At 38.5% G+C, this 72089-nt stretch overlaps 1 long non-coding RNA gene across 1 annotated transcript; it reads left to right on the top strand.

The window, feature by feature from the left end:
* The first annotated feature begins 46460 nt into the window (after nucleotides 1–46460).
* LOC136322919 (uncharacterized) lies at nucleotides 46461–69983 on the top strand. The gene is made up of 3 exons (XR_010728881.1): nucleotides 46461–46530; nucleotides 46633–46704; nucleotides 69826–69983. It is a non-coding gene; the product is annotated as an uncharacterized lncRNA (long non-coding RNA).
* The last annotated feature ends 2106 nt before the right edge of the window (nucleotides 69984–72089 follow it).

Genomic DNA, 72089 nt, shown 5'->3' with positions numbered 1-72089 from the left:
TCTATAGGATTAACTTTATGGTATTTCACAGGTCCCTTCTGCTTTGTTTACTTTTCTTCAATCTTTTTTTCTTTCTATTCTTCATACTTGATAATTTTTATTGTTCTATCTTCAAGTTCACTAATACTTTCTTCTGTCTTTACATATGACTTTGAATCCTTGTAGTAAATTTTTTCATTCCAGTTAATGTATTTTTCAGCTTCAGAATTTCTTTTTGGATTTTAAAAACTTTCTCTTTATTGATTTTCCATTTTGTTCATATATTATTTTCTTGAGTTTCTCCACATATTTCTTTAGTTCTTTGAACATCTTTAAGATAGTTGTTTTAAAGTCTTTGTTTAGGAGACCTGTCATTAGGTCTTTTCAGGGACAGTGTTTTTAATTTTTTCTTTAAATGTACCATACTTTATTTCTTTGTATGCCTTATGCTTTCTTGTTACACACTGGATATTTGAATTTAATAATATTATAACCATGGAAATCAGATTCTTCTCCTTCCCCAGGTTATGCTGTTTCTTTGTTATTGTTTTTATTTTTGGTTGTGTAGGATGTCTTTGTGCCAAGGGTCAGCCTGATATATAAAAATTTAAGGTCTCAGGTCTTTTCTGAGCTTTCCCTGGGTATGCATGATTATTTTATAATTTTTCTCATTTATGCACTTTTTTTTTCTTAGTGTAAGAACATCCAAATCAGTAGAGAATTTGTATGAGTTTATTTCAGCCAAAATGATGACATACACTGGGGAGCAAGATCTCAAATGTTTTGGAAAATAACAGTTTTTCAGCTTCTTTTATGAATTTTATATTAATGAGGGAACATAAGGAAGATTATACAAAGGTGAGCAAGGTGGGGATTAGATTACAGGATAGTTAGCAAGATTCTGTGTTCTCTTGGGACTTGTTCTAAGGTATGCCAACCTAGATGCATAGGAACAATGGACAGGGCTTGCTTAAGGCATGATAATATTTTATTAAAAAATTATATGTCTGGGAACTGACTATTCACCATTACCTGCTCAGTTAGGAATTTATTATCAGATCACCCTGTGAGGTTACTTTTCATAGAACTCCCCTTTTTGTTCACATTTTGAAAGTTGTTCTCCCTACTATCTGGCTTCTAAATGGGGAAAAAGTAAAAAACGAAGGTGGGGAAGAATGATGGCCCTTCAAATTCCCTGGAAGTCACTTTGGCTGGGAGGGGCAGAACTTGAGACAATAGGTGAAGGTTCAACAACAATGGCTGCCTTTCTCTTTGTCTGCACCTCTGTGATCAGAAGCAGAGTTAATGAGCAGAGCACAGATTTTCAGTGTTTAGAAGATAAGGCACTTCTTGCTTACCCTTGCTCCTGCAAACTGTGTGCAAGTTGCTCAAGGAATATGCGCACAGTTTCCTGTCATGGAGCTGAGGATAGGGAATGGTAACTGCTACTGTTCTAAGAGCTTGAAATTGACTGAAATTAACTGCAATTTACTATCCAAGTCTCTTTTCATAAAAGTTGTAAGCCTTCAGCAAATTCCCAAGTTCCAAAATAGTTACATCAGAGAAATTCTGTCAGTGAGATTGTTGTCTGGTTTGGGAGACAGATTTCTGGTGTTTTCTACTCTGCTATTTCCTACAAATCCTCTATCAGCAGATAAAATCTTATATGTTGAATCTTATGTGTGGTATTAGACAGGATCTTCAGAACAGCAGACCAATAGAATATGTATAGAAAGAGACAGAGATTTACTAAAAGGCACTGGCTCATGTTGTTATGAAAGTTGGCAAGTTTCAAGTGCTGCAGGGTGAGTTGGCAAAGCTGGAGGCCCAGTAGAGCCAATAGGTAGTGTAGTTCCAGATCAAAAACTAGTAGGCTCAAAATTTCAATGTCTCAGTTTGAGCAAAGGCAGGAAAAAGCCAATGTACCAATTCAAAGACCACCAAGGAGAAAGAATTCTTTGTTACTCAGGGAAGAGTCAGACTTTTTGTTCTATTCAGGCCTTTATCTGATTGGATGAGGTGCACTCACATTATGGAGGGCAATCTGCTTTAGCCTGTCTACTGATTTAAATGTTAATCTCCCCCCAAAACACTCATGGAAACACTAAATAATGTGTGACCAAATATCTGGGCATCCAATGACTCCGTCAAATTGAGATGTAAAATTAACCATCACACTTCTGATACAGAAATTATATTTGGAAATAACGGGATGTTATGGTCCCTTTAGGGATAAAAACCTAGTGGCTGCATCTTTTCTGTGTGTTACTCAAATATATGTTGAATAGGCTGAGTATACTATGACCCCAACCCTGGACAAAATAGAAACTTTATGATTTTGGTGATGATGATGATGAAGTGCAAGCCATTTAAATACTTGACAGTTATATTTATGGAACAAGCCATTTCCTTTAAAGCTATTTTATAGACAAGAGGGAAAAATCTGCAAACGTATTTTGGATAACATACAAGTTTGTCAGGGTCTTGAGTTACTCCATGCTCAGAGTACAGGAGTACCTTATGTTAACATGGAACATTCACACTTTATACAAGCAGGACTTGGGAAGTTTGAAAATATCTGGACAACAGACTTTTTTATAAAGATATTCATACTGGATTTATGAGAATATGACAGTTTCCCCAAGCAAAAGTTTTGTAGATGAGGTTGATTCAGAGGCCGCCTTTGATTTAATGGAAAAGTCTTTAAGCTTTGGAGTCTCCTGTATGAGATAGTAAAGTCTGGAGTATGCGATAGTAAAATCAAGAGCAACCAGCATCTCATGTTCTTACCACTTGATTTAAAGCTCCAGCACTGTTTCGGTACCAGACCAGAGAAGAAAGCCTGCCTGGACCTGAGAGAGGAAAGGGGATGTGAATAGAAACTTTAATCAAATTCACTTTGAATAAAGTTTCTCACCTGGAGCATAAACCATCTGGGAGCTTTGTCATGGGGCATCCTGGTTGGTAAATCAAGGACCAGGTGCTTGTGACATTCATCCTTTAGCAATTTATTTCTCTCCCTTTCCCCCTAACCCAAGTCATGGAATCATATCTTATAGTTAGCATATTTAGAGATTGGCTGTTTTTTCCCTTCTAATTCAAAATTGAGGGGCTTTTGAGGTCTGGCTTGGCAACGTATCTCACCAAAATAGAGCCATTTTCAAAATACTAAGAGTGCACATTTTTGAGGATGTTTCTAATTGATCTCAGTCACACATATGTCATTGGTAGAAGTGTTTTCATGCTTTCTTTTACAACAGCAGTTTAAAAATGTAGATGATTTACTTGTTTCATTTATCTCTTTATTTAAATAATATCTATCGGTGGTTAGGCACTGTGGCAGATTTTGGAGATAAAAGATAATTAAAAACAGGCAAGGACCTGGTCTTTATGAGTGTATAATTTAGTGATTTTATTAGTAATTTTTTTTATAAATTTTTATTAATGTTAATGGGATGACATTAATAATTCAGGGTACATATATTCAAAGAAAACATGTCTAGGTTATCTTGTCACCAAATTATGTTGCATACCCCTCGCCCAGAGTCAGATTGTCCTCCGTCACCCTCTATCTAGTTTTCTCTGTGCCCCTCCCCCTCCCCCTAAATCTCTCCCTCCCTCCCTCCTGCGTCCTCCCTCCCCCCACCCCTGGTAACCACCACACTCTTGTCCATGTCTCTTAGTCTCGTTTTTATGTTCCACCAATGTATGGAATCATGTAGTTCTTGTTTTTTTCTGATTTACTTATTTCACTCCTTATAATGTTATCAAGATCCCACCATTTTGCTATAAATGATCTAATGTCATCATTTCTTATGGCTGAGTAGTATTCCATAGTGTATATGTGCCACATCTTCTTTATCCAATCTTCTATTGAAGGGCTTTTTGGTTGTTTCCATGTCTTGGCCACTGTGAACAGTGCTGCTATGAACATGGGGCTACATGTGTCTTTACGTATCAATGATTCTGAGGTTTTGGGGTATATACCCAGTAGAGGGATTGCTGGGTCATAAGGTAGTTCTATTTGCAGTTTTTTGAGGAACCACCATACTTTCCTCCATAGTGGTTGTACTACTTTACATTCCCACCAACAGTGTATGAGGGTTCCTTTTTCTCCACAGCCTCTCCAACATTTGTTATTACCCGTCTTGTTGATAATAGCTAATCTAACAGGGGTGAGGTGGTATCTCATTGTAGTTTTGATTTGCATTTCTCTAATAACTAATGAAGCTGAGCATCTTTTCATATATCTGTTGGCCATTTGTATTTCTTCCTGGGAGAAGTGTCTGTTCATGTCCTCTTCCCATTTTTTTATTGGATTGTTTGTTTGTTTGTTGTTGAGTTTTATGAGTTCTTTGTAAATTTTGGATATTAGGCCCTTATCTGAGCTGTCGTTTGAAAATATCAGTTCCCATTTAGTTGGCTGTCTGTTTATTTTGATATCAGTTTCTCTTGCTGAGCAAAAACTTTTAATTCTGATGTAGTCCCATTCATTTATCTTTGCCTTCACTTCTCTTGCCATTGGAGTCAAGTTCATAAAATGTTCTTTAAAACCCAGATCCATGAGTTTAGTACCTATGTCTTCTTCTATGTACTTTATTGTTTCAGATCTTATATTTAGGTCTTTGATCCATTTTGAATTAATTTTAGTACACGGGGACAGGCTGTAGTCGAGTTTCATTCTTTTGCATGTGGCTTTCCAGTTTTCCCAACACCATTTGTTGAAGAGGCTTTCTTTTCTCCATTTTGTGTTGTTGGCCCCTTTATCAAAGATTATTTGACCATATATATGTGGTTTTATTTCTGGGCTTCCTATTCTGTTCCATTGGTCTGAGTGTCTATTTTTCTGCCAATACCATGCAGTTTTGATTATTGTGACCCTATAATACAGTTTAAAGTCAGGTATTGTAATGCCCCCAGCTTCATTTATTTTCCTTAGGATTGCTTTGGCTATTCGGGGTTTTTTATAGTTCCATATAAATCTGATGATTTTTTGTTCCATTTCTTTAAAAAATGTCATAGGAATTTTGATGGGAATTGCATTAAATTTATATATTACTTTGGGTAATATGGCCATTTTAATTATATTTATTCTTCCTATCCAAGAACAAGGAATATTTTTCCATCTCATTGTGTCTTTTTCTGTTTCTCTTAGCAATGCCTTGTAGTTTTCTTTATATAGGTCCTTTACATTCTTTGTTATGTTTATTCCTAGGTATTTTATTTTTTTGTTGCAATCGTGAAGGGGATTATTCTTTTGAGTTCGTTTTGTAATATTTCATTGTTGGCATATAGAAAGGCTATGGACTTCTGTATGTTAATTTTGTATCCTGCGACCTTACTGTATTGGTTTATTGTTTCTAGTAATCTTTTTGTGGAGTCCTTTGGGTTTTTGATGTATAGGATCATATCATCAGCAAAAAGTGATACCTTTACTTCTTCTTTTCCGATATGGATGCCTTTTATTTCTTTGTCTTGTCTGATTGCTCTGGCCAGAACTTCTAGGACCACGTTAAATAAGAGTGGAGAGAGTGGACACCCCTGTCGTGTTCCTGATTTAAGGTGGAAAGTCCTCAGTTTTACGCCATTTAATATGATGTTGGCTGATGGTATATCATATATGGCCTTTATTATGTTGAGATATTTTCCTTCTATACCCATTTTATTGAGAGTCTTAAACATAAAATTGTGTTGTATTTTATCGAAAGCCTTTTCTGCATCTATTGATAAGATCATGTGGTTTTTGTTCTTTGTTTTGTTGATATGGTGTATTACGTTAACTGTTTTACGTATGTTGAACCATCCTTGAGATTCTGGGATGAATCCCACTTGATCATGATGTATTATTATTTTTTTTTTATTTTTTTTTATAATTTTATTTTTTAATGGGGTGACATCAATAAATCAGGATACATATATTCAAAGATAACAAGTCCAGGTTATCTTGTCGTTCAATTATGTTGCATACCCACCACCCAAAGTCAGATTGTCCTCTGTCACCTTCTATCTTATTTTCTTTGTGCCCCTCCCACCCCCTATCCCTCTCCCATTCCCCCCTCCCCCCCGTAACCACCACATTCTCATCAATGTCTCTTAGTTTCACTATTATGTCCCACCTACATATGGAATAATACAGTTCCTGTTTTTTTCTGATTTACTTATTTCGCTTCGTATCATGTTATCAAGATCCCACCATTTTGCTGTAAATGTTCCGATGTCATCATTTCTTATGGCTGAGTAGTATTCCATAGTGTATATGTGCCACATCTTCTTTATCCAGTCATCTATTGATGGGCTTTTTGGTTGTTTCCATGTCCTGGCCACTGTGAACAATGCTGCAATAAACATGGGGCTGCATGTGTCTTTACGTATCAATGTTTCTGAGTTTTGGGGATATATACCCAGTAGAGGGATTGCTGGGTCATAAGGTAGTTCTATTTGCAGTTTTTTGAGGAACCACCATACTTTCTTCCATAATGGCTGTACTACTTTACATTCCCACCAACAGTGTATGAGGGTTCCTTTTTCTCCACAGCCTCTCCAACATTTGCTATTACCTGACTTGCTAATAACAGCTAATCGAACAGGTGTGAGGTGGTATCTCATTGCCGTTTTGATTTGCATTTCTCTAATAGCTAAAGAAGATGAGCATCTTTTCATATATCTGTTGGCCATTTGTATTTCTTCCTGGGAGAAGTGTCTATTCATATCCTCTTCCCATTTTTTTATTGGATTGTTTGTTTGTTTGCTGTTGAGTTTTATGAGTTCTTTGTATATTTTGGATATTAGGCCCTTATCTGAGCTGTTGTTTGAAAATATCATTTCCCATTTAGTTGGCTTTCTGTTTATTTTGTTATCAGTTTCCCTTGCTGAGCAAAAACTTCTTAGTCTGATGTAGTCCCATTCATTAATTTTTGCCTTCACTTCTCTTGCCATTGGAGTCAAATTCATAAAATGCTCTTTAAAACCCAGGTCCATGAGTTGAGTACCTATGTCTTCTTCTATGTACTTAATTGTTTCAGGTCTTATGTTTAGATCTTTGATCCATTTTGAGTTAATTTTGTACAGGGGGAGAGACTGTAGTCCAGTTTCATTCTTTTGCATGTGGCTTTCCAGTTTTCCCAGCACCATTTATTGAAGAGGCTTTTTTTTCTCCATTGTGTGTTGTTGGCCCCTTTATCAAAAATTATTTGACTATATATATGTGGTTTTATTTCTGGACTTTCTATTCTGTTCCATTGGTCTGAGTGTCTATTTTTCTGCCAATACCATGCTGTTTTGATTGTCGTGGCCCTATAATAGAGTTTGAAGTCAGGTATTGTTATGCCCCCAACTTCATTCTTTTTCTTCAGAATTGCTTTGGCTATTCGGGGTTTTTTATAGTTCCATATAAATCTGATGATTTTTTGCTCTATTTCTTTAAAAAACGTCATTGGAAGTTTGATGGGAATTGCATTAAATTTGTATATTGCTTTGGGTAATATAGCCATCTTGATTATATTTATTCTTCCTAGCCAAGAACAAGGTATATTCTTCCATCTCATTATATCTTTTTCGATTTCCCTTAACAATGGTTTATAGTTTTCATTATATAAGTCCTTTACATTCTTTGTTATGTTTATTCCTAAGTATTTTATTTTTTTTGTTGCAATCGTGAAGGGGATTATTCTTTTGAGTTCCTTCTCAGTTGTTTCATTGTTGGCATATAGAAAGGCTATTGACTTCTGTATGTTAATTTTGTATCCTGCGACCTTACTGTATTGGCTTATTGTTTCTAGTAGTCTTTTTGTGGATTCTTTGGGGTTTTCGATGTATAGGATCATATCATCTGCAAAAAGTGATACCTTTACTTCTTCTTTTCCGATATGGATGCCTTTTATTTTTTTGTCTTGTCTGATTGCTCTGGCTAGAACCTCTAGTACCACATTAAATAAGAGTGGAGAGAGTGGACAACCCTGTCTTGTTCCTGATTTAAGGGGGAAAACCTTCAGTTTAGTGCCATTTAATATGATGTTAGCTGATGGTTTATCATATATGGCCTTTATCATGTTGAGATATTTTCCTGCTATACCCATTTTGTTGAGAGTCTTAAACATAAAATTGTGTTGTATTTTATCGAAAGCCTTTTCTGCGTCTATTGATAAGATCATGTGGTTTTTGTTCTTTGTTTTGTTGATATGGTGTATTACATTAACCGTTTTACGTATGTTGAACCATCCTTGAGATTCTGGGATGAATCCCACTTGATCATGATGTATTATTTTTTTAATATGTTGTTGTATTCGATTTGCTAGTATTTTGTTTAGTATTTTAGCATCTGTATTCATTAGAGATATTGGTCTGTAGTTTTCTTTTTTTGTGCCATCCTTGCCTGGTTTTGGTATGAGGGTTATGTTGGCCTCATAAAATGTGTTTGGAAGTATTGCTTCTTCTTCAATTTTTTGGAAGACTTCGAGTAGAATAGGAACCAAGTCTTCTTTGAATGTTTGATAAAATTCGCTGGTATAGCCGTCAGGGCCTGGACTTTTATTTTTGGGGAGGTTTTTAATGTTTTTTTCTATTTCTTCTCTACTGATAGGTCTGTTCCCTCTTAGGCTTTCTGCTTCTTCTTGACTCAGTCTAGGAAGGTTGTATTGTTCTAGGAATTTATCCATTTCTTCTAGGTTGTTGAATTTAGTGGCATAAAGTTTTTCATAGTATTCTACAATAATTCTTTGTATATCTACGGTGTCCGTGGTGATTTCTCCTCTTTCATTTTGTATTTTGTTTATATGAGTTCTTTCTCTTTTTTCCTTGGTAAGTCTTGCCAAGGGTTTGTCAATTTTGTTGATCTTTTCAAAGAACCAGCTCCTTGTTCTATTAATTTTTTCTATAGTTTTTCTGTTCTCTAATTCATTTATTTCTGCTCTGATTTTTATTATTTCCTTTCTTCGGCTGGTTTTGGGTTGTCTTTGTTCTTCTTTTTCTAGTTCCTTAAGGTGGGAAGTTAAGTGGTTCACTTGGGCTCTCTCTTGTTTGTTCATATATGCCTGAAGCGATATGAACTTCCCTCTTATCACTGCTTTTGCTGCATCCCATAGATTCTGATATGTCGTATTGTCATTTTCATTAGTCTGTATATATCTTTTGATCTCTGCACTTATTTCTTCTTTGACCCATTCATTTTTTAAAAGTATGTTGTTTAGTTTCCACATTTTTGTGGGATTTTTTTCCTCTTTTTTGCAGTTGAATTTTAGTTTCAAGGCTTTATGATCAGAAAATATGCTTGGTACAACCTCAATTTTTCTGAATTTGCTGATATTGTTTTTGTGGCCCAACATATGGTCAATTCTTGAGAATGATCCATGTACACTGGAGAAAAATGTATACTCAGTCACTTTGGGATGAAATGTCCTGTAGATGTCTATCATATCCAGGTGCTCTAGTGTTTTGTTTAAGGCCACTATGTCTTTGTTGATTCTCTGTTTGGATGACCGATCTAGAACCGTCAGCGGTGTATTGAGGTCTCCAAGTATGATTGTATTTTTGTCAGTTTTTGTTTTAAGGTCAATAAGTAGCTGTCTTATATATTTTGGTGCTCCTTGGTTTGGTGCATATATATTAAGAATTGTTATGTCTTCTTGATTCAGTGTCCCCTTAGCCATTATGAAATGGCCATTTTTGTCTCTGAGTACTTTTCCTGTCTTGTAGTCAGCATTATCCGATATGAGTATTGCTACACCTGCTTTTTTTTGAATGTTATTTGCTTGGAGTATTGTTTTCCAGCCTTTCACTTTGAATTTGTTTTTATCCTTGTTACTTAGATGAGTTTCCTGTAGGCAGCATACAGTTGGATTTTCTTTTTTAATCCATTCTGCTACTCTGTGCCTTTTTATTGGTGAGTTTAATCCATTTACATTTAGTGTAATTATTGATACTTGTGAGTTCCCTATTGCCATTTTATATCTTGCTTTATGTTAGTTTTGTGTCTTGTTTGATCCTTCTCTTTCGTTTTTCTATCTTTTGTTTTTATTTGGTTGTATTCCATACATCTTTCCTCTGTTGCTATCTTTTTTATCTCATGTGCTTCTGTGGTGGTTTTTTCAATGGTGGTTACCTTTGAGTAATGAAAAGGGTCCCTACCCTGTTCATTGTAGCGAACTATTTTGTGAGTACTTTTGCACTCCATCGTCCTTTGCTACTGTTAATCTCCGTCTTCTCCCCCTCTTTCTTTTTGTTGTTGTCACAGTTTAAATTTGGTTTTATTGTGTTCTTCTTGGAGCTTTTACTTGTGGCTCTGTTTTTTTTTGTTCTTTGTATCTGATTGGAGAACCCCCTTTAGTAATTCCTGGAGTGGGGGTTTTCTGATGATAAATTCCCTCATCTTTTCTGTATCTGTGAATGTTTTTATTTCTCCTTCGTATTTGAAGGATAGCTTTGATGGGTATAGTATTCGTGGCTGAAAGTTCCTCTCTTTCAGGACTTGAAATATTGGGGTCCACTCTCTTCTAGCTTGTAGAGTTTCTGCTGAGAAATCTGATGATAATCTAATGGGCCTTCCTTTATATGTTGTATTCTTCTTTTCCCTGGCTGCCTTGAGAATTTTTTCTTTGCTGTTGGTTTGTGTCAATTTCATTATGATATGCCTTGGAGTAGGTTTGTTGGGGTTAAGAAAACTTGGAGTTCTGTTTGCTTCTTGAACTTGAGGCTTTAGTTCTTTCCACAGGCTTGGGAAGTTCTCATCAATTATTTGTTTAAGTATGTTCTCCATTCCATTTTCTCTCTCTTCTCCCTCTGATATACCTATTATTCTTATGTTATTCTTTTTAATGGAGTCAGATAATTCTTGTAGGGCTATCTCATTTTTTTAAATTTTTGAATCTCTTTCTTCTTCTCTCTGTTGTGCCTCAAGTTGCTTGTCTTGTATTTCACTAATTCTCTCTTCTATCTGACCTGTTCTATTAGCTAAGCTTGTTACTTCGTTTTTCAGCTCGTGAATTGAGTTTTTCATCTCTGTTTGATTTGTTTTTATAGTTTCAATTTCCTTGGACATATATTCTTTGTGTTCATTGAGTTTTTTTCTGAGCTCCATATATTGCCTTTCTGTGTTTTCTTGTATATCTCTGAGTATTTTTAGGATTTCTATCTTGAATTCTCTGTCATTTAGCTCCAAGGTTTCCAATATATTGAATTTTTTCTCCATAGATTTTTCCTCATCTAGCTGTGTTACCTCTCTTTCTTTTGTATCCATGATATTCGATTTTCTCTTCCTTAATGGCATCTGAGGGTGGTTTTGTTGGTAGTATTAATGAGATTAATAAAGAATAAAAAGTTAAAAAAAATAAAAAAATAACAAATCGAAAAGAGTTGTTTTTTTTAAAAAAATTAATAATGAAATAAAGAAAAATAAAATAAAATAAAAATTTAAAAAAAAGGAAATTATTCCCCCCCTCTTTTTTTCCTCTACTCTCCTCTCCCCTCTTTCTTGAGAAAATCTTGTGGTGGACTGTGAGTTATAACAAACAATGCCTGTGATGGAGGGCCTGAATTGGGGAAAAGTAATAAAGGGGCAAAAAAGAGAGAAAGAAAAAAAAAAAAAAAAAAAGGAAAAAAAAAAAGAAAAAAGAAAAAAAAAAGAGCGTATGGACCCACAAAAAGCAAATAAGGAAAAAATTTGGGTCAAGAATAAAATGATTTGCTTTTAGGTGTTGGTTTTCTAAGAGTTATGATGAGAGGAATAAGAGGAAAATGGAAAAATGGGGGGACAAATTAAAAACTTACTATTGTATTTAGTGGAACAAGAACTAGATAATATGGAGAGCCAGGGATGGGAGCACTGCTAGTGAGTTAAAAAGGTGAAGTAAAAAACCCCCAAAATGCCACAAACATAGGTTTGAGTCCCAGATAAGATAATTTGTTTGTTATTGAGGTTTGAATGAGAGGAGATGTAAAGGAGAAAGGAAGAAACTAATATAGAGGGAGAAAAGAAAGAGAGAGAGAGAAAAAAAGAGGGAACCACTAAAAGAAGAAAAAAGAAAGGAGAGAGAGAGAGAGAGAGTTAAGAGTTTTGGAGTGCAACCCTCATAGAGAGAAAGGAAGAGAAGAGAAAAGATAATGGGAGATGTAACACTTATGGGTAGTGTAGTTCAAGGAGAGGAGAGAGTAAGACCGGTAGAGAGTTAATCGGCCAAATTGGAGGAGGAAAAAAAAGTCTCAAGAATGAAGATAAGAGAAACAAACGAACAAATATAATAAAATGGGATAGGTTATAAAGTCTGCAGATTATTCTTGATTTTGAGAGGTTATCTTCTTGCTTTTTCTTTTCTCTCCCTCTTCCTGGTCGGTGACTCTGTACCCCGGGTTCTGCCCCTTTGGCACGCTCAGGTAGAGGTTTGCAGTTGATAAGTCTCTATGGCAATGTCATGTATTGTGCTTTATTCTCGTTGGGAGTCGAGGCTCATTAGCATTTATAGGCTCCGACAGTGAGAGAGTCCGTGTTCCTGGAGCCTTTCTCCTAGTCTTTCCTTCCTCAATTAGTAGCCTGATAGTCCAGATATGGGGTTGCTGCTGCCTCTGCCTGAATAGTAAGAGGCTCAAATTGCTGGCAACTCCCCACTCTATTTCCACTCAGCACAGGGCTCTGGGTAAGGCTCAGTCAGTCAGAGCTGCTAGCATAATCAGGCGGGCTTTCTGCCCACTCGAAGACCTCTGGCTCTGCCACTCTATCCGGTAACACAAGCGGGCGCCCACTTCCGGGGTGCTTGGAGGAAACTCTCACTCACTGTCTGCAACCAGGATATCCGGCCAGCAGTCTCACGCTCTGAGTGAAACCCCCAACCGCAGGGAAAAGTTGCATCGTTGGAATTGAGTCTCGCTCCGTCCCCGTGCGCGGCTTTTGCAAGGCGCTGGGGCGGCCCGAGATTTCGCTTTGGCCCACACAAAGGCCCCTGACTCTGCCCCTCTCTGCGATAACACGGGCGCGCACTGCCGAGGCACTCGGAGGAATCGCTCACTCCTTATCTTCGCGCGCAAACCAGGATATGAGGCCGGCCGCGGTTCCCTCTGAGTGAAACCCTCACCAGCACGGAAAATCTCCACCGTTGGGATTAGTTCTCACTCCCTCCCATGCGTGGCTTTCCCAGGGAGCTGGGGCTGCCCAGAGACTCTGCCCTCAGCCCACAGAAAGGCCTCTGACCCTGCCTCTCCGTGGGGCAACACGGGCACCCACTTCCGCGGCTTAGGAAGAAATCTCTCTTCCACTAACTGCGCACCGACCAGGAGACCAGGTAAAATGGCCGCTCCGCTTGTCTTTCTTTGTTTGGGTTTGGCGCGAGTGTTAGCTTGTATTGCCCGGGTTGCCACAGGATCAGATTTTCCTCGGCTTGGATCTCCGAGCCACAGCCTGGTTCGGCCGTTTTTGCTGCGGCAGCCTGGATCTATTCACCCCCTTTGCCCGCCTCAGTTTCTATATTCACAGTTACCAGAGAAAGCCGCCCTGTTTAGGTTAGTGAGGAAGGCGGAGCATTTCTTACTCCCTATTTCCTTCGGGGTTTGGTTATATATTTAGCCAATTTTTCACTCAATCATACCTTTGGGTGTATTGCGAAGCATCTGGAAGCTCCAAGTATAGGTTTTTCTGTTTCTGGTTGAAGATCTTGTTGAGTTTTGGGGGAGATTTATCGGTATCGCTTCCTACCCCGCCATTACTCTGACGTCATCTCCGTATTATTTTTTTAATATGTTGTTGTATTCGATTTGCCAGTATTTTGTTTAGTATTTTAGCATCTGTATTCATTAGAGATATTGGTCTGTAATTTTCTTTTTCTGTGCCATCCTTGCCAGGTTTTGGTATGAGGGTTATGTTGGCCTCATAAAATGTGTTTGGAAGTATTGCTTCTTCTTCAATTTTTTGGAAGACTTTGAGTAGAATAGGAACCAAGTCTTCTTTGAATGTTTGATAGAATTCACTAGTATAACCATCTGGACCTGGACTTTTATTTTTGGGGAGGTTTTTAATAGTTTTTTCTATTTCCTCCCTGCTGATTGGTCTGTTTAGGCTTTCTGCTTCTTCATGACTCAGTTTAGGAAGGTTGTATTGTTCTAGGAATTTATCCATTTCTTCTAGATTGTTGTATTTGGAGGCATATAGTTTTTCATAGTATTCTACAATAATTTTTTGTATATCTATGATGTCTGTGGTGATCTCTCCTCTTTCATTTTGGATTTTATTTATTTGAGTCCTGTGTCTTTTTCCTTGGTGAGTCTTGCCAAGGGTTTGTCGATTTTGTTGATCTTTTCAAAGAACCAGCTCCTTGTTTTATTGATTTTTTCTATAGTTTTTCTGTTCTCTATTTTGTTTATTTCTGCTCTGATTTTTATTATTTCCTTTCTTCGGCTGGTTTTGGGTTGTCTTTGTTCTTCTTTTTCTAGTTCCTTAAGGTGTGAAGTTAAGTGGTTTACTTGGGCTCTCTCTTGTTTGTTCATATAGGCCTGAAGTGATATGAACTTTCCTCTTATTACTGCTTTTGCTGCATCCCAGAGATTCTGATATGTCGTATTTTCATTTTCATTTGTCTGTATATATCTTTTGATCTCTGCGCTTATTTCTTCTTTGATCCATTCATTTTTTAGAAGTATGTTGTTTAGTTACCACAATTTTGTGGGTTTTTCCCCCTCTTTTTTACAGTTGAATTCTAGTTTCAAGGCTTTATGATCAGAGAATATGCTTGGCACAATTTCAATTTTTTAAAATTTGCTGATATTGTCTTTGTGGCCCAAGATATGGTCAATTTTTGAGAATGTTCCATGTACACTAGAGAAAAATGTATACTCTGTCGCTTTGGGATGAAGTGTCCTGTAGATGTCTATCATATCCAGTTGTTCTAGTATTTCATTTAAGGCCACTATAACTTTATTGATTCTCTGTTTGGATGACCGATCTAGAGCCGTCAGCGGTGTATTGAGGTCTCCAAGTATGATTGTATTTTTGTCAGTTTTTGTTTTAAGGTCAATAAGTAGCTGTCTTATATATTTTGGTGCTCCTTGGTTTGGTGCATATATATTAAGGATTGTTATGTCTTCTTGATTTAGTGTCCCCTTAATCATTATGAAATGACCATTTTTGTCTCTGAGTACTTTTTCTGTCTTGTAGTCAGCATTATTAGATATGAGTATTGCTACACCTGCTTTTTTTTGGGGTGTTGTTTGCTTGGAGTATTGTTTTCCAGCCTTTCACTTTAAATTTGTTTTTATCCTTGTTGCTTAGATGAGTTTCTTGTAGGCAGCATATAGTTGGATTTTCTTTTTTAATCCATTCTGCTACTCTGTGTCTTTTTATTGGTAAGTTTAATCCATTTACATTTAGTGTAATTATTGACACTTGTGGGTTCCCTATTGCCATTTTATAAATTGCTTTCTGTTAGTTTTGTATCTTGTTTGATCCTTCTCTTTTGTTTTTCTATCATTTGTTTTTGTTTGTTTGTATTCCATACTTCTTTCCTCTGTTGCTACCTTTTTTAAGTCAAGTGTTTTTATGGTGGTTTTTTCAATGATGGTTACCATTAAGTAATGAAAAGGGTACCTACCAAATTCATTGTAGTACCCTTTCTTGTGAGTATTTCTGCGCTTCATCGTCCTTTGCTACTGTTAATCTTCATCCTTTCTCCCCTTTTTTTTTCTTTTGTTGTCACAGTTTAAGTTTGGTTTTATTGTTTTCTTGGTGGAGATGTTACTTGTGGTTATGTTTTCTTTTGTTCTTTGAATCTGGTTGGAAAACCCCCTTTAGTATTTCCTGGAGTGGGGGCTTTCTGATGATAAATTCTCTCATCTTTTCTGTATTTGTGAATATTTTTATATCTCCTTCGTACTTGAAGGATAGCTTTGATGGGTATAGTATTCTTGGCTGAAAGTTCCTCTCTTTCAGGGCTTTAAATATTGGGGTCTACTCTCTTCTAGCTTGTAGAGTTTCTGCTGAGAAATCTGATGATAATCTAATAGGCCTTCCTTTTTATGTTGTATTCTTCTTTTCCCTGGCTGCCTTGAGAATTTTTTCTTTGTCATTGGTTTGTGTCATCTTCATTATGATGTGCCTTGGAGTGGGTTTGTTGTGGTTAAGAAAACTCGGTGTTCTGTTTGCTTCTTGAATTTGAGGCTTTAATTCTTTCCACAGGCTTGGGAAGTTCTCATCTATTATTTGTTTGAGTATATTCTCCATTCCATTTTCTTTCTCTTCTCCCTCTGATATACCTATTATTCTTATGTTATTCTTTCTGATGGAGTTAGACAATTCCTGTAGGGCTTTCTCGTTTTTTATTATTTTTGAGTCTCTTTCTTCTTCTCTCTGTTGTGCCTCAAGTTGCTTGTCTTCTATTTCACTGATCCTGTCTTCTATCTGGGCTCTTCTATTAGCTAAGCTTGTTACCTCGTTTTTCAGCTCTTGAATTGAGTTTTTCATTTCTGTTTGATTTGTTTTTATAGTTTCAATTTCCTTGGTAATATATTCTTTGTGATCGTTGTGTTGTTTTCTGATTTCCCTAAATTGCCTTTCTGTGTTTTCTTGTATATCTCTGAGTATTTTTAAGATTTCTATTTTAAATTCTATGTCATTTGGCTCCAAGGCTTCCAATATGTTAAATCTTTTCTCCATAGATTTTTCCACATCTATTTGTGTTACCTCTCTGTCTTTTGTATCCATAATGTTCGATTTCCTTTTTCTTATTGGCATCTGAAGGTGGTCTTGATGATAGTGTTAATTAGAATTAATAAAAAAGAAAAAGGAAAAAAAAAGAAAAAAGGAAAACACTCCACACAAAAAAGTAATAATTTATTATTTCCCCCTTTTTTCTTTCTTCTCTTCTCCTCCTCTCACCTCCTTAGGGAAATATCGTGATGACCTGTGAATTATATTATGCTAAATGGAACAAAAACTGCCTATAATGGAGGGCCTGATTTGGGGTGAAGAGTTCAAGGGGCAAAAAAGGGAGTAGGGACCTACTAAATACAAAAAAAAAAAAAAAAAGGGAGTAAATCTTAGACAAGCATAAAATGATTTGCTTGTAAGTGATGGTCGACTAAGAGATATAATGAGAGGGATGAGAGGGAAACAGAAAAAAGGAGAGAAAAAACAATAATTAAAGCTGAAAAAAATAAAAATAAAAATAATAAGTAAAAATCTGTTGTAATAAGTGGAGCGAAGACTAAATACAATGGAGACTTTGGGTTGGGAGGAATGCTATTGAGTTAAAAAGCAATTTAAAAAGTGCCCAAAATGCCACAAAAACAAACAAATAAAGGAAAACCAAGAACAAAAGCAGAAGAAGAAAAAAAAGAACAACAACAACAAAAAAACCCCCACAACAACTTGAGTCCCAAATTAAATAATTTGTTCGTGATTGAGGCTTAAATGGGAGGAAAAGTAAAAGGAGAAAAGAAGAAATGAATAGAAAGGAAAAAAATAAGAGTAAGAGAGAAATGAAGGAAGAAAAAAAGGAAAGGAAAAAGAAAACAAAAGGGGAGAGAGTGAGAGTTAAGGGTTTTGGAGTGTAACCCTAAAGGAGAGTTAGGATGAAGAAAAGAGATAAAATGTAACACTCATGGGTAGTGTAGTTCAAGAAAAGGGTAGCATAAGATGGGCAGAGAGTAAAAGGACCGAGGTGGAAGAAATAGAAATAATAATAAAGGCAATAAGATAGAAGAAAGAAACAACAACAACAAAGAATTAGTGGAACAAGTTATAAAGTCTGTGGATTTTTCTTGATTTTGAGAGGTTAACTTCTTCCTTTTTTCTTTTCTCTCCCTCTTCCTGGTCGGTGACTCTGTACCCCAGGTTCTGCCCCTGTGTCACTCTTAGGTAGGAATTTGCAGTTGATGGGATTCTATGGCAATGTCATATAATTGGCTTTAGTCTCGCTGGTAGTCAAGGCTTATTGGCGTTTGTAGAGTCCAACAATGAGAGAGTTTGCTTTCCTGGAGTCTCTTTCCTAGTCTCCCCTTCCTGAATTAGCAGCCTGGTGATCCAGCTATGAGGCTGCCACTGCTTCTGTCTGGGGAGTAAGAGGCTCAAAGAGCTGGGAAATCCCCACTCTATCCTCACTCAGCGCAAGGCTCTGGGTAAGGCTCTGACAGTCAGAGCCTCCAGCATAATCAGGTGGGGCTGGGAGTCAATTGTTGTCAAGGTGACTGTTCAGCGCCTATCATTCAGTTGGACCACTCAACCCAGGCTTTCCACACTCGCTAGCCTGTTTTGGCTGGGAAGAAGAAGCACTAGTCGCTGTTTGCTTTATGGATCTTAATATCTGCCAAGTCCCTCTTGTTAGGTATATCCCTGAATATGGAGGCTCTGTCAATCAGAAGTTGCCCCCGCCCCATTAGCGAAAGGCACTGAAAAATATCATGCTTCTTGTCTTGGATCGCTGAACTGGGAGAGATCTTATCAATTAGAGCCCCGTGGGTGCGTAGATTTCGTGGGTTAAGCTAATTTCAGTGATTGGATCCGCAGCTGTGCTCCAGAAAGTATTTCAGGCTGCCTGCGCACCCCTCCCCCCAACGCTTGATTGTTAGCTTGAATGGCTGGGTGAGGTGCCCCGCCCACGGAGAGAATCTCCTGACTAGGAAAGACAGCCTTGGCGCCCCTCCCGGACCGTGGCTCGGGGCGCGCGCGCGGTTTCTCGGCACGCCAGTGGCCCGGGAACGCGCGTGGTTTCTCAGCACGCCAGTGGACGGGGACTGCGGCACGGGGGCGCGGGGTTTCTCCGCACGCCAGTGGCCGGGGACCCTCTGGACCGCGGCACCGGGTGTGCGCGCGGTTTCTCGTCATGCCAGTGGTCGGACCATGGCAGGGGGGGGGGCGCACGCGCGGTTTCTCAGGGTATGCTGGGGCGGCCGCCAGCGCCCAGGCCGCCGGCCCGAGTGCGGGTGGGCAGCTGCACGTGTGGGTTGACTCACCACAGGTGTACTCCCTCCTCGGCAACAGTCCTTTTGCTTTCAGTGTGTGTGTGGAACTCCAGAATGCTCCGAGGATAAATTTTTCTGTTTCTAGTTGATAAATTTGTTGAGATTTTGGGGAGATTTGTCGGACGCGCTGCTCATGGCGCCATTTCCGTGACGTCACTCCCTTTATTAGTAATTTTTATAATAATTTATTGATTATTTAGATCTTTTACATTATGTAATTGTCAACATCAAGAGATAAATAACAAAAGAGATGAAATAAAAATGACCCCTCTGCTTTCTAATTTTGATTTCTATTAAAAAGACTCCTTTCATATCATTGTCCTATGTCTATCTCTCTTTCCTCAGTTTTAATCATGGTGTACATTTTCCTCTTCATTTTATCAAAAATAAAATAAAATAGAGGAAATATTTTTATGTATACAATTCATAGGATTATATATAATATAAAGGAAAAAGAATTATCAAAACCACTGACAGTTTTTTTTTTTTATTTTTTATAATTTTATTTTTTTAATGGGGTGACATCAATAAATCAGGATACATATATTCAAAGATAACAAGTCCAGGTTATCTTGTCGTTCAATTATGTTGCATACCCACCACCCAAAGTCAGATTGTCCTCTGTCACCTTCTATCTTGTTTTCTTTGTGCCCCTCCCCACCCCCTATCCCTCTCCCATTCCCCCCTCCCCCCCGTAACCACCACACTCTTGTCAATGTCTCTTAGTTTCAGTATTATGTCCCACCTACATATGGAATAATACAGTTCCTGGTTTTTTCTGATTTACTTATTTCGCTTCGTATCATGTTATCAAGATCCCACCATTTTGCTGTAAATGTTCTGATGTCATCATTTCTTATGGCTGAGTAGTATTCCATAGTGTATATGTGCCACATCTTCTTTATCCAGTCATCTATTGATGGGCTTTTTGGTTGTTTCCATGTCCTGGCCACTGTGAACAATGCTGCAATAAACATGGGGCTGCATGTGTCTTTACGTATCAATGTTTCTGAGGTTTTGGGGTATATACCCAGTAGAGGGATTGCTGGGTCATAAGGTAGTTCTATTTGCAGTTTTTTGAGGAACCACCATACTTTCTTCCATAATGGTTGTACTACTTTACATTCCCACCAACAGTGGATGAGGGTTCCTTTTTCTCCACAGCCTCTCCAACATTTGCTATTACCTGACTTGCTAATAACAGCTAATCGAACAGGTGTGAGGTGGTATCTCATTGCCGTTTTGATTTGCATTTCTCTAATAGCTAAAGAAGATGAGCATCTTTTCATATATCTGTTGGCCATTTGTATTTCTTCCTGGGAGAAGTGTCTATTCATATCCTCTTCCCATTTTTTTATTGGATTGTTTGTTTGTTTGTTGTTGAGTTTTATGAGTTCTTTGTATATTTTGGATATTAGGCCCTTATCTGAGCTGTTGTTTGAAAATATCATTTCCCATTTAGTTGGCTGTCTGTTTATTTTGTTATCAGTTTCTCTTGCTGAGCAAAAACTTCTTAGTCTGATGTAGTCCCATTCATTAATTTTTACCTTCACTTCTCTTGCCATTGGAGTCAAATTCATAAAATGCTCTTTAAAACCCAGGTCCATGAGTTGAGTACCTATGTCTTCTTCTATGTACTTAATTGTTTCAGGTCTTATGTTTAGATCTTTGATCCATTTTGAGTTAATTTTTGTACAGGGGGAGAGACTGTAGTCCAGTTTCATTCTTTTGCATGTGGCTTTCCAGTTTTCCCAGCACCATTTATTGAAGAGGCTTTCTTTTCTCCATTGTGTGTTGTTGGCCCCTTTATCAAAAATTATTTGACTATATATATGTGGTTTTATTTCTGGACTTTCTATTCTGTTCTATTGGTCTGAGTGTCTATTTTTCTGCCAATACCATGCTGTTTTGATTGTCGTGGCCCTATAATAGAGTTTGAAGTCAGGTATTGTTATGCCCCCAGCTTCATTCTTTTTCTTTAGGATTGCTTTGGCTATTCGGGGTTTTTTATAGTTCCATATAAATCTGATGATTTTTTGCTCTATTTCTTTAAAAAACGTCATTGGAAGTTTGATGGGAATTGCATTAAATTTGTATATTGCTTTGGGTAATATAGCCATCTTGATTATATTTATTCTTCCTAGCCAAGAACAAGGTATATTCTTCCATCTCATTATATCTTTTTCGATTTCCCTTAACAATGGTTTATAGTTTTCATTATATAAGTCCTTTACATTCTTTGTTATGTTTATTCCTAAGTATTTTATTTTTTTTGTTGCAATCGTGAAGGGGATTATTCTTTTGAGTTCCTTCTCAGTTGTTTCATTGTTGGCATATAGAAAGGCTATTGACTTCTGTATGTTAATTTTGTATCCTGCGACCTTACTGTATTGGCTTATTGTTTCTAGTAGTCTTTTTGTGGATTCTTTGGGGTTTTCGATGTATAGGATCATATCATCTGCAAAAAGTGATACCTTTACTTCTTCTTTTCCGATATGGATGCCTTTTATTTCTTTGTCTTGTCTGATTGCTGTGGCGAGAACCTCTAATACCACATTAAATAAGAGTGGAGAGAGTGGACAACCCTGTCTTGTTCCTGATTTAAGGGGGAAAACCTTCAGTTTAGTGCCATTTAATATGATGTTAGCTGATGGTTTATCATATATGGCCTTTATCATGTTGAGATATTTTCCTTCTATACCCATTTTGTTGAGAGTCTTAAACATAAAATTGTGTTGTATTTTATCGAAAGCCTTTTCTGCATCTATTGATAAGATCATGTGGTTTTTGTTCTTTGTTTTGTTGATATGGTGTATTACATTAACCGTTTTACGTATGTTGAACCATCCTTGAGATTCTGGGATGAATCCCACTTGATCATGATGTATTATTTTTTTAATATGTTGTTGTATTCGATTTGCTAGTATTTTGTTTAGTATTTTAGCATCTGTATTCATTAGAGATATTGGTCTGTAGTTTTCTTTTTTTGTGCCATCCTTGCCTGGTTTTGGTATGAGGGTTATGTTGGCCTCATAAAATGTGTTTGGAAGTATTGCTTCTTCTTCAATTTTTTGGAAGACTTTGAGTAGAATAGGAACCAAGTCTTCTTTGAATGTTTGATAAAATTCGCTAGTATAGCCGTCAGGGCCTGGACTTTTATTTTTGGGGAGGTTTTTAATGGTTTTTTCTATTTCTTCTCTACTGATAGGTCTGTTTAGGCTTTCTGCTTCTTCTTGACTCAGTCTAGGAAGGTTGTATTTTTCTAGGAATTTATCCATTTCTTCTAGGTTGTTGAATTTAGTGGCATAAAGTTTTTCATAGTATTCTACAATAATTCTTTGTATATCTACGGTGTCCGTGGTGATTTCTCCTCTTTCATTTTGGATTTTGTTTATATGAGTTCTTTCTCTTTTTTCCTTGGTAAGTCTTGCCAAGGGTTTGTCAATTTTGTTGATCTTTTCAAAGAACCAGCTCCTTGTTCTATTAATTTTTTCTATAGTTTTTCTGTTCTCTAATTCATTTATTTCTGCTCTGATTTTTATTATTTCCTTTCTTCGGCTGGTTTTGGGTTGTCTTTGTTCTTCTTTTTCTAGTTCCTTAAGGTGGGAAGTTAAGTGGTTCACTTGGGCTCTCTCTTGTTTGTTCATATATGCCTGAAGCGATATGAACTTCCCTCTTATCACTGCTTTTGCTGCATCCCATAGATTCTGATATGTCGTATTGTCATTTTCATTAGTCTGTATATATCTTTTGATCTCTGCACTTATTTCTTCTTTGACCCATTCATTTTTTAAAAGTATGTTGTTTAGTTTCCACATTTTTGTGGGATTTTTTTCCTCTTTTTTGCAGTTGAATTCTAGTTTCAAGGCTTTATGATCAGAAAATATGCTTGGTACAACTTCAATTTTTCTGAATTTGCTGATATTGTTTTTGTGGCCCAACATATGGTCAATTCTTGAGAATGATCCATGTACACTGGAGAAAAATGTATACTCAGTCACTTTGGGATGAAATGTCCTGTAGATGTCTATCATATCCAGGTGCTCTAGTGTTTTGTTTAAGGCCACTATGTCTTTGTTGATTCTCTGTTTGGATGACCGATCTAGAGCCGTCAGCGGTGTATTGAGGTCTCCAAGTATGATTGTATTTTTGTCAGTTTTTGTTTTAAGATCAATAAGTAGCTGTCTTATATATTTTGGTGCTCCTTGGTTTGGTGCATATATATTAAGAATTTTTATGTCTTCTTGATTCAGTGTCCCCTTAGCCATTATGAAATGGCCATTTTTGTCTCTGAGTACTTTTCCTGTCTTGTAGTCAGCATTATCCGATATGAGTATTGCTACACCTGCTTTTTTTTGAATGTTATTTGCTTGGAGTATTGTTTTCCAGCCTTTCACTTTGAATTTGTTTTTATCCTTGTTACTTAGATGAGTTTCCTGTAGGCAGCATACAGTTGGATTTTCTTTTTTAATCCATTCTGCTACTCTGTGCCTTTTTATTGGTGACTTTAATCCGTTTACATTTAGTGTAATTATTGATACTTGTGAGTTCCCTGTTGCCATTTTATATCTTGCTTTCTGTTAGTTTTGTGTCTTGTTTGATCCTTCTCTTTCGTTTTTCTATCTTTTGTTTTTATTTGGTTGTATTCCATACATCTTTCCTCTGTTGCTATCTTTTTTATCTCATGTGCTTCTGTGGTGGTTTTTTCAATGGTGGTTACCTTTGAGTAATGAAAAGGGTCCCTACCCTGTTCATTGTAGCGAACTATTTTGTGAGTACTTTTGCACTCCATCGTCCTTTGCTACTGTTAATCTCCATCTTCTCCCCCTCTTTCTTTTTGTTGTTGTCACAGTTTAAATTTGGTTTTATTGTGTTCTTCTTGGAGCTTTTACTTGTGGCTCTGTTTTTTTTTGTTCTTTGTATCTGATTGGAGAACCCCCTTTAGTAATTCCTGGAGTGGGGGTTTTCTGATGATAAATTCCCTCATCTTTTCTGTATCTGTGAATGTTTTTATTTCTCCTTCGTATTTGAAGGATAGCTTTGATGGGTATAGTATTCGTGGCTGAAAGTTCCTCTCTTTCAGGACTTGAAATATTGGGGTCCACTCTCTTCTAGCTTGTAGAGTTTCTGCTGAGAAATCTGATGATAATCTAATGGGCCTTCCTTTATATGTTGTATTCTTCTTTTCCCTGGCTGCCTTGAGAATTTTTTCTTTGCTGTTGGTTTGTGTCAATTTCATTATGATATGCCTTGGAGTAGGTTTGTTGGGGTTAAGAAAACTTGGAGTTCTGTTTGCTTCTTGAACTTGAGGCTTTAGTTCTTTCCACAGGCTTGGGAAGTTCTCATCTATTATTTGTTTGAGTATGTTCTCCATTCCATTTTCTCTCTCTTCTCCCTCTGATATACCTATTATTCTTATGTTATTCTTTTTGATGGAGTCAGATAATTCTTGTAGGGCTATCTCATTTTTTTAAATTTTTGAGTCTCTTTCTTCTTCTCTCTGTTGTGCCTCAAGTTGCTTGTCTTCTATTTCACTAATCCTCTCTTCTATCTGACCTGTTCTATTAGCTAAGCTTGTTACTTCGTTTTTCAGCTCGTGAATTGAGTTTTTCATCTCTGTTTGATTTGTTTTTATAGTTTCAATTTCCTTGGACATATATTCTTTGTGTTCATTGAGTTGTTTTCTGAGCTCCCTATATTGCCTTTCTGTGTTTTCTTGTATATCTCGGAGGATTTTTAGGATTTCTATCTTGAATTCTCTGTCATTTAGCTCCAAGGTTTCCAATATATTGAATTTTTTCTCCATAGATTTTTCCTCATCTAGCTGTGTTACCTCTCTTTCTTTTGTATCCATGATTTCGATTTTCTCTTCCTTAATGGCATTATTGTATTTAGTGGAACAAGAACTAGATAATATGGAGAGCCAGGGATGGGAGCACTGCTAGTGAGTTAAAAAGGTGAAGTAAAAATCCCCCAAAATGCCACAAACATAGGTTTGAGTCCCAGATAAGATAATTTGTTTGTTATTGAGGTTTGAATGAGAGGAGATGTAAAGGAGAAAGGAAGAAACTAATATAGAGGGAGAAAAGAAAGAGAGAGAGAGAGAAAAAAAGAGGGAACCACTAAAAGAAGAAAAAAGAAAGGAGAGAGAGAGAGAGTTAAGGGTTTTGGAGTGCAACCCTCATGGAGAGAAAGGAAGAGAAGAGAAAAGATAATGGGAGATGTAACACTTATGGGTAGTGTAGTTCAAGGAGAGGAGAGAGTAAGACCAGTAGAGAGTTAATCGGCCAAATTGGAGGAAGAAAAAAAAGTATCAAGAATGAAGATAAGAGAAACAAACGAACAAATATAATAAAATGTGATAGGTTATAAAGTCTGCAGATTATTCTTGATTTTGAGAGGTTATCTTCTTGCTTTTTCTTTTCTCTCCCTCTTCCTGGTCGGTGACTCTGTACCCCGGGTTCTGCCCCTTTGGCACGCTCAGGTAGAGGCTTGCAGTTGATAAGTCTCTATGGCAATGTCATGTATTGTGCTTTAGTCTCGTGGGAGTCGAGGCTCATTAGCATTTATAGGCTCCGACAGTGAGAGAGTCCGTGTTCCTGGAGCCTTTCTCCTAGTCTTTCCTTCCTCAATTAGTAGCCTGATAGTCCAGATATGGGGTTGCTGCTGCCTCTGCCTGGATAGTAAGAGGCTCAAAGAGCTGGCAATTCCCCACTCTATTTCCACTCAGCACAGGGCTCTGGGTAAGGCTCAGTCAGTCAGAGCTGCTAGCATAATCAGGCGGGCTTTCCGCCCACTCAAAGACCACTGGCTCTGCCACTCTGTCCGGTAACACAAGCGGGCGCCCACTTCTGGGGGGCGCTTGGAGGAAACTCTCACTCACTGTCTGCGACCAGGATATCCAGCCAGCAGTCTCACGCTCTGAGTGAAACCCCCAACCGCAGGGAAATGTTGCAGCGTTGGAATTGAGTCTCGCTCCGTCCCCGTGCGCGGCTTTTGCAAGGCGCTGGGGCGGCTCGAGATTCCGCTTTGGCCCACACAAAGGCCCCTGACTCTGCCCCTCTCTGTGATAACACGGGCGCGCACTGCCGAGGCACTCGGAGGAATCACTCACTCCTTATCTGCGCGCGCAAACCAGGATATGAGGCCGGCCGCGGTTCCCTCTGAGTGAAACCCTCACCAGCACGGAAAATTTCCACTGTTGGAAGTAGTTCTCACTCACTCCCGTGCGTGGCTTTCCCAGGGCGCTGGGGCTGCCCAGAGACTCTGTCCTCGGCCCACAGAAAGGCCTCTGACCCTGCCTCTCCGTGGGGCAACACGGGCACCCACTCTCGGGGCCTAGGAAGAAATTCTCGCCCACTAACTGCGCACTTACCAGGAGACCGGGTAAAATGGCCGCTCCGCTTGTCTTTCTTTGTTTGGGTTTGGCGCGAGTGTTAGCTTGTATTGCCCAGGTTGCCACAGGATCAGATTTTCCTCAGCTTGGATCTGTGTGCCACAGCCTGGTTCGGCCGTTTGTGCCGCGGCGGCCTGGATGTATTCACCCCCTTTGCCCGCCTCAGTTTCTATATTCACAGTTACCAGAGAAAGCCGCCCTGTTTAGATTAGTGAGGAAGGCGGAGCATTTCTTACTCCCTTTTTCCTTCAGGGTTTGGTTATATATTTAGCCAATTTTTCACTCAATCATACCTTTGGGTGTATTGCGAAGCATCTGGAAGCTCCAAGTATAGGTTTTTCTGTTTCTGGTTGAAGATCTTGTTGAGTTTTGGGGGAGATTTATCGGTATCGCTTCCTACCCCGCCATTACTCTGACGTCATCCCACTGACAGTTTTAAAATGTATTTTTACAAGTTATCATATTTTTATGTTATCCTACTGAATTCTAAAGTGTGGAATCATCATCAAAATGACCATAATCTCTTGTAATATAAAAATAATTATTTTTGCTCAACCTTGTGACAGACCCATCTTTGGTCAATACTTCTTTCCGTACAAACCACAGACTACTTCCTTCTTTTAAAAATAAGTATAGGCTTACCGGAAGAAAAGTCTGTGCCATTATACCTCTTTGGTTTTGATTTTCCAAAAGGTTGTAGGATGGGCATGAGGTGGGGGCTATTTCTACTGGAATATCCTCATGTGGCTGCCATGGGAATGTCTCTAATGAAGGACAAGTAGGATCTAATGAAGAGCAGGATACAGTAAAGCAAGTTAAGTGGAGTCTTGCATTCTTCTTCTGGATTTCAATTATTCTGGGCAGTCTAGTAGATTCTGAATTACCAGCAGCTGCTCACTTGCTCACTTTCTTGTCTGCTACAGAAGCCAGCAGCTGCTCTCTCTTTTGTATCCCGTATCCAGATGCAAACAGCTGTTCTCGCTTTCTTTACAAATGTCAGCAGCGGCTCATTTTGCCCTGAGCACACGGACACCTGCAGCAATAGGAAATTTATTTTTTCACTGTAGGGAAATACTGGACAGATTCAGGAAGGTTGAATGGATGAAAGAAAAGGGAATGAGAGGTGATTAGATATAGAAGGAGCTGGTGTTGCCAAGTTGGAAGGTGAACAAGATACTTCTAGTTGTTTTTCATAAGCTGCATAAGTCAGTGACAACAGCTACACATACTTCTTCCTTACATTGACATTCGCCTTGGAAAGCAGGGCATCATCACTCATGTCTATACTCCAGGGATCTGAACACCAATAAAGAAATTATGATGGTGCTTTGAGGGCTTAGTCTTCATTCATTTATTTAAGAAATATTTATGGATACTTACTATATGTCAAGCCCAGTTCTAGACACAGAGTAGGTACTAAATAAATGAGTATACATTTAAGAACATATATATTGATAAGTATGATATAATTATGTATACTTAAGTATATACTTATCAGTCTAACTTTTGAGTCTAATCTCTGTTAATAATATAAAAAAACTAACATTTTAAGTTAACTTTCTCTATTGAATTCAGCATCTCCCTTCATTCCCAATCCCAAGGATTGGGGAATTTTGTATTATCCGTTGACCAAGAAATATTCCTGGTTCTCATCTCTCTCTCTTTCTGTAGTGACTAGGGTGAGGAAGATAGAACTGGGGAGGAAGGGAATTCACATTTATTGATTATTTATAGTATCCCTAGTACTCTTCACAGGTTATCTCATTTCATCTTCATCAGAAATTTAGGAACTCAGCACTGCTGCCCCATGTAGCTGATGGGGAAACTACAGTCGGAAGCCGGAAGCTACTCCTTTGCCGAAGGCCACACAGCCGACCAGCCCAGGACAGACTTTCCCACCAGAGCATAAGCTCTTTCACTGCCACCTGCCTGCTTCTTTAAATGCTTTCTCCTCCTGCTATTCAAAGACTAGTAGTGTTTCCATTAGAGAAACTGAGAGCTGGATTTAATACTGTGATTATAGAAGTAGCATGTGATTGTTTTGAAGGGCTCATCTTCAAATGGAAATTGGTCCAAATTTCACCATTTTCAGCTGCAGGGCACTGGCATAAGGGGCAAAATAAAAAGCTCATTGAGAAAGTGGTTATCACAAAAATCTCTATGCCCCCAGGTTATCCTGTGTTAATAGGGGGTTTCAAAGAGTATTTGACCACAGTGTAGGAAGACTGGATACCCTCATTTCATACCTCAACTCCATTCTTAGTGTCCAGACAATGTTAGTGATTATTCTTTAGGACATTGAGTGGGAAAGAACTGGCTGAGGCACTAAGAAAACTTCCTATGGTTTAGGGTGCCATCGAAAAAGAGTTCCTTATTCTTGCAAAAATTTCCCGAATTTTCGGGGCCTGGTTTCTGTGGCTTGCCAAGAGTCAGCTTCAGTTAGGATCTTGCCAAATTGAGCATCAACAGCTCATTTGGCTTGGAAGAAAAAGAAATGCAAAACAACTGACATTTGTATACTTGAGATTATGAGCAGTTTCTCTTACAGAGACCAAACACTTTGAGCTTGTTTTACAGTAAACATACACAGCGAGCAGTCTGTTGGTTAGCAGCTGGCTGTGCACATGCAGGGCATATGTGAACACATGTGGCTGCATAAAACTCCCATATGTTCACTTAAAAGGACACTGTCAAGTCATTTTATGACTTTTTTTGTTCTCTGGGCTCCATTGTTTATAAAATCTTCTTAGAAGCTTAAAAATACAGTTTCTCTCCCTACTGATTTTTGTTCTTTTTTTAAAAACAAGTATTTTGAATGACACTCACATGGAAGGGACTGCTTCTATTCAATACCGAATCCTACTTAAATGTATACAGCAATAGATACAACATCCAATTAAAAACAAAGCATTAAGGAGACAATTCCTTAGGAAGAGAAAAATAACCATCTTCTGCCCTTAGAGTAGACATTCCAGAGCTGCATAGTACTCACAAAATCATTATCCGGCATTCCAGTGCTCTCAGTCAGTGTTAGATATCGCGTATAGATATTGGTGGCTATGATAAGTCTTATTTTTCTATTTTCTACTATATTTTTGTAACATTCTTGTAGCTCCTTTACTAAGCAAAAGTCTTTTTAAAACACTCTTGCTTTGGGAAAACGCTGTGAAGAATCAAATCAGCAAGGCCAGCAAAATCTGCAAGGGTGCTGCAAATCACAGCTCATTGGGAAAACAAAAAGTAAAAAGTACAAATATACATTGCTCGTGGAGATGTGAGGAAATGGGCACTTTCACTAATGGCTGGTGAAAATGAGGATGTTAAAGAGTTCTTTTAGAAGTAAATTTGGAAGTAAATATTTCTTAAAATTAAAAACACATATTTACCCTTCAATCCAGCCTTTCCTCTCGGGAATCTCAGGCATGGAAACAGAAGCATTAGTAGAAAGGTTATAGACAAAATTTCTACAGCAACATTCAAAAGTAGGGTAAAACTGAAAAATTGAAACCAAGGGAATACCTTTCAATAAGGAACTGCTGTTAAATAAATTAAGGTATGCATATGCCATGAATATTATGTAGCTTTCCAGACCAGTTGCTCAGAAAGATTACCACCAGATATTTTTAAGGGAGAAATGCAAGGTGTATAAAAAAGTAATTATATGAGCCTATTTTATAAATCATTGATCAAAAATCTTATATATATATGTTCATTTCTCCATAACTCATATATGCACACATTTGTATAAGATTGTATGGTGATGGAAACAGATTTAGATGGATACGTAGTAAGTTGTTGAGATGGATTATCTGGAAGGGGGTAGGTGGGATGGTGGTGGGAGGTGAGCAAGATAAACAAAAAAAGAGACTAATGTATGAAATAATCCAGTATGAAAGATACGGTCACATTTATACAAAATTACGTATATATACATGCAAAGAAATTTTTGAAATAAGAGATATTAAAATAAAACATTTTCATCTTCTGGTTTTTCAGGATCTCTATAGATATAGATAGAGAAGGAAATGAGGTTATGGAAGAACTTAGATAATCATGGGGAAAAAACTGGACTTGAGGGTTGGCTGACACCCTTTGAGTCTAAGGTTTCCAGTGTAAGATCAAGAAGAGCAAGTTGCGTTCAATCATTTTAGGGTACTGGTGCCACCAAGTGGTGCCTGGAGCAATTGTTGGTGACCTTTTCTCAGGACCTCCATTTCTCCTTGGGAAGAAGCACACACCTGTGATTTTAGCACTCACACGAACAGGAAGTATGAAAATGGATAGGGAGCAAACAGCTTTTGCCCTAGAATCTGAGCTCCCCTCGTTTTCTCTCACTGGCAGGTTCTCTGCTATGCCTGGCCTTCACCTGTCAAAGTCCCTTGAGATGTGTTCAATATTTTCTACCTATATAGACTAATTTTACAACCTGTCTGACTTCTTCAACCACTCGATCTCTTATATTGGTTTTCTCTTTTTATTGTCACCTTCTTAGCTTGGCCTCTTGTCATTTCCTTCCTAGTGCCATGAGAACATTTTTATGGGCTTTCTTACCTTTCTGCTTTAATCCAGCCAAAATCCACTTTTATACTAAAGCTTCCTGAAGTTCTGGTCATTTAACAATACTACCTAAAAGCTTTCTATCATTTCTCCTTGCCCACCAACTAACTCGGACCTCAAAGTTCAGGCTTTTACTAGAGTGAACATCTGTCTTGATTTCCCTGGGATGGTCCAGGCTACTCTGTTCTCTCAATGTAATTATTGTGACTTAATTCATTCTCAAAAATGTTCTGATTTGGATGATACATTATATGGACACCCTAGTTCTTGGTTCTCCTGCCCCTACTACAAATAATACATAAGGTAACAGACGAATGTATAAAGTTCCTGGAGGGTGGGAAATTTAGGGTCTGGGTAAAAGCATATCTTTTTCTTTGAACATTCCAAAGCCCAATATAAATTATTTGGGATTTATTATCCCATTTAAAATTTAATTTTTCCTGCCATTTAACTAATAAGTGGAGCTTTTTGTTCAAACTTTAATAAGAAATTATACCTTTGTATACCTCTTTTTGTTTTTCACAAAATAGATTAGTCCTATTTAGGACTCGATGAATATTACTTTCATAATTCATTAGACAATGTGAAGAATATTGTACTAAGTAACACGGCAGAAATTCTGAAAATTTCCAGGCACTATAAACATTTATAATGTGAGCTCCTTCAGCAGAAAAGGTCATATATTATTTATTCAGCAATTAAGACAGTGCATGTGCATAAAAGCCAGTAAGTAAAATTTAGAGCAGTCTCTTCCAATTTGTAGTACTAAAATTTGAGAAATGTATTCTGGTTTAAGAATTTTCTGTTTATGATTGCTGCACCTTGATTGTATGAACAGGTTGAATCTGTGCTGTTTAAGGAAATGCTTTGTCCTTAGCTCTTCATTAGTAGAAATGCACTGGGAGCTTTTCCTGTAGTAGAACAGAACTGGAGCTCAGTCACCCATTTTTTCTTAGTCCTTTTCATAACCAGTTAAAATACATTTTCAAGACAACTATAGTTTGTGTTCTTGAAAAGGAATTTGCGTGAGAACTACACCTGTATAGACTTGGAGGTAGAACCTCATGAACCCCAAGTGCTCACCATGTGACTAGTCATTTAATGCCCAGAGATTTAAACCCATCATGTGCACTTTTTTCTCATGGTCTAGATTTGAGTCAATCTAAAGTCCAGGAAGTTGGAGATCAATTTAAGCTACTCCTTGACTAGTTGGAAGTCATTCATTCACTGCTATTCATTTATCTCCAAAGTGTCGGCCAGGTGCTGAGTATACACACAGTACTTCCTGGAGGGGTGTTTTCCAGCAGACACACGTACATCCACACTCTCACATGCACACACAGACTTAGACACATGGACACACAGAGCAACTTGAGTTTGTCATGTTCATGGACAATGAGCAAACTGCTCTCTTTATCTTCTTTACTAATGGAACTTACTTTATTTCACTTTTCCCTGATGACACTAACATCCTCAGAAACAGAATCAGGCTTTAGACATGGTGGTGGCACAGCTACAGCTATTGGCACTGTGATGTCTATCGGGTTTTTCTTCCATATTTCTCCTTTGTCTCCCAGTGTGTATTTAATGCATTTGCATAATTTAAATACAAGGGCAAGGTGAGTCTGCCTCATGTTTGTAAAGATGCCCCAGATTGTGAGTTCTTTCAGGTCGGACACTGTATATTATTTAATGTGCAGACTTTATCTGACTGCCTGGATTTGAGACCCAGCTCTGTCACTTACCAGTTTTGTAACCTTTCTGTGCCTCATATCTACTTATATGCATAATGGGTGCTAATAATCTGTCACCTGTGATTTACTTTTATTTTTGACAGCTTTATTGAGATACATAATGTACCTATTTAAAACACACAAGCCAGTGTTTTCTAAAGTAGACTTGTGCCATCATCCCCACAATATAATTTTAGGACATCTTTATCATCCCCCAAAAGAATCCTGATCACATCATTTAATCACTCTCAAATCTGCTCATAGGTTTTTATGAGGATTAAATGAATTAATATATGAAAAGCACTCAGAATGTGGTCTGGTACTTAGTAAGTGCTATATAACTGACTGCTAGTACTACCGGTTCATGTTATAATTATCACTATCATTACAATGATCTTTTTACTCTCAGTCAAAACAGTGCCTGCTATTTATTAGGTGCTTTCTGAATGAATAACACAGTGAAAACTAGTGGAAAACACAATTATTTCTTCAACATTCTAACTAATGGTGAGAGAGATGCCCTATATTATGTAGTATGTAGACATAATCTAAGGCACCTCAGAATCTGTGTTAGAACACAATACTTTCTTTAGTGAAGAAAAATATTTTAATACAAATTTTTACTTATGGCTTTACATGATGGTGTTGTACCGTGACAAAAAAAGTTAGCCCCAGTTCTGAATGCAGGCAAGTAGAATTTTGACCTAGGGAAAGCCGCAGATTCTAAGCCTCTTATAATGAAACCTGTAAAATAAAATTGGATTTGTTACCTGATTTCTTTTTTTATTTTTAAAGATTTTTTTTTATTTATTCATTTTAGAAGAGAGAGAGAAAGGGGAGGGGAGGAGCAGAAGGCATCAACTCCCATGTGAAACAACGGTAAAGAAACAACGGAGCCACAAACTGGTGGGCCATAGTTTTTAATTCTAGCTTGCACCCGGCGGGCAAGTAAAAACACACACTGGGTTCCAAAAGCCACTCACATTCAGTGCTCACAAAGCCACTGACTTATTTGAGTTTCCTAGAATCAAAGGTTTCTAGCTCACCGACTGTCCGAATCCAATGCGAACCTGCATGGTCCGGGCTGCTGTGGTGGCCCTGGCCTTGGCTACTGGCTCTACATTTGGCGTAGTCTGTGGCAGGATTCGATACAGATTGGCAAGGAGCCTTTGAGCGGTGGAGTAGAGGACTAGCTAGTGTTAGGGTTCCCCATGGCTGTCCTTTTGGGGATCGTAGGCTGGCTGACTTTTACAGCCATGCATGAGGAAACTGAGAGCTCTGTGGAAGAAGCTTCCCGGGACCTGCAAACCGAGCAGTGGAAGGAGCTGGAGCAAACGTGGGAGAAACCGATGCTGACCCTGGAGCTGGAGGAGGAGGCCGACCAGGTTTGTGAGATTCGCCTGGAAATGGAGCAAACGCTGGAGGAGGATTCAGAGGTTTGTGAGTTGCCGATTGCCCTGGGCGTTGTGGAGAGCCAGCAGTGGCAGGAGGCCAGGGCTGAGGCCGAGGCTGAGGCTGAAGCCAAGTCCAGGGCTGCAAGGTCTGCGGAGCAGAAGGCGGCAGTGGACGGAGGCTCGAGCCCGGCAGCTGGAGCTGGTGTTTTCAGTTCCTCTTTGGAGGATGAGGAGAATCGGTCTGGAGTTGCAATCCGCAGTCTCCATAAATTGAGAGCCCAGCTGGAAGGATCACCTACTTCGGCCCTGGTAGGTCTGTGATTTTGGGACATAGGGCTGGACATGCTTTCCAGAGCAGAGATGGAAATGCTGACTGCCATTGCCACGTGCTCCTCTTTGGGACAGTGTAAGACCTGCCAGGATGGCAGGAATGAGGGGGGTGGCTGACGCCCCATGTGTGTGGACTGATTTCCTGGACTATGACCGGAGTGGGCACTGGCTCCTTTGTTGGATGGACTTATGGATTACGGATTTTGGACAATGTGAAATACCCTGATGGGGGTGGGGGGTGGCTTTACTGGAAGCAATCCCCTGCCCCGGGAAGCTTTTCCTGTGGCTAGAAAGAAAATGGCCTTGGCTACTGGCTTTACAAGAATGTTATGTCATTTATATGTTGTAACCTAGACTCAAAGCTCTATGACACTCATGACCTTATTTGTTACAGTTTCCAGAATGACTTGTGTTCCCAGAGGCTTCCCTCTGCCTGTAGGTCCGGTCCAAACTCACAGCACACAAGACTCTTGAAGGTCTCCTTTTGTTTGTGGAATGTTCATCCTCAGTTCCCCTGGGAGACATACAATTGATGTTAGTTTGGGGAATTACCCAGATGACAATGCCTGCGGGCTAGGAAGACTGTTATACAAGAAGCCCACTGCCCCCTCGCCAAGATAGGCCAAGTTTCTCCTGGAAATTTTCAATTTTCAGTAAAGAGAAGAAAGGGATTGAAATAGTGGAGGTGATTTGTTTCAGGCACACAGTGTAGATTTCATTGCCGACTCATATTGTTGATTAAAGCACTTTCTTTTAGCTGTCCTGGATTCTTTCAAAGAGATGCTTATTCAACGTTTTCTTTGCTTCTGAATGTTATCCACATCCTTTCAATAAATTGTCTTCTCCCTTTTGCTGTTCTCTTTAACCTAAGTTGGCAAAACTTTGTTTCTCCTGACTGAACAAAACTGCTACCCAAACAAAAGCGACTCAGATTCTTTCTTGATCTTAAGCCTAGTTTGCATGATCCCATCTTCTGACGTAGGGTTATGTGTATGCATATATAGAGCTTAATAACAGTAATAACACTAAGTAAGTTTTAAGTGTGTATTAGCCATCATGGTTAACATGAACACCCCAGACATTAATGATAAGTGTATATAGAAAAAATAGGCTACAGATTGAGAAGGTATAGGGGATTCAGCTAAATGTATAATAGATCAAGATTTATTCACTTAAGAAATCATTATTAAGTATATACTATTGTGGGCATACCCTATTGTTTGTCACCCTTCTGCTTGGTGAGAGGAGACACATACCTTCGAAGTTATTTGCTTGCTTTTAAAAATTTAAACAAGTCTTTGTGGTAAAGTTATGTTCTGGCCTCTTTCTCCTAAAATATGAAGGGAGAGAAAAACAATTTGTCCATTGAAACCTTTTTTTTTTTTTTTTTTTTTTGGTGATGGTCCTATTATAGCTCTGTTCCTTTGGTCAGGTCTGCAGGAGTTCTCTCACCTGTCACCCCTGGTTCAGACTCTAGTGGAGGTTGAACCATCCTTGCTATGTCATAGGAGATGAAGCCCCTTAAAGGAAACCTTGCACTTGGATGCCGTACTTAAATGTACCTTCTATGAGGATCTACTTTTTAATTTAAGGCTGGCTCTCTCAATAACCTCCACTTATAACCCTAAGAGCCTGAGAATTAGGTGCTATAATTTTGATTTAAAAGATAGAAAAATGAGGCATAGAAAGAGTTAAAAAAAACCTTACATGGTCAAATAATTAGTAGGTGGCAGGATTCAAATCTAGACAGAGTCACTGCTAGGACTTCAGTTACAAAAATAAAAAATAAAAAAAATCTCTATATTATTTTAGAGATTTGCTTACTAGAAGCAGGAAAGTAAATCCAGGCCTCCCAGTGACTGGGGAAAGAGCATTGTTTTATCACCTCAGTTTACCAGGAAGCCAATGACTATGAGCTCAGTTCTGACTTTGTAGGCCTTTCAAATACAGACTAGAGCAATTGGATCTTTTAAGAAAAAATGACATTAATTCAAAGCCTGCTCAGTGCCAGCTGCTGTTCTGAGCCCTCTTATAGATAGCATGTCATAGAATGCTCCCAACAAGTCTATGGGTGAGAATTTCTGCCAGTGTTTTACAGATGAAGAAGCCCAAGGTTTGGGGAGTAGATATCACTGGCCTGAGGTCACACGGTTGTTAGATGGCTGAGCTGGCAATCAAATCTAGACCCATCCAACTGTAAAGTTTATCTCATTCCTGGGGTTACCCCTATATTTTAGGCATTTCCAATTTTGATCTCTCTTTCCCGCATCGGCGGTGGCACAATGGTAATTGATGTGTATTTCAATGAGCTGAATGTTCCACAGAGACTTTCTTGAGCTTTGTTCTTACCACAAAATATTAGTGAAGCAAATGGCAGAAATTCTTGCCAAACTCAAATTGGGATTATTCCCCGTACGTATTTTTCTTGCACATGGTTGATTAACCATTACAACCATTGCATTAGTATTGAATAACCAACGTATTCTGGTTACAAATGTGGAACAAAAATATAAGCAAAAGAGTCAGCTAGGCAGTCAGCTCAGTATATCATTACACTGAGGATTTTTATTATGGGTTATTTTAAAAGAAAATGATACTTCCGAAATTCTCAATTAACTTTGGCTTTCTTACTAGAGTACAATTGATCTATTAGTTTAATGTTAGCTATGATTAACACAGGAAGAATGCCTCAATTATCTTTCTGTGTTTGTAAGCATAGTAAAGGTAAAGATTCTCATCGCCAAACACTCTGAATTGATCTAGGAGCCCAATAAATGCTATGGAATGAATAGCAAGGATCCCCTTAGGCTGAACTATGAAATTGGCAAAGTTTGGGTGCTTTTCTTCATCTTATTGACCTTATTTCCCCCCCTTGAATGCCTGACCACCCCTCATCCCTACCTGCTGTTTCTGTTTGCTCCAAGCCCTGAATAAAAAATAACCTTATCACATTAACAGTGGTGGCTTACTGAGCTATCTTTTTTGAGAAACAGTTTTCAAAGGAGGTTAGAGGTAAGACTGAATACTGGTAGAGTTTTACTATCCACAATACTCAGGGGGCCTCCAAAGCCTGTCAAACCAGTTTGGGAGCAGGTCTGATGATTGGACAAGCTCTGTGTGATGGGAGAAGGCTGTGCTCCATTGCCAGGCATTAGCATGGCATTGCTTTTAGTGTGTCTGGGCTCCTGCTTTTTATCCTTCTTCTTATCTCATGGTGACTCTGTGCCCAAAGCACACCCAGCTTAGGACTTGTTGCACTCCACTGCTTGTCTTTCTCTTGGTGCCGCACAGGAGATGTTTCTCTTGTCTCTGTTTCTGTATCTGTGCCCTCACTTTGGCAGTGTCCCTGATCCATGGACACAATCACCCACATTGTCAAGGGTTATCCATGCTGAGAGCAGTGAAGAACCATACAATCTAACCCAAAGAGCTATCTCATCAGAGCCCAGATGAAAAAAACCTATAAAATTTCTTAACATTCATCTATAAACTGGGAAACTAAGGCCTTTGGGTCAAATTCTGGCTAACACCTGCTTTTGTACACCCAAGAGCTAAGCATGGTTTCTACTTTTTTAAAGAAATGGGGGAGCCCTGGCTGGTTGGCTCAGTGGTAGAGTGTTGGCCTGGATTGTGGAAGTCCCAGGTTCGATTCTCAGCCAGGGCACACAGGAGAAGCGCCCATCTGCTTCTTCACCTTTCCCCTTCTCCTTCCTCTCTCTTTCCCTCCTGCAGCCAAGGATCTAAGGCTCCATTGGAGCAAAGTTGGCCTGAGGACTGAAGATGACTCCATGGCCTCTGCCTCAGGCACTAGAATGGCTCCAATTGCAGCAGAGCAACACCCCAGATGGGCAGAGCACTGCCCCCTGGTGGGCATGCTGAGTGGATCCCGGTCGGGCACATGTGGGAGTCTGTCTGTCTGCCTCCCCACTTCTAACTTCAGGGGGGAAAAATAGATGGTGGAAATCAAAAGAAGAATAACATTCTATAATATGTGAAAATTATATGAAACTCAAATATCAGCAACCATGAATGAAGTTTCTCTGGAACATGGTCATGCTCACTCGTCTCCGTGTTGTCTGTGGCTGCTTTTGTACAATGAATGGCAAAGCTGAGGAGCTTTGGCAAAGACCTGCAGAGCCTAAAATATTTTTCTTGCCCTTTACAGGAAAAGTTTGCTGAATCCTGATTTAGTCTTTCATCTGGCATTAACTAGCAGAGCTGCCTGGAAATCACTGTGAAGCAGACCCATGCCATTTTCCCTTGTAGGCATTTGTTTCCCCAGGAAGCTCTGCCAGCTTGATTAATTGCATCAGTGGATATTAATATGGGACCATCAAGCTAATATTTGCCTGGGCTGCTAAGCTGTCTAGGTTGCCTAGTAATGGTTGTGCCTTGCACAGGAATAATGAAATAGAAAAAAAAAAATGATGTAACTCCAAGTTAACGTTGTTAGCTTTATAATATAATTTTTCTGCCCTGTATACATTTCAGTAACCGAGTTTAAAAACCATTACGGGTACAGATCAAAGCAAGATAAACAAAACGTATTTTCTATCCATTTGGAAAATGTGAGCAAAAGAAGGCATGAGCAATTAAACAAACTTCCTAACATCACATCGCTACTGAATAGAAAACCAAGTACCTCAACACCTCATTGCATTATGTTGCTTCTTGCTAATGAAACTGCCATATGTATGATATTGTGAAGATACTCTCATAGATTTCAGACTGGGGCTATTTTGTTTTTTAACTCATTTCCCTGGAAAAGAAATGTAATGGCATTTAGCTGATTAAATTAGGTCTAATCTATTCACTTTCTTCATTAGTAGGTAATGAAATTAACAGGACCTTAAGGGAATTTTTTTTTTCCAACTCTTTCACTTGAGTGGATGGTATTGTTATTAGATGAAGTTTGAAATTAGTATTGACTGCATCTGTGGCCCCTAGATTCTCATGCCTAATCAGTGGATCAGAGATACATACACACAGACTTTTTCCCCAAGAGACAAGATTCTCTTACAATATAGAATGTGCTTAGGTGATGATATACCTGTGATCAAGGCCATCATGTGCATATATTTTGCTACCAGTGGTTTGGCAGTGTGAGTTAATAGCTTTTGATACTAGAATTTTTGCACACCTGGGTTTTTTATTACTATAACCATACCTCTGAAAAGTGATTAAGTTTTCAGTCTTCTGAATATGACGCCCCAAACAAGGAGGCAGGCATGTATTGTAAAGTTGCATCCTAGGCAGCAGCAAAGGAAGTGTATTGCTTTAGAGAACTATGCAAAACTTATGGCTTTACCTAGTGTGTCTTAATATATGGAAATCTATAGGAAAAAGACGACCAGATGTGTGAAATTAAAGAGAATTAAAGGATTAAAATTACATCCAAAATGTGTGTAAATTTAGTGCCAGCATTTCCTTTAATCGTCTTCCAGGATTCAATCTTGACAGTTTTACTATATGGATGGTGATTCAATGTGCAATGTATGAATGAACATCTGATTAGTTTAATAAAGTAGTGTATTTATGTTCTGCTTAATAGCTAAAGTGTTTGCTTTAATTTTTTCTTTGACTTTTGTCCATATATCTTTGTTTCTTTCGGAAAATAGTTTGTTGAATTGTAACCAGTTTGAAACATAGTGTAGCGAAGTTAGATTATTCACATAATGGTGGAGAGGGGAGCAGGGGGGGTGCTTTACCCTTTCCATCTTGGGGAATATCTACTCATTGGGCAAGTGATGTCATGATAGATAACATGTGTAAGATTCATCACTATATTTTATATACTGAAGCCAGTAGGGCAAATAATACTTCCTCTCTCTGCCCTGACCTCTCTCTTAGGGTAACTGATTTATGCTAATGATAATACAACTATTAAGTTGATTTGTCATGCCCCCCCCCCAAAAAAAATGACCAGGACTAACCTTCATAAAAAATCTTTCAATTCCCTCCTTCCCTTCTTTCCTTCCATCCCTCCTTTTAAACTGTTAATAGCTTGCTTATTCTTCCTGTAAAAACTACACTAATGTTATTCATTTACTCTTATACTCACCTGGGAGAAACAACAATTAACTGAACACAGAGACAGGTGGCTGAGCAGCCTTTTAAAAAATTTGGTTAATCAAGTCTAGACTGGAAACGAAACAGAAAGGAATACTCAGTAGTATTAATATGATAGGAGAGACCTGCACTGCAGCTGTTCTCACTAAGCTCATTGAAGATATTTTAAATGAAACAAACTGCTTGCTTTGATGAAACTGTAACACATGATGTAGCGTGAAATGGGAGAAGAGTGCAAGTCTGCACAAGTCACACAAGAGATAAGATCTTTAAATTCATATGCTTCCCTTGGGTGTGATGGCCTCATATTTGGAATGTTTTGCATAATTATGAGTGTGGAGAGGTTTTGCATTTTGAAATCTGTTGTGGGTTTAGATGGCATATGTGTGCAAATTCATTGTTTTTTATTTTCTAGCTAGATAAGCTTCCTTGTGCAAAGAAAAATTTTGTTACAGTAGAAGGTGCTCTCTGAAGATGACACGTGGAACATGTATATACATAGTCTATTTTTTGATGTACAGCAAGATCCCCTAGAAGAAAAAAATATAGTTTTACATAGTTTTATGAAGAAGTGAATTATTCTTTTCTAACTCCCAAGGGCATGGTTTATTGTTAACATGGCCCTGCGCTATCCTATTCTTCCTGTCGGCTTCGACTGAAATATACCAACACGGGCCTTTTCAACATGCAAAGCATCAGATGTGAGGAAGGTAAAACTGCAGTTAAACAGTTCAGGTGATGAAAATTTATCATGAAACTTTCCTTTAGAGAGGGGTTGCCCTGGGACAGTTTTCATGTTGATTCTGCTTCAGAAACATCTCAAGGTCAGAATAATTTTGTGAGGCAAATTTTCCAAAGGAAACAGAGTATTGTTTCCTGGTTCATAGTGAGAGAAAAAAAGATTGCCTTTTCAATATTGCAAGGCAGGGAAATTCATGATTAGCATGACTGCTTGAGCAGGAAAGAAATGAGTCATGCAGAGAAATGCCTTTGTGTTTTGAGGACCAGGCACATCTGTCTGCAGCACCCACGTGGGGTTGTTAAACCTTGTGTTGTACAACAGAAGTCCTGCAGAGAAACAATTGTTGCCTGATCTTATACACCACTTACAAAAATTAGGGGATATTTTATCGCTCCATATTTGTTTTGAAATATCCCCTAATTTTTGTGAGCAGTATATTGATGTGCAATGAATATCTTTAATCTGTTCCTATATTATAAAAAACAATGAGCTGGGTTTAATCTATAAATTCCTGAATTTAAATGACATGGGAATTAGGATGTGTTTTGTGTGTTTCTATATAACATTATACATAAGTGATTTCCTAAATAGGTACTACCAGAGGTGTTTTTAATTAATAAAAAATATTGACCTATCACCGTCACCTCTGGGCCACATACGACAGAGCAGCAGAGCAGGGCAGTGAGTTCTCCATAGAGTTACTCCCAGCTGCAGCACTCAAAGCCTGGTTCTAAAAATGGTTCTATTGCTGCACCCCCACCCCCCCACCCCAACTCTCAGGCCCAGCAGTCTCAAGCTGTTTAAAGCAGGGTATGTCACTCGGCCACTCTGACCTTCTATTTTATTTTTCATAAAATAAAGATAATATATAGTGCATCATGTTACTGTCAGATTTGATAATTAAAATGTACATAGTTTCTGACATATGAACAGAATCACATGTGTGTGTGTGTGCACATGCGCTCGCGCGCGCGCACGCGCACACACACACACACACACAGGTGGTTATCTCCAAACCCTAAAGAATCTAAGGAGGTTTGTAATAGAAGGGAGTGTTGATATAACTTTGTGGTGGATATCAGCTCTATTAAAGACTGGCATCAAATGAGCTGTGGGGTGAAAAGGAGAAAGAATCGATGCCACCTTTCTCCCTGGGCCATTGTTAAGATTTAAACCTCATTCTTTTGTCCCCAGACCATGGAAACAAGAGACGCAGTAGCACCTGCTGCTAAGACTGTGGAAGCAGAAAGACTTGGGCTGGAACCCTAGCTCAGTCACTTCCGATTCCTTAAAGTGGGACTAATATAATACTTATGTTCTAGGGTAGCTGTTAGGAGAGTGACATAAGTCAATGAATGTAAAAACCCATACTTAAATATGAAGAGCTTAGCACAGTAGTTAACACATTGTTAATTCTCTGCTAATGTCAGTTACTTGGGTTTGAAATGCAAATAGGAATGACATCATAAAAGGCATATTAATGTGAAAAAAAATGGAGATTGAAAATTGAGAAGTGTTGAAGAGGCTGCAAGCAACTGATCATATATTGATCCAGGGCCATGGTTTGTTATTTGGAAGATGTGACCTGATAGGACATTGTTGGTGGCATTCCAGGCCAACACAGCCCAAGAAATGCATGGAAAATGTAACTTGATGAACCTGTTGTTGAGCTGCAGTCCCTAAGTTAAGTGTAGAGTCTCCAGGAGCTGAGCTGGTAGCTACCACAAGACATTGCTGTTGCCTTAGTCTCCTTGACAGATGCAAATAGGAAAAGGATCTCTTTTAATTAAAAGAGAACACCAGGCCCTGGCTGGTTGGCTCAGTGGTAGAGCATCAGCCTGGCGTGCAGGAGTCCCGGGTTTGATTCCCGGCCAGGGCACACAGGAGTAGCACCCATCTGCTTCTCCACCCCTTCCCCTCTCCTTCCTCTCTGTCTCTCTCTTCCCCTCCTGCAGCTGAGGCTCCATTGGAGCAAAGTTGGCCTGGGCGCTGTGGATGGCTCTGTGGCCTCTGCCTCAGGCGCTAGGATGGCTCTGGATGCAACAGAGCAACGCCCCAGATGTGCAGAGCATCGCCCCCTGGTGGGCATGCCGGGTGGATCCCGGTCGGGCGCATGCGGGAGTCTGTCTGACTGCCTCCCTGTTTCCAGCTTCGGAAAAATGCAAAAATAAATAAATAAATAAAAGAGAACACCATAGTCTTCTCTGCTATGCTATTAATTAGTTTTTCCTAAAAGGGTATTCTCAGTAAGCAAAAGCTTATCAGTGAGTAAAAGTGTGTGAGTGTGTGATTTTGTGTGTAAATGTGTGCAGATGTGTGCATGTGTGTGTGTGTGTGGGCATGTGTGAGAGTGTGTGTGCACAAGCCCACATTTGCTGTTGCACAAGTAACTCGAAAAAGAGCAAGAAAATGGATCAAGGATCCATGAGTACACTGACCCTACGAAATTAAGAAACAATTTAGTGAAAAGAGTATCTCAACTCTCTAGTGCAGATTCACACTCCATAATTCACTGGGTTGTGAGAATTCAGCATTAGAATGGTGTGTATCCCCTTCTCCTTCCTGCCTGGATCTCTTCATCTTTGTCTGCACCCACCTGCACTTCCCCTGCCTTCCCTAAGTTTTAGGGAGGCGCCCCTCCACTGTGCTCTCCGAGTCAGCCTTTATCAGAGCCAGGACACTTTACTTGTATTGAATATTATTTCCTCTTTCATCCATATTTTCTACCTCTCTTGGTTTTCTGATTTTGACCTCACAACTTGTCTACATGCTCAAGCATCTCACAAATATTTTTTAAAAACTTCCTTTCAGCACTGGCTGGTTGGTTCAGTGGACAGAGCTTTGGCTGGGTGTGGAGACATCCTAGGTTCAATTCCCACAGTCAGGCACACAGGAGAAGCAACAACCTGCTTCTCTTCCCCTCCCTCTCCTGCTTCTTTTCCTTTTCCCCTCCATCAGCCAGTGGCTCGATGGATTCGAGGGTGGAGTTGGGGATGAGGATAACTGGGTTGATTCCAGCTTTGGCTCCAGACAGGGCTTGCCAGGTAGATCTGGTTCGGGTACATGCGGGAGTCTGTCTATCTCCCCTCCTCTCACTTAAAAAAAAAGTAACAAACACAATAAAACACACAAAAAACTTTCTATGTCCTTCTTTTTATCTACCTATGTTCTCTTTCCCACCAACTTCACCCCAAAATTTGATGCTTATCTCTATGCCCTCAAGTCCCACCCACTTTTAAAAAGTTTAGTTTACATTTTTACCAAAATGTAAATTTGATTAAAATTTCAGTTTAAAGAGTCAAATAGTCCTCTAAGGCTTTGCCACTCTTGCCGCCCAGGGACAATAACTTTCATTTCCGGTATGTCCTATACTCTTCATATTGCTATCAAGATTTTTTTTGTTATTTGATTTTTTCAGCATAGGCAATATCTACTGACCATATATCTATGAAAGATGAGAATTTCCCCCTTAATCCACTCTTCACACATATACTTCCAAAAAACCCTTTTCTTTTATAGTTAGTTTTTTTTTTCCGTATTTTTCTGAAGTTGGAAACGAGGAAGCAGTCAGACAGACTCCCACATGCGCCCGACCAGGATCCACCTGGCATGCCCACCAGGGGGCGATGCTCTGCCCATCTGGGACGCAGCTCTGTTGCAACCAGAGCCATTCTAGCACCTGAGGCAGAGGCCACGGAGCCATCCTCAGAGCCCGGGCCAACTTTGCTCTAATGGAGCCTTGGCTGCGGGAGGGGAAGAGAGAGACAGAGAGGAAGGAGAGGGGGAGGCGTGGAGAAGCAGATGGGTGCCTGTCCTGTGTGCCCTGGCTGGGAATCGAACTCGGGACTCCTGCACACCAGGCCGACGCTCTACTACTGAGCAAACTGGCCAGGGGCTATAGTTAGATATTAAGTATGGTGACACATGACTATGACTGTTAATCTTCATTCACAGGTGAATGATATAATCATGATTGTATTTTCTTTCCAGCACACCTTATTGTATTCCTTGTAGTCAGCAAAATTTTCCCCCTCATTTGCTTAGTTTTTTTCTCAATGTCTATCTGATCCCTCCTCAGTTATCTAAATCTGCTCTCACTGTGCTCAAACACAACAGGGATTCCATCAGTTTCACCTTTTAAAGACTTCTTTCCTGGAGCCTCTGTCCTGCTCCAGTATGGGATGGTTATCCACAGCTGTCACACAGCTGTCCTGGAATCTCTCTTAATCACTCAGGATTTCCTCTGCCCCACCCTCACGGAGGATTCCCCGTTTCTACACCCTCATTTCAGTAGAATACATACTCTCAGTAATTTCCAGAGGAAGAGTGGCTGGGGGATGTGTATAAATATTTTGGGATCTAGAATGTCTAAAGATGTGTGCAGTCTATCATTACATTTAATTGGCAGTGTAGCTGTATTCTGAGTCAGCCATTCTGCATTATTAAGAAATCCAAATCCGTTCTAATTCCTGATCTTTCATAGATGACTTAATTTTGCTTATATTTTAATTTTATTTTTCTCTTCTCTCTAGTCACTTTCTAGGAACATACATTTGTCTGCAGTGCTCTGAAATTTCTCAGGATGTGTCTTGATGTAGATATATTTTATTTTGTTGTATTTTTTTTCTGGGCACCTTGTGGATGCTTTCAATGAATGTAGGAAATGTTCTTGAATTTACTTGTTGATTTCCTTTCCTCTTCTTTCTCTATTCATTTTTTTCTGAAACTTGTATTTTTTGAATGTTGGATTTCTTTGATCCAGTCTCCAATTTTTTTCTCTATTATCTATTTACTTTTGATCTATGTTATAGATTTCCTGAATGTCTTCTAATTCCTTTTCTAAGTTTTTCAGTTATGCAAACATATTTTTATTTTAACAAGAACTCTTTCCTATTCCGTGTTTCCTTTATTTATATATTCTGTTTATATAAATATTTCAAGGGTAAAACATTTTCTCTCTCTGACTATATAAATGGTAGGGTTTTGGTTTTTTGTTTTTTTTTTTGAGGTTTTCACCTTTTTGCATGGTTGATTATTTGTTGCTAGTTTTGTTTTCTGTCTTTTCACATTAAAGATTTTCTTTGATTGTCTGGGGACACTTGACTGTCTGCTTAAGTTGAAGGTGGAAGTAGTACAAAAAAGCTGATGGGGGAAAAGTGCTGATGGAAAGTTCTGAAGGGGTTGGGTGCATTCCGTATTGTGGACAGTGGACTTGCTGGTGGAGAGCAGGTTGGGCTCTTTCTCTGTGGAACTCCTGATGTCAGTATTTTTATGTTGTTTTTCTTAGGCTGGTCAAAGTCTCTGAGGAAGACTCATTTACTCTCCTGCCTGGCAGGTCTACCCTGACTGCCAGTTTTTCAGGGCAGAACTAGGGAGGAGGGCTGAAGGTTTCATTATTTGGTATGAAGTCTTCCTTTATCCTCTTGAATTCAGTATGGCACACCTCCAGGGATTATGTTGGGGTCTTCTGGTGCAATTACATTTTCTTTTTTCACTCTGCAGACCACGAATTTCCAGTCTTCCATGAAGCAGTGAGTCCTACATGCTGGAGATAAGAGGCCATCTTGGAGTCTGGTATTTTATACAAACACTCAAATAATCCTTCTCTGTGTGTCCTGCCTTCACTCAGGCTTCCAACAGCATCAGAATCTGGTGCTACTACTTCCAGAATATTTGAACGGGAGTGGAGGGTGTGAATGGGTTTGTTTCTTAGCTTTCCTCGCTGTTGGTTTAGGATTCCTCTTTCTTGACTTTGTTAAATCATCTTCCACTCATCTACCAGTTTTCCTGCTTCCAAAATTTTTCTGTTATCTCCTTGCCTTGTTTGCTTTGTCTTTGCAAGTCATAATGGCTTTAAAAAATCTCTTCACTGTTACTTTGGTGGATTCAGAAGAGCAAGGTAAATGAGTGTTTTCCATCTGCTATGTTTATGTAGGTGTTCCTACTCAGTTTTCAAGCAACTTTTCCAACTATACTTCCCCGTCACTGAAACTGCTCCATAAAGGAACTGATGGGTCTGGCCTCAGCAGGACCTCTTTAGTCTGGGACACTTGAAATGAACCATTTCTATCAACCCTCCCTAGGATTTGCAACTCTCTTACTCTTGAATCTCTGCTTCTCTTCCTTCCTGGTCCTCCATGGGGTTCTCTTTTTTGGTCTACACTTTTATTGTTATTGTGCCCTAACTTTTTTCTGTCTACCATTTTGGCTTGTTTGCATATCGAGGGTCATTGCATTCTGTTTCATAGTTTTAATTACCTCCTTGCTATGAGAGATTCAGGAATCTTTATCCCCATTTAGAGTTTTCTCCTGAGCTCTAATTCTTGGTATCCCACTTTCTTCCAGATGTTTTTTTTACCTCAGCTTCAACATGCCCACATAACTAAGCTCACCTTTCTTCCAAATCTGCTTCTTCTTACATTGTTTTTCTACCTCAATGAATGATACCTCATCTCCTAGTAACTTAAAATAGGAACTTTGTTAGAAGTCACATTAAAATAAGTGCTATTAAAATCACTGGACTCTGACAGCTCTGTATCTGAGTTCTGTCTGCTTTCTTCACGTTTGTGTATGTGTGTGTGTGTGTGTGCATGTGCATGTGCACACTCATGCCCTATCCCTATAGGTTTAATGATTACCCCAATCTCTAATCCATCCTTCATATTACAGAGTGCTATCAAAAAAATAACAGCACAGTGCTTTCTAAAAAGCCAACTAGATCATGACTCTCCTCAGCTTTAAACTCTGTCAATTATCTGTTTACCATACATAAAGTTAAACATTTTAGTTTGGACTATGAGGCTCTCCAGGATTTGTCTTTTTCCTAGCAATTAAGGTCTTGGTGTATTGGCTTATGTGGCCCCCTTTCTTTTTGGAAAGCCCCTGTCCCAACCTGTAGTTGCACCTCCATCATCTTTCAAAATTTAGATCAGGTGTCTCTTTTTCCAGTTTCCCATGCACAATCCTCAGCCAAGATAGAATTAAATGTCTTAGTCTTTGTGAAATGTATGAGATAGAAATTGGAGTATGGGCTCTGGCATTATACTTAGGTCTATATTCTGCCTCTATCACTTACAACCTGTGAGATCTTAGATACATTCTTTTTTAATTCCTCTGTGCCTCAGTTTTATCATCTGTAAAATGGGTAGACAGTGTATCTATCACACACAGCTATGAGTTTTAAACAAAACAATCATATAAAAGCATTTAGAACAATTCCAGGCATATAAGCACATTACTGAAGGTTACTCATTATTTCTGTCCCCTAAATTTTTCTGTGTTCTTTTTATTTATTTTTAATTTTTAATTATTTTTATTTATTCACTTTGGAGAGGAGAGAGAGAGATAGAGAGAGAGAGAGAGAAGGGGGTTGGAGCAAGAAGCACCAATTCCTGTATGTGCCTTGACCAGGCAAACCCAGGGTCTTTAACCAGTAACCTCAGTGTTCCAGGTTGATGCTTTATCTACTGCACCACCACAGGTCAGGCTATTTATACTAAATATAGAAAGTGTTCTATCATGTTAAGCATTACAAATTATTTCTATGTTCTAAATAAATCTTTATTATAACTTCCTGGCACTTTTTGCCCTTCTTTGCTTGCTCTTATATCTCTCCCTGTGATATTTTAAGCTTTTTTTTTGTATTTTTCTGAAGTTGGAAACAGGGAGGCAGTCAGACAGACTCCCGCATGCGCCCGACCGGGATCCACCTGGCACGCCCACCAGGGGGCGATGCTTTGCCCATCTGGGGCATTGCTCTGTTGCAACCAGGGCAATCCTAGCACCTGAGGCAGAGGCCATGGAGCCATGCCCGGGCCAGCGCCCGGGCCAACTTTGCTCTAATGGAGCCTTGGCTGCTGGAGGGGAAGAGAGAGACAGAGAGGCAGGAGAAGGGGAGAGGTGGAGAAGCAGATGGGCGCTTCTCCTGTGTGCCCTGGCTGGAAATCAAACCCAGGACTCCTGCACCCCAGGCTCTACCACTGAGCCAACTGGCCAGGGCATATTTTAAACTTTTTGATGATAAGGATTATGTACGATTCACTTCTGGGTTCCCAGCGAGTAGCATTCTGTCTGGCAGACTAGAATACTTCAATATTTATCTGTGGCTGAATGAATATGAGGATAAGAGTGGAAAGTGTGGGTGTCATTTGCACTGCAAGGGGAAAATTGGGTTTCAGTGCAAAACTTGGCTTTGGTTAAAACATTCCCTTCTGGGCAATCCAATTCTGATTTCATGGAGGTCCTGGGCCTTTTACTGCCTTTGAGCTAGTCCTTAATTCTATAGATTGTAGATAATTGATAGCAATAAATAATTTTTGATTTGGGAATGCAAATGAATTCAGTATTGTAGAGATTCTATTGATTCCTTTTCTTCACCATGGTAGAAGCTGATGTTGCCTCCATTTACACATTCATTTCAATATTCATTACATATTGTTTTTGGAGTCTTCTTTAAAGTTCTTCTAACTTCTTATCAACTTCATAATGATAGATTAAATAAAATCTTTAACACATGTTCATTTGCCATCTGTATGAGCATCATGACTATATATTTTTAAAAACCTTTAACAGTGCCATAACTTGTCTAATAGTGATCCTGTATATTTTAGAATATTTAATGAGGTGATCTGAATAAAACCCATGTTAGAGATGACCTAAAACCATTCTTCCTATGGGATGTCAAGATTATCATTCAAGATTATTAAAACTCATTAGTCCTTCAGGGCCAAGTTTGAAGCCTTTTGTCTAATAGAAGGCCTGACTTTAGGATCTCTGCGCTAAAACTTGCACAAGTCTTCTAACAACTCATCTCCTCCTCCCATGAGGCAGAGAACAAAGATTTTTTTTAAAAAAATGTATGTAGAGAACCATATGGGGCCCTTATGGGGCTCTAGGCATATGGAATCAGAGTTGTGGGAATAGTCTTGAGGATTATAGAAAGAAAGGTTTGGCAGAATAATAAAGGAAGGAAAATTACACCTTGAACACCCTTTCAATCTTTATCAAATTATAACTATTACAAAGATCACTTAACCATAAAAAAAGTCCACCTTAATTGGATCCACTAACTTCTGGAAAATGACAAAATAGAAATTACAAAAAGCTACTAAAAGAAAGCAGATCAGTTTAGTATTGGCCAAATAGAAAACTCTAATCTAGAGTAACTGAAGAAAAGAATCATTCTGAGTTAGTGGCATAGCTTATTTATGGCAAACTTTAACAAGAAATGAAAGTTTATGAAGGTCAAGTGCTACAGAGTAAGAGCTTAACTTGCCTTGCTTTAAAGAGAAAATCCAAGTCATTTGTAATCAACACATTAATTGTATGCAAATGTATGTGGTTAAATCTGCTCAGAAACAATGATTTTCCTTAATTAAATTAAGCCTTCTGCCTCCTTACATTTTGATTACATTATTCATTTGCCTCACAGAACAAATGTAAAATCTTTAATTATCAGCATATGAATTAGTGAAATTTTGTCATAATACAGAATCCAGATGAAGGACTAATCAAGAAAAGAAGAGAGAAAGGATGCTGAATTTCTCATGAGATTTTCTCTGTGTTTTGTAGAAATTTCTATGTATTTCCCTCTTGTTTGAAGCTGTGACTGTTGATGCTTATTCTTTGAATATCTGTTAAGTTTAAAAGATTGCTCAGTGATTAGTAGGCTTCTATAAGTTGGCTACCAAGTGTATAAGGTCTACAGTCACAGCAGTAACAAGAATGATCACTTGGTGAGAATTTACAAAAGGCCAGTCCTGTGCCAGGCACTTAGTATGTAAACTCTCACAAGAACATTTTTCTTGTGAATGAAGTAAAACACCTTTTCTTTCCCTCACACTTTTTCATGGCTGGCTCTTTATTTTTCATATCAACTGAAACATCTTGTAAAAAGTACTTTTGTAAAGCCAGTAGTCACGGCCACTATCACAGCCACCCACCCCATGCAAGTTTGCATTTGATTTGGACAAACGGTAATGAAACAATGAAGCCAAGAACTGGTGGGTCATTACCTTTAATCCTAGCTCACACCCAGTTGGCAAGAAGATACACACAGCGAGAAAACACTTCCCTTTCCATTCAGGGCTCCCAAAGCCACTGACTCCTCCGAGTATTCTTAGAATCAAAGGCCCCACCAGCCTTATTCACCTCTGTTCCCTATCTCCTTCTCTCTGCACAAACTCTGCATAAACTGGCTTCTCCTTCAGCACTCCGCCATCTTGGCTGCCTCTCCTCTGCAATGCTGATGGCATGAGCTGCATGAGAGAGCCCCTGGTCTGCCTTATTTCATAGTGTAGAAATCAAAGCCTTTAAGCCAATATACAAATAAGGAAGTCTCTGATGCAAAGCCACTTATCTGAGGCATAAATGGGATTCCTCTTAAGAGTGTACCACCCCACATCATGCAACAGTCAAGGGTGTGGGGAAAAGCTTAGTGTTGAGAAGATCTTAATATTAGAAGGACGTTGAAAAGATGTTAGTATTAAAAGAGTGGGAAAGGCTTAGTCTTAAAACTAAACCTTAGGCTATAAGGACCTTGCCAGCTTACAGCCTGTCTCCCACACCCAATGCAAACTATAAGTGAGCAAACATATACATCATATTTACAAACTTATTTGACCAACAACCTTCAAAGCAGGTTTTTACCATTACTGACATTCTTGACACCTTGTCTCTTTCCTTCATATCGCTCATCATAATTTGTAAGTTCAAACTAATTTGATGCTTTATTTGCTTTGTGTCTATATCCTGCTAGACTGCAAACTCCACTAGGGCACTGACCATACTTGATCTCTGGACTATCATATACCCAGAATTTAGAACCTTATAAGCACTTAAAAATATTTGTTGAATAGATGAACAAGTTCTCTAAGCTGGTAAGAAGTAGATTCCTTCTTTCAGATTCAGGACTCTGTGAAGACAAAGCCCATGCTTCTGTCAAGAGCACTTGGCTTGTGCCTCCTTCTCTCTAGAGAGCTCATCCTCTCTCTCCATTTGCCCTTTTACCTCACAGTGTCTGTGATGGAGCCTTCTTGTCTTCCCTGCAAGTAAGCTGCTTTGTACATGACTGTTTTGGGAAAAAAGTTGTGAAACTTTCATTTTTAAAAACATTGTGCTATTCCAATGTCAATGGACACTGTTTTCAGCCTGCTGTCTGTTAGCTTAATTGGAACCTGCCCTCCTCTTGGGAGGGCTGGGTTGTGCAAGGTGACTTCATGATGGGCAACACTAACATGAAAGCTCTCAAAGGATGTCAATAGTTAGGAAAGCTGGAAAAGGATTTAAATTAAGAGATAAAAGGGATAAAGAAAAAGATGCTGACAAGTCAGAATGCAGTTTTTGGTTTTGCTGCTTTCACATTAGGTTAAAATATTGCAGCAGGTTTAATAACAGGAAGCACTGGGTTTTGGACCATAACAACCAGAAAGTCTAAAAAAAACCCTCTAATTATGGTGATGATGAGAAAAAGGTGAGTTGGGCAACAGTTGTTTTACTGATAAAGATGATGGTTTTTCAAAATCATACCCTCTCTACTTTCTAGAAATGCCTTATGAAAAAAATCACAACATTTATCGACTCTTTCATTCACTCAGTATTTTCTAGACACAGTTATGGCATAAGAGACACAAAGTTGAAGAAATATAGACCCTGGTTACTTGCATGCCAGTAGAAAAGAAATGTGAATAGACAAATAACTGCAATAGAAAATGCTTAAATTGAGTCATAGAATAAAAAATGTTATAAAACATGAGGAGAAGAAAGAAATCTATTTTAAAAAATCTCATGTGTTGGTGAAGATGTGGAAAAAGGGTACCCTTTTGCACTGCTGTTGGAAATGCAGATTGATATAGCCACTCTGGAAAGCAGTATGGAGTTACCTAAAAAAATTTAAAAATGAAATTGCCTTATGACCCAGAGATTCCATTTCTGGGAATTTATCTGAAGAAACCCAAAACATTAATTTGAAAGAATATATGTACCCCTATGCTTCATTGCAGGATTATTTACAATAGCCAAGATTTGGTAGCAGCCCAAGTGCCCATCAGTAGGTGAGTGGATAAAACACTGTGGTACATTTACACAATGGAATCCTATGTGACCATAAAAAAGAAGGAAATCTTACCTCTTGTGACACCATGGATAGACCTGGAGAGCATTATGTTAAGTGAAATAAGCTCATCAGAGAAGGACAAGTACTGTACAATTTCACACATATGTGGAATCTAGTCAGTGAAATAAATTAACAAGCAAAATAGAGACAGACCCATACATAGAGAGTGGGCTGACAGCTGTTGGGAGTGGAAGCTGGGTTGGGGGGTATGGAAGGATTGAGCATAAAAGGACAAAAGAAAAGAGAGAGAAACTCATGGACACAGACAACAGTGTAGTGATTGCTGGAGTGGAGGAGGTAGAGGATGGTTTGGGGGGATAAATGGTGATGGAAGGAGACTTGGCTTGGAGTGGTGAACACACAATACAGTGTACAGAGATATGTTATAGAATCAGGCACCTGAAACCTTTATAATTATGTTAACTAGTGTCACCCCAATATATTCAATTAAATTACTTCTTATAAACAGAAATCATTTCTTTGCCCAATTATTTCAAACAAAAAATAAAAATATCTCATATGAGAGGTATCATTTGAGTTAAGAATCAAACAACTCTGACTGTATCAATAAAGTTGTTGATATAGGCAGAACATTTGAGATAGGGAGACTAGAAGGAATAAAGGGTCAGCTGGTAAAACCAGCAACAAGGCAAAATGTTCATATTGACTGTTATGATGGCACGAACTGGGAAGTCTTAGAAATGAAGATTAAAAAGGGAGGTTGGGAGACTGCTGTTGATGGGCCTTGAATACTCTGCTGAGGAATTTATATTTTATTTCAGAAACAGGTATAATTGATGAAATCATTGGCCATTGATGATTAACTCTCTCTTGCCTCTCCTCCTGAAGGTTGAGGGTGGGGCTAAAAGTTATTATGAAGCCTTGACCTTTCTGGCAACCAGCCACTATTCTGAAGCTATTTAGGGCCCCCCCTCCCACTCCACCAGTTATCGTATTAGCATTCAAAAGACACTTGTTATCCCTCTGGAAACTATAAGAGTATTAGGAACTGCTTGCCAGAAACTGGGGACAAAGACCAAATATGTATTTCTTATTATGCCATGGTACATACTGTATTATTCTAACTCTATGGAATGTTGAAAAAGGCAAAACAATATGGAGACAGTAAAATGATGAATGCTTGCCAGGAGTTGGAGGGAGAGAATAAGAGGAATGAGTTGGTGGAGCATAGGAGATTTCAGGGCAATGAAACTATTCTGTATGATACTGTAATAGTGGGCAACATGCCAGTATACATTGCCAATTCCCATAGAATATACAACACAAAGAGTGAACTCTACTGTCAACTATGGTCTTTAGGTATTAGTAAACTAATATTAATACATCACATTTGTAAAACATAAACCATAGTAAAGCAAGACGTTAATAATAGAGGAAACTGCAGCAGGGTCGGGGGGGAGGAGTATATGGGACTCTGTTCAATTTTTCTATAAACCTACTGTTTATAAAAAACTTTATAGATTGTTCTAAAAATGAAGTCTACTAATTAAAATTAATAAACAGCAAAGATAGAAGAAGATAGTGGTTTGGGGGTAACACATCAGTTTAATGTGACCCCCTTGAGTTTGAAGTCCTGAAATACATAAAGACTTCAGTATGGTAAGTAAAGGAATTACACAGTTAGGGGAGGAAAGTGATCCAGGTAGGATGGCCAACAAAATGCTGGGTAAAACAGCAACGAATTGAGAAGTGACTTATCCTAGTTTGAAAATAGAGGGATTTTCCACACTAAGAGTACTTACTGCCTGTATCTGGCTGACATACCTCGTGAAAGTCATAATAGATCTGGGGCTTGAACCGGAAGTGTTCTTCAGAGGAACAAACACTTTCCCTTTGATGTCATCATTAGCTTCCATCTCTGGCAGAACCCAAATTTTCTTTTCTTTCAGAGAATAATCTAACATGTACAAAATTTTCTTTAAACTTTGAGAAAAAAATTTTTTTTAAAGATTTTATTTATTGATTTTAGAGAGAGGAGAGAGAGAAAGAGAAAAGTGAGGAGTGGGGATGGAATAGAAGAATGGGAAGCATCAACTCATTGTTGCTTGTCCTATGTACCTTGGCTGGGCAAACCCTGGGTTTTGAACCAGTGACCTCAACATTTCAGGTCGATGCTTTATCCACTGTACCACCACATGTTAGGCAAAAATGTTAAATTGAAGTGTGGAATAAAGTATCCTTGTCCTAGAATAGATACTCACAGGATTTTCTTATATATGTCTACCCACATGTATCATATCCTGAGATGATATGCTCATTTTTCTTATCCTGAAAAATTTCTTAAACATTTGGGCCCACAATCACTGACTTCCTTTCTTCTCTACTCAGGCAGCACAGAGCTCATACCTTGCTGCTTCCTGCCGGATATGAACCAAAGCAGATCTAAAACATCACCAACAGCCTAATGCTGAAACTTGTCCAGTTACCTATCTCCTCAGCTTAAAATGGAAATTTCGGCTTTTTAAAAAATTTAACTTTCTGAATAGTTATACATTTCTATTGTTCAAAGATCAAAAGGAAATAAAAAGATATACCATAAGAAGCCTTGCCCCCACCCTGTCCCCATTCATTCCTTAACCTTAAATTATAATTACATGTACATTTTGTAAGCTGCCTAATATTCTTTCTGGGACATGACATGATAAAGCCATTATTTTTCCATATATTTTTAATATATGGTTGGATTTCTTAATGCAGTTGATGTGTAATGGTTCTTATTAATATCTATTGTGTAAAGTACAATTCCTAGTTACTAAAGAATTTGAGAGAGATTTACCTAAACCATAAAAGAAGTTACATCCAAGAAACCCTTGAGGATTCTAACATTATAATGTTGTGGGCGAATATCTAGAGCCTTCTGCGATTTTGTCTCTGACCTTGCTGGAGTGACTAAACCGTTTTACAGTTTAAACTCTGACTTCTTCTACCTGATGAACTACATTCCCTGCACTGTCCATTTCACCACAAAACTTGTTTTACCCATTTATTTTGCAGACTTTAAGGGAAACTGAGGCGTTGGTCCCTGCCTTGTTAACCCTCTTTGCCTGCTGACCATGTCTTATGACTCCAGCTGTTGGCTATATCCCCTGACTCTATATTCTGACCATGAGTCAATTGAAACTACCAGTTGCTCTCATCTCACAACCCATTTGCTGACTATTGAGTCAAAAGACCCTTGAAAGTCCAGCTGCATCCACCAATCAAAAAAATGAATGATGTAAGTTTATGGTCTTGTTTCCTTAGCAACTCATCCCTTTGACTCTTTTAAAGCACTTGCCTTATTCTTCCCACCTTTGAGAATATTCTGGGTTCATGCTGAAAGCTCTGTTCTCTGATTTACAATTAGATCATGGAAGTGGCAAGATGGCAGTGGAGTAGGCGGACGTACCAACTTCCACCTCCCAAAGCCAAACTGTATCACAACTTAATTTTAAGAACCATCATCTGGAAAAACCAACTTTGGACTAAACTAAGAGGACTCTTTAACCAAGTAACACTGAAAAAGCCACACTGAGACTGGTAGGAAAAATGGAACATGGAGAGGGCTGCCCAGCTCCCTGGTACCAACAGCAGCCCAGAGGGACTCGCGTGGCGGGAAGTGAGTTTAGCAGAGAGGATAGAATCCTGGGCCCCAGGACCAAAGCCCAAGCCTGCAACCCAAAGACTAGAAGAGGCCTATGGACAGTATTTAGCTGCAAAATAAGCCAAGATACTGTTTGTGAGAAAGAGAAAGATTTCTAAGACCCAGGATTCTTCTTAAAGGAACTGTGCAGAAAAACCTCTTTCACAACCACTCACCTGAGACTCTGGGGGATGGTAAGAGTGGAGAGGACCAGAGTAGCAGGAAGAGAGAGTAACCTAGGAGGTACAGGGAGAAACACTTTGAGAGACAGCCACCCTAACCCCTGGGTTGAGTCGCTCCCCAAACCTAAAGTGAATATTTCCCCTGGAACCAGCAATACCAGCAAAGGGAAGCAGGACACCAGCCAAACAAGCTCTCCCATGGAACTCAGAGCAGAGTTGCTTAGAAGAAGGGAGCCATCAGGGATACAGTATTAAGTGCTAGGGTCTGAGCTACAGCGCCCCCACCCACACTGCTGAGGGCTCGTAGGGTGCGGGCAGTGGTGGGACGCAGAAGCAGGGTCCCATCAGCAGGGGCGGAAGCCAGGCCGGCAACAACTGAGGTCAGGTGTGAGCTCAGTTCCACCTAGCAGGGACAGAAGGGGTGCAAGAAAGTGCTCTGACTCAGCTGTGGGCTGGGTGAGCAAGAGTGGTCCTGCCTGCAATCCTGCCAGCAGGGGCAAGGTGAAAGCTGAGTGAAAGCCAGAGCACCAGAGGAGAGCTGCAACTGAGCCAGGGCTTGTGACGGTGCACAAGCACAGCCTCGCCATCATGGGTGGGGTGAAAGCCAGGGAACCCGTGGCTGAGCTCAGGCACACAGCCCCACCCCTGGAGCTGGGTCTTGCAGCCATTGTGAATACAGCCCCGCCTGCAGGGGCGGGGCAAAAGCTGTGAAGGGGCAGGGGAGACCCTTGGCTGAGCATAGGTGCATGGCCCAGCCTGCAGTGCCAAGACTTACAGCCCCAGCACACTGCGCAGCCCCACCTGTGGGGGCAGGGTGAAGGCCAAGGCCTGCGGAGGCTTGTAGCCCGGACACATGATCACAGCCCCTGCCCATGGAGGAGAGATGGAAACTGCAGTGACTGCTGGAGTGGACCAGCCCCAGGAATGCCCATACCCAAAAGTCTGAGGCAGAAGCAGAGGGGGTGGTGGGCCTGCAGACAGACCACACCTAGGGAACACAGAGGCCACACCCATTGGACTCCTGTGGCCACACCCTTCTTATACATAGACAGAATGGGAAGGCAGAGAAATACAACCCAAATAAATCAAGAGAAATCCCCAGAAAAGGACTTGAATGAGTCAGATATGAACAAATTACCAGATGCAGAGTTTAAAATAATGAATTGTTAGGATGCTCAAAGATACTAGAACAGCAATAGATGGACATAACAAGCATCTAAATAAAGAGATAGCTAATATAAAAAAGGACATTGAAATAATAAAAAAGAATCAGTCAGAAATGACAAATACAATATCAGAAATGAAGACCACAATGGAAGGAATTAAAAGCAGAATGGATGAAGCTGAAGTTCGAATCAGCAAGTTAGAAGACAAGATAAATGAAAACATGAAAGCAGAGCAGCAAAAAGAAAAGAGACTCAAAAAGTCTGAGAAAACTCTTAGAGAGCTCTGTGACAACATGAATAGAAATAACATCCGCATCATAGGGATTCCTGAAGAAGAAGAGAAAGAGCAAGGAATAGAAACCTTGTTTAATCAAATCATAGCTGAAAATGACTCTAAATTGATGCAGGAAAACATCACACAAGTTCAAGAAGCACAGAGAATTCCATTAAAGAGAAATCCAAAGAAATTAACATCAAGACACATCTAATTAAAATACCAAAGCTAAGAGATAAAGAGAAAATATTAAAAGCTGCTAGAGAAAAAAAGACTATTACCTACAAAGGAGCCCCCATAAGGATGACATCCTTCTTCTCAACAGAAACACTTGAGGCCAGAAGGGAATGGCAAGATATATTCAAAGTAACGCAGAACAAGAGGCTAAAATCAAGACTACTTTATCCAGCAAGGCTATCATTTAAAATTGAAGGAGAAATTAAAAGCTTCCCAGACAAACAAATAACAACTCAAGGAATTTATTACAACCAAACCAATACTGCAAGAAATGTTAAGGGGCCTGTTGTAAATAGAACAAAGGAGGGGGGAGAATATAATAAAAGAGGAAGATAGTTTTAAAGAATAAAATGGCAATAAGCAACTATATATCAATAATAAACTTAAATGTAAATGGATTAAATGATTCAATCAAAAGACATAGGGTAGCTGCGTGGATAAGAAAACAGGACCTATACGTATGCTGTTTATAAGAGACACATCTCAAAACAAAAGATACACATAGACTAAAGGTAAAAGAATGGAAAAAAATATTTCATGCAAATGGAAATGAAAAAAAAGCTGGGGTAGCGATACTTATATCAGACAAAATGGACTTTAAAACAAAGGCTATAGTAAGAGATAAAGAAAGTCACTACATAATGATAAAAAGAGCAATCCAATAGGAAGATATAACCGTTATAAATATCTATGCACCTAATATAGGAGCACCTAAATCAAGCAGACTTTGATGGATATAAAGGGCGAGATCAACAGCAATACTACAGTGTGTCCATAAAGTCATGGTTCACTTTTGACCAGTCACAGGAAAGCAACAAACGATGATAGAAATGTGAAATCTGCACCAAATAAAAGGAAAACCCTCCCAGTTTCTGTAGGATGATGTGGCAGCATTTGTGCATGCACATGTGATGACGTAACACCGCGTATACAGCAGAGCAGCCCATGGCCATGCCAGTCAAGATGTGGGCGGTACAGAGGAAAGTTCAGTGTGTTCTGTGGCTTGCTAAATTCAAATTTGTGACCAAAGTGCAACGTGAATATCGGTGCATTTATAACAAAGCGCTACCACATAGGAATAACATTACTCGGTGGGATAAGCAGTTGAAGGAAACCAGCAGTTTGGTGGAGAAACCCCGTTCTGGTAGGCCATCAGTCAGTGACAAGTCTGTAGAGGCTATACGGGATAGCTACCTAAGGAGCCCTAAAAAATCTGCGCATGAGCCCACATCGACCTGCACTGAATAGGTATGAAACTGGGAGAGTTTTCCTTTTATTTGGTGCAGACTTCACATTTCTATCGTCTTGTTGCTTTCCTGTGACGGGTCAAAACTGCATCATGACTTTATGGACACACTGTATATTCAAACAGAACTTCTCCTCCCTGGGTTTCCTCCATCTTCGTAGCACCACTATCTACCAAGTTCTTCATGTTGCTATCTGGGTGGCCTCCATGTTGATCTATTCATCCCACCCTCAATGTTGATTTCATCTGTAAAGCCATCTTGAATCCAGTCACTTTTCTTCCTTTACACCAGTGGTCCCCAACCTTTTTTGGGCCTTGGACCGGTTTAATGTCAGAAAATATTTTCATGGACTGGCCTTTAGCATGGGACGGATAAAGGTATCCCATGACTGAGACAAGCGTCAAGAGTGAGTCTTAGATGGATGTAACAGAGGGAATCTGGTCATTTTAAAAAAATAAAACATCATTCAGACTTAAATATAAATAAAACAAAAAAATGTAAGTTATTTATTCTTTCTCTGCAGACTGGTACCAAATGGCCAATGGACCAATACTGGTCTGTGGCCCGGGGGTTGGGAACCACTGCTTTACACGACTATCACCTTAGACAAGCTACAATCATCTTCTGCCTAAATCACTGCATTATGTCACTTTAATTGCTTAAAGCCTGTTATATTAACTTGTTAGGGCTGCCATATGAAAGTACCACAAACCAGATGACTCAAATAACAGAAATTAGTCTTACAGTTCTGGGGGTTAGAAGTCCGAGATCAACTTGTCAGCAGATTTCTAACTTTTGCTTGTACGTGGCTGTCTTCCCTCTATGTTTTTACATGGTCTTTCCTCTGTGCATCTGAGTCCTAATTTCCTCTTTTTATAAGGACATTAATCATATTGGATTAGGGTGCACCTTAATAACCTAATTTTATCACTTTAAAGATCCTATGTCCAAATATAGACACATTTTATTTATCTATTATTTTATTGTGGTAAGAACACAACATGAGTTTAATTCTCTTAACAAATTTTAAGTGTACAATAATACATTATTATTAAATATAGGTACTTAACAGAAAATTTGCACCTTTGATAAATAACTCCCCATTGTCTTCCCCCTCCAGATCCTGGCAACCACCATTCTGGTCTTTGATTTTATGAATTTGATTATTTTTTGATATCATGTAAATGAAATAATGCAGTACTATCTTTTTATGGCTAGCTTATTTCTTTTAGTATATTGTCCTCAGAGTTTATCCATGTTGTCACATATTGAACAATTTCCTTTTTTAAAGCTAAATAGTATTTAATTTTATATTTATACCACATTTTCTTTATCTATTCATCTTCTGATAAAAATTTTGGTTGTTTCCACTTCCTAGATATTGTGAATAATGCTTTGATGAACATGGGAGTGTACATATCTCAGGGAGATCTGAATTTTGATTCTTTTAGAAATATATACACAGAAGTAAGATTGCTGGATCATATGGTAGTTCTTTTCTTAATTTTTTGAGGAATCCTAATACTGGTTTCCATAATGACTGCATCATTTTGCATTCCTCTTGACAATGTACAAGGGTTCTAATTTCTCCACATTCTCACTAACATTTGTTACCCTTTTAAAAATATATATATATAATCGCTTCTCGGCCTTTTGGCTAAGATCAAGTGTAAAAATATATATAGTAGCCATTCTGATGTGTATAAGGTTATACTTCATTGTGGTTTTTATTTGTATTTCCCTGATGATTTATGACAGTAAGCATTTTTTTTTCATACATCTGTTGATTATTTGTATGTCTTCTTTGGAAAAATGTCTATTCAGGTCCTTATCATGTTTTTTAAATTGGGTTATTAGTTTTTTGTTGTTGTTGAGTTGTATAAATTTCTTATATGTTTTAGGTTAATTCCTTATCAGCTCTATGGTTTGTAAATATTTTCTTTCATTCTGTAGATTATCTTTTCACTCTGTTGATTGTTTTCTTTGCTGTGCAGGAAGTTTTTACTTTGATGTAATCCCATTTTTTGTTGTTATTGTTACCTGGACTTTTGGGATAATATCCATGAAATAATTGCCAAGACCAATGTCAAAAAGCTTTTTCTGTATGTTTTCTCCTAGGGTTTTATAGTTTCAAGTGTTACATTTAAAATTTTACTCTATTTTGAGTTGGTTTTTGTGTATAGTGTAAGATAAGTATCCAATTTTATTCTTTTACATATGGATATTCAGTTTTCCAAACACTGTTTGTTGAAAAGACAATATTTCCCCCATTTTAGTACCCATGTTGAAGATCAATGACCATATATATTATATATATATGAATTTATTTCTGAGATTTCTATTCCATTTTATTTGTATATATGTCTGTCTTTATGGAAGTACCATACTGTTTTGAATACTGTAGCTTCATAATATATTTTGAGATCAGAAAATGTGGTGCTTCTAGTTTTGTTCTTTTTCAGGACTGATTTGGATGTTCGTGGTCTTACGTAGTTCCATATAAATTGAAGAATAGTGATTTTTTTTCTATTTTTGTAAAATATACCTTTGGAATTTTTACAGGGATTTTGTTGAATATGTACATCACTTTGCTTAGTATAAACATTTAAACAAGATTAAGTTTTTCAGTTCATAAATATAAGATCTCTTCATGTTTTCAGTGTCTTGTTTAATTTCTTTCATCAATGTTTTATAGTTTTCAAAATATAAATTTTTTACCTCCTTAATTAATTTTATTTCTAAGTATTTTATTTTTTGATACTATTGTAAATGAGACTGTGTTTCAAGGCTTTTAAAAAAAATAGTTATTATCATTGTATAGAAATTGATGTATATTAATTTTGTATCTTACAATTTTACTGAATTATGTATCAGTTTTAATAGATTTTTAAAACAAATTCTTTGGGGTTTTCTACATATAAGATTATGTTGTTTGCAAATAGGGACAATTTTACATCTTTTCAAATATAAATGTCTTTTTCTTTCCTTACCTAATTGCTCTCTGGCTAAAATTTCTAGAACTATGTTAGGTAGAAGTGGTAAGAGTATCCTTGCTTTCTTTCTAATACTAGAGGAGAAACTCAGATTTTCACTATTGAGCATAATGTTAGATTTTCTTATATGGCCTTATATTTTGAGGTATTTTTTTTCTATTGCTAGTTTGTTGAGAGTATCTTTTTAATAAAAAAGAGTGTTGGATTTTGTCAAATGCTTTTTCTGCTTCTATTTGCATATAGTTTTTATTCTTCATTCTGTTAATATGGTATATCACATTTATTGGTTTGTATATGTTGAACAATTTTTGCACCCCAAGGATAATTCTTACTTGGTGGTGGTGTATGATACTTTTAATGTGCTGTTGGATTTAGTTTGCTAGTATTATGTTGAGGATTTTGCATCTGTGTTCATAAGGTGTTTTGCCTTGTAGTTTTCTCATGGTGTCTTGGTCTAGCTATGACATCAGGGTAATTCTGGCTTCCAAAAACTAGTTTTAAGAGATGCCCTACTTTTCCATTTTTTGGGAGAGATTGAGAAATATAGGTGCCAATTCTTCTTTAAATGTTTGGTAGAATTCATCAATGAAATCTTCTGTCCTTGGGATTTTCTTTACTGGGGAGGTTTTTGATTACAGATTTAATCTCCATGCTAGTTATAGATCTGTTTAGGCTTTCTATTTCTTCATGAGTAGATTGTAGATTTATAAAAATTTATATATTTTTTTCTAGATTATTCAGTTAATTGCATATAATTGTTTCACTTAGTTGTGCCATTGATTGCTTCTCATGTGTTCCCTGATTGGGGCTTGAACCAGCAACCTTGGGCTCAAACCAGTGACCTCAGAACTCCAGTGTGATGCTATCATTATTTATAGTAGTCTCTTACAACTCTTTTTACTCCTGTATTATCAGTTGTAATGTTTCTTCTTTCATTTCTGATTTTATTTATTTGAGCTTTTTCTCTTTTTTCTTAGGCTAGCTGAAGGATTTTCAATTCTGCTTATTGTTTAAAAAACCCAACCTTAGTTTTGTTGACTTTTTTCTATTGTTTTTTTTATTTTATAATTTCTTCATCTTGGTTATTTTTTATTTTCTTCCATCTTCTAACTTTGGGCCTCTTTTGTTTTTCTTTTTGTAGCTCCTTGAGGTATAACTCTGAGTTGTCTTTTGAGATCTTTCTTCTTTTTTAATGTACACATTTATTGCTACAAACTTAATATCTTAGTATTACTTTTGCCACATTCCATAAGTTTTAATATATTTTAATTTTTTTTAACTTGAAATAGTTAATGATTTCTTATTTATTCTTTAGCTCAATTGTTTTTAAGGAGTATATTGTTTAATTTTTAAATTTTTGTGAAGTTTCCAGTTTTCTCTCTGCTGTTGATTTTTAGTGTCACTTATTTATGGTCAAAGATACTAAATATAATTTTAATTGTATTAAATTTGTTGTGACTCACTTTTTTTTTTTGTATTTTTCCAAAGTGAGAAGTTGGGGGGTCAGGGGGTGAGTCAGACAGACTCTTGCATGTGCCCAACCAGGATCCACCCAGCATGCCTACCAGGGGGCCCTTCTGGGGCATTGCTCTGCTGTAATTGGAGCCATTCTAGCACCTGAGGCAGAGACCATGGAGCCATCCTCAGTGCCCAGGCCAACTTTGCTCCAATAGAGCCTTGGCTGTGGGAGGGGAAGAGAGAGATAGAGAGAAAGGAGAGGAGAAAGGGTGGAGAAACAGATGGACACTTTTCCTGTATACCCTGGAGAGGAATCAAACCCAGGACTTCCACATGCTGAGCTCTCTACCGCTGAGCCAGCCAACAGGTTGTGACTCATTTTTGACGTAATTTGTGATCCATTCTGGAGAAAAATTCATGTACCCTTGGGAAGAATGTGCATTTGCTCTTTTTGGGTGGAATGTTCTGTATATGTCTTTTAGGTACAGTTAGTCAGTAACATTGTTAAACTCCTTTGTTTCCTTATTGATCTTCTATCTAGATGTCCTAGCCAGTCCCAAAGTCTTTTACTATTGTTGTATTACAGTGTATTTCTTCCTTTAGTTCTGTCAATATTTGCTCTAAATTTAGGTGCTGAAATGCTCTGTGTATAAATGTTTATAATTGTTACATCTTCCAGTTGGCTTGGTTCTTTTATCATTATGTAATGTTCTTTGTCTCTTGTGACATTGTTTGACTTAAAGTCTATTTTGATTAATTAAATGTAGCCATTTCTTCTCTTGGTTACCAATTGCTTTGAATATCTTTCTTCATCCTTTCAGCTTCAGACAATGTGTGTTCTTAAACTTTTAAAAAAATTTTCCTTTATTATTAATTTTAATGGGGTGACATTGATTAATTAGGGTACATAGATTCAGAGAAAACATCTCAAGTTTATTTTGATATTTGATTATGTTGTATATCCATCACCCAAAGTCAAATTGTCCTCCATCATTGTCTATCTGGTTTTCTTTGTGCCCCTCCTCTACCCCCTCCCTCTCCCCCCACAAGTAACCACCATATTCTTGTCCATGTCCCTGAGTCTCATTTTTATGTCTCATCTATGTATGGAATCATATAGTTTCTAGTTTTTTCTGACTTACTTATTTCGCTCAGGATAATGTTATCAAGGTCCATCCATGTTGTTTTAAATGATTTGATGTCATCATTTCTTATGGCTGAGTAGTATTTCATAGTATACATGTAGCACATCTTCTTTAACCATTCATCTACTGAAGGGCTTTTTGGTTGTTTCCATGTCTTTGCCACCATGAACAATGCTGTAATGAATTTGCAAAACAATGCTACATGTGTATTTAAGTACCAGTGTTTGTGAGTTTTGGGGTATATACCTGATAGAGGGATTGCTGGGTCATATGGTAGTTCTAGTCTTAATTTTTTGAGGAACCATCATACTTTCTTCCATAATAGTTGTACTATACATTTCCACCAACAGTGGATGAGGGTTCCTTTTTCTCCACAGCCTCTTCAACACTTGCTATTACTTGTCTTGTTGATAATAGCCAATCTAACAGGTGTGAGGTAGTATCTCATTGTAGTTTTGATTTACATTTCTCTAATAGCTAATGGAGATGAGCATCTTTTCATATATCTGTTGGCCATTTGTATTTCTTCCTGGGAGAAGTGTCTGTTCATGTCTTCTTCCCATTTTTTTTTGTATTGGATTGTTTGCTTGTTTGTTGTTGAGTTTTATGTATATATTTTAGATATTAGGCCCTTATCTGTGCTGTTGTTTGAAAATATCATCTATTTAGTTGGCTGTCTGTTTTGCTGTCAGTTCCTCTTGCTGTGCAAAAGCTTCTTAGTCTGATGTAGTCCCATTCATTTATCTTTGCCTTCACTTCCCTTGCCTTTGGAGTCAAATTTATAAAGTGCTTTTTATTGTCAAGGTTTATGAGTTTAGTACCTATGTTTTCTTCTATGTAATTTATTGTTTCAGGTCTTATATTTAGGTCTTTGATCCATTTTGAATTAATTTTAGTACAAGGGGACAAACTGTAGTCAAGTTTTATTCTTTTGCATGTGGCTTTCCAGTTTCCCCAGCACCATTTATTGAAAAGCTTTCTTTTCTCTATTGTGTGTTGTTGGCCCCTTTATCAAAGATTATTTGACCATATATATGTGGTTTTATTTTTGGGCTCTCTATTCTGTTCCATTGGTCTGAGTGTCTATTTTTCTGCCCATACTATGCTGTATTATCATGGCTCTATAATATAATTTGAAATCAGGTATTGTAATGCCCCCAGCTTTGTTGTTTTTCCTTAGGATTACTTTGGCTTTTCGGGTTTTTTTATATTTCCATATAAACCTGATAATTTTTTGTTTCATTTCTTTAAAAAAATGATATTGGAATTTTGATAGGAATTGCATGAAATTTGTATATCGCTTTGGGTGATATGGTCATTTGACTATATTTATTCTTCCTATCCAAGAACAAGGAATATTTTTCCATTTCATTGTATCTTTTTTGATTTCCTTTAACAACGCTTTGTAGTTTTCATTATCTACGTCCTTTACATTCTTTGTTATGTTTATTCTTAGGTATTTTATTTTTTTGTTGCAACCATGAAGGGGATTATTTTTTTGAGTTCATTTTCTGATGTTTCATTGTTGGCATCTAGGAAGGCAATAGACTTTTGTATATAAATTATCAATAATTTTATATCCTGCAACCTTACTGTATTGGTTTATTATTTCAGTAGTCGTTCTGTGGAGTCTTTGGGGTTTTCAATGTATAGGATTATATCATCTGCAAAAAGTGAAACTTTTAGTTCTTCTTTCCCAATATGAATGCCTTTTATTTCTTTATCTTGTCTGCTTGCTCTGGCTAGAACTTCCAGCACTATGTTAAATAAGAGTGGAGAGAGTGGACAACCTTGTCTTGTTCCTAATTTTAGAGGAAAATTCCTAAGTTTTATGCCATTTAATATGATGTTAACTGATGGTTTATCATACATGGCCTTTATTATATTGAGATAGTTTCCTTCTATACCCATTTTGTTGAGTGTTTTAAACATAAAATGGTGTTCTATATAATCAAATGCCTTTTCTGCATCTGTTGATAGGATTATATGGTTTTGTTCTGTGTGGGTTTTTTTTGTTTGTTTGTTTGTTTGTTTTTGTTTTTACAGATAGAGAGTCAGAGAGAGGGCCAGATAGGGACAGACAGACAGGAACGGAGAGAGATAAGAAGCAGCATTCATCAGTTTTTCATTGTGACACCTTAGTTGTTCATTGATTGCTTTCTCATATGTGCCTTGACCGTGGGCCTTCAGCAGACCGAGTAACCCCTCGCTCGAGCCAGTGACCTTGGGTCCAAGCTGGTGAGCTTTGCTCAAACCAGATGAGCTCTTGCTCAAGCTGGCAATGTTGGGGTCTCGAACCTGGGTCCTCGGCATCGCAGTCCGATGCTCTATCCACTGTGCCACCATCTGGTCAGGCTTGTTCTGTGTTTTGTAGATGTGGTGTATTATGTTAACCGCTTTACGTATGTTGAACCCTCCTTGAGATTCTGGGATGAATCCCACTTGATCATGATGAATTATTTTTTTAATGTGTTGTATTCGATTTGCTAGTATTTTGTTTAGTATTTTAGCATCTGTAGTCATTAGAGATATTGGTCTGTAGTTTTCTTTTTTTGTGTTGTCCTTACCAGGTTTCGGTATGAGTGCTATTTGTCCTCATAAAATGTGTTTGGAAGTATTGCTTCTTCTTCAATTTTTTGGAAGACTTTGAAGTAGAATAGGAACCAAGTCTTCTTTGAATGTTTGATAGAATTCACTAGTATTGCCATCTGGCTCTGGACTTTTATTTTTGGGGAGGTTTTTAATAGTTGTTTGTATTTCCTCCCTGCTTATGGGTCTGTTTAGACTTTCTGCTTCTTCATGACTCAGTCTGGAAATATTGTATTGTTCTAGGAATTTATCCATTTTTTCTAGATTGTTAAATTTGGTGGCATATAGTTTTTTGTAGTATTCTACAATAATTCTTTGTATATCTATGATATCTGTGGTGATTTCTCCCCTTTTATTTTGAGTTTTGTTTATATGAGTCCTGCTCTTTTTTCCTTAGTGAGTCTTTCCAAGGGTTTGTCAATTTTGTTGATTTTTTCAAAGAACCAGCTCCTTGTTCTATTAATTTTTTCTATAGTTTTTCTGTTCTCTATTTTGTTTATTTCTGCACTGATTTTTTATTATTTCCTTTCTTCTGCTGGTTTTGGGTTGCCTTTGTTCTTCTTTTTCTAGTTCCTTAAGATGTGAAGTTAAGTGGTTTACTTGGGCTCTCTCTGGTTTGTTCATATAGGCCTGTAGTGATACGAACTTTCCTCTTATTACTGCTTTTGCTGCATCCCAGAGTTTCTGATATGTCACATTGTTATTTTTGTTTGTCTGTATGTATTTTTTGATCTCTGCTTTTATTTCTTTTTTGACCCATTCATTTTTTAAAAGTATGTTGTTTAATTTCCACATTTTTGTGGATTTGTTTACCTCTTTTTTTGCAGTAGAATTCTAGTTTCAAAGCTTTATGATCAGAGAATGTGATTGGTATAATTTCTGAATTTGTTGATGTTATTTTTGTGGCCCCACATATGGTCAATTCTTAAGAATGTTCCATGTATACTGGAGAAAAATGTATACTCTGACACTTTGGGATGAAATGTCCTGTAGATGTCTATCATATCCAATTGTTCTAATGTTTTGTTTAAGGCCAACATTTTTTTTAATTGATTTTCTGTTTGGATGAACGATATAGAGCAGTCAGTGGTGTATTGAGGTCTCCAAGTATGATTGTATTTTTGTTAGTTTTTATTTTTAGGTAAGTCAGTAGCTGTCTTATATATTTTGGTGCTCCTTGGTTTGGTGCATATATATTAAGAAGTGTTATGTCTTCTTGATTCAATGTCCCCTTTATCATTATGAAATGACCATCTTTGTCTCTGATTCCCTTTGCTGTCTTGTAGTTAACATTGTTAGATATGAGTATGGCTACACCTGCTTTTTTTGGATATTATTTCCTTGGAGTATTGTTTTCCAACCTTTCACTTTGAATTTACTTTTATCCTTGTAGCTTAGATGTGTTTCTTGAAGGCAGCATACAGTTGGATTTTTTTCTTCATCCATTCTGCTACTCTGTGTCTTTTTATTGGTTAGTTCAATCCATTTACATTTAGTGTATTTATTGACACTTGAGGGTTTCCTATTACCATTTTATATATTGCTTTTTGATAGGTTTGTATCTTGTTTGGTTCTTTTCTCTTTTTTTCTATCATTTGTTTTTGTTTGGTTGTAATATATACTTCTTTCTTCTGTTACTTTTTTTTCAGCCCATGTGCTCTGTGGTGATTTAATCAGAAATTAAGAAATGGAAGATGACGTCAGAGAAATGGCGCCGTAAGAAGTGATCCTGATAAATCTCCCCCAAAATTCAACAAGATCTTCAACCAGAGACAAAAAAATCCATCCTTGGAGCCTCCAGAAGTTCCACTCTAAATGTGAAGGTATGATTGAGCAAAAAGTTGACTAAATATATAATCAACCCTGAAGGAAATAAGGAAGAAGAAACACTCTGCCTTCCTCACTAACCTAAATATGGGCTGCTTTCACTGGGAACTGAGAATATAGGAACTAAGGCAGGCATAGGATGTGAATAGAACCAGACTGCGGCACAAACATCTGAACCAGGCTGTGGCACAGGCATCCAAGCCAAGGAAAAACTGTGCTTCTGGCAACTTAGTCAACACAAGCTAACACTCATGCCAAACCCAGACAAAGAAAGGCACTTGGGACAGCCATCTGCCCCAATCTCCTGGTTGGCACATGCAGATAGTGGGCGAGAGAGTCCTTCTAGAGCCCCGGGAGTGGGCGTCCATGTTACTGGACAGAGGGGCAGGGAAAGAGGCCTTTCTGTGGGCTGAAACCAGAGTCTCGGGGTCGCCCCTGCGCCCCAAAAAGCAGCACGTGGTGAGTGAGTGGGAACAAAATTCATACACTCCAACTTTTCTGTGTGGGCGGGGTGCCTCACTCGGAGTGAGAGGCAGCTTGCCTGATATCCTGGTCAGCAAGCATGGAGAGTGGGTGAGAGATTCCTCTGAGCACCCTGGAAGAGGGTGCCCGTGTTCCCGGACAGAGGGGCAGAGTCAGAGGCCTTTGTGTGAGCTGAAAGCGGAATCTTGGGGCCGCCCCTGTGCCCTGAAAAAGCAGCACACGGGGAGGGAGCAGGAGTGATATTCCCTAAGCTCAAACTTTTCCATGTGGGTGGGGCTCCTCACCCAGAGTGAGAGGTAGCCGGCCTGATCTCCTGGTCGGCGAGTGCGGAGAGTGGGCGAGAAATTTCTCCCAGGAGTGGGCGCCCGTGTTACCGGACAGAGGGGCAGAGTCAGAGGCCTTTCTGTGGGCTGAAACCAGAGCCTTGAGGTTGCCCCTGTGCCCCAAAAAGCAGCATGCAAGGATTGAGTGGGAGCAAAATTTCCTACGCTGGAACTTTTCCATGCAGGCAGGGTGCCTCACTGGGAGTGAGAGGTGGCTGGCCGGATATCCTGGTTGGAAAGTGCAGATAGTGGGCAAGAGATTCCCCCAGGAATGGGCACCTGTGTTCCCGGACAGAGGGGCAGAGTCAGAGGTCTTTGTGTGGGCCGAAGCCCCGCCTGATTATACTAGTGGCTCTGACTGATTGAGCCTTACCCAGAGCCCTGCACTGAGTGGGAATAGAGTGGGGATTTGCCAGCTCTTTGAGCCTCTTATTATCCAGGCAGAGGCAGCAGCAATCCCATAGCTGAATCATCAGGCTACTAATTCAGGAATGAAAGACTAGGAGAGAGGCTCTGAGAATACAGACTCTCTCATTGGCAGAGCCTGCAAATGCTAATGAGCCTTGACTGCCAACGAGACTGAAGCCCAATATATGATATCGCCATAGAGACTTAATAACTGTAAACCTCTACCTAAGCGTGCCACAGGGGCAGAACCCGGGGTACAGAGTCACCGACCAGGAAGAGGGAGAGAAAAGAAAAAGCAAGAAGATAACCTCTCAAAATCAAAAATAATCCACGTACTTTATAACCTATTCCATTTTATTATATTTGATCATTTGTTTCTCTTATCTTCTTGTCTTGATTATTTTCTTCCTCTTCCAATTTGGTTGTTTAATTCTCTGCTGGTCTTACTCTCTCCTCTCCTTGAACTACACTACCCATAAGTGTTACATCTCACATTATCTTTTCTTTCTTCTTCCTTTCTCTTTATGAGGATTGCACTCAAAACCCTTAACTCTCTCTTTCTCTCCTTTTATTCTTTTTTTTTCTTTTTGTGTTTTCCTCTTTCTTTTTTTTTCTCTCCCTCTATATTCTTTTCTCTTTTACTTTTTCTCTCATTCAATCCTCAATCATGAACAAATTACTTTATCTGGGACTCAAATTTTTCTTTGTGGTGCTTTGGGGTTTTTTTACTTCACTTTTTTAACTCACTAGCAGTGCTCCCAACACTGGCTCTCCATTTTATCTAGTTCTTGCTCCACTAAATACAATAGTAATTTTTTTTTTTCATTTTTCTGAAGCTGGAAACAGGGAGAGACAGTCAGACAGACTCCCGC

Source organism: Saccopteryx bilineata, chromosome 2, assembly GCF_036850765.1.
Source record: "Saccopteryx bilineata isolate mSacBil1 chromosome 2, mSacBil1_pri_phased_curated, whole genome shotgun sequence".
NCBI lineage: Eukaryota > Metazoa > Chordata > Mammalia > Chiroptera > Emballonuridae > Saccopteryx > Saccopteryx bilineata.
The sequence above is the reverse complement of the archived record's forward strand: the minus strand, read 5'-3'. Positions and strand labels throughout refer to the sequence as shown.